General features: G+C 38.1%; 2 long non-coding RNA genes across 2 annotated transcripts; one reads left to right on the top strand and one right to left on the bottom strand.

Moving 5' to 3' along the window:
• The first annotated feature begins 40,384 nt into the window (after positions 1 to 40,384).
• Positions 40,385 to 57,342, top strand: LOC116652775. The gene is made up of 3 exons (XR_004305979.1): positions 40,385 to 40,576; positions 53,039 to 53,095; positions 54,010 to 57,342. It is a non-coding gene; the product is annotated as an uncharacterized LOC116652775 (long non-coding RNA).
• Positions 51,081 to 59,541, bottom strand: LOC107308352. Its single transcript, XR_001552763.2, has 4 exons — positions 58,955 to 59,541; positions 58,757 to 58,871; positions 51,866 to 52,044; positions 51,081 to 51,234 (listed from the first exon to the last, which is right to left on the bottom strand). It is a non-coding gene; the product is annotated as an uncharacterized LOC107308352 (long non-coding RNA).
• Positions 59,542 to 72,089: the final 12,548 nt, after the last annotated feature.

The raw sequence follows: 72,089 nt of genomic DNA, 5'->3' as shown, positions 1-72,089 counted from the left end.
CCATACAGTTTTTGAGGTTTGTATGCAAAAACCCTTGTTCATCTTTCCTACTTTTCCAGCTGTACTATCTATCTGGGTTAATAAAAAGCACTGCCATTACTTGCAGACTTTGCCATGCCTACGTTCTTAGGCGGTCATGACTACATTACTGCTGGAAGCTCTTCTCTGGCATATTGATACATCATACATAGAATGAGGTAAAACTAATGAAGCCCTGTATCTAGAAGGTGTCTTCAGCTTTATTTTAAACCCTAAAGCATTCATCTTCAAATGGAGCCCCCTTTCAAGCCTAAACTTAAGCACAAAGTTAATTATTTTGCTGAGTGGGAATGTTAATGAAACAGAGTGGCACAAGAGAGGGAAAACTTGCCAAGAGATTTTAATAGTGCTTTGCTTATGTCCACCTTCTCAATGTACTACTAGGACACCCATGGCATAAACAAACATTAATAAAAATAAGACTAAAGGAAACAATTAAGGTAGAAAAATGTTTGAATGTAAAGGTTAAACAGTGAAAAATAAATGAAAAATAAAGTTTCTTGAGCAATGTTTAGTAGTAAAAAAATGGTAAAAAAAAAAAAAAAAAAAGTATATCTAATAGTTACCTGCTCTTCTTAAGATGTATGTTACTGTTATGTGAAAATAAACTATGAATTTTACCATTCGCTGGGACAACCTCTAATGCCATCAAGCATTTTCTATGGTACTTTGCCAGCTGTTAGTATTCTGTATTACAGTAAAAATGCAAAGCCATTTACACAATAGTTAATAAAAAGCCATATTTCTGTGGACTTTCATATTATTTTTCAAACATTATCACTGTTTATTTTTACAGATTGGATCAGATGATTTGTCCTTTCCTTAGTTTATTCAGCTTCTTACCCCTTGTGTTTCAGAGGCCAAGTATTAAAAGGGAGCCATTAAAAGTCATGACTGGTGCTGGCTGAATATTTTTTACCAGTGTTGTCTGAGCATCAACGAATAGCACTAACTTGAACTGAAATGGCAAGCAATAGGTTTACTAGCGATTCACTATCTGCAACTGTTTAAGAACAGAAAACAGTAAATTTTAAAAGTAATATGGTTGTCTGATAAAATAGTAATATTTTGAAAATATAGAGTGTTATGTTAAAAATTGTTGCAGTGACTAAGACTGGATTATTTTCAGTTAAGCCAACTCCCAATTCCTCCAGTACATACCAAGATCTTTTCTAAATGTATCTTTTTTTCTTTTTCTTTTTCTTTTTCTTTTTCTTTTTCTTTTTCTTTTTCTTTTTCTTTTTCTTTTTCTTTTTCTTTTTCTTTTTCTTTTTCTTTTTCTNTTTTTCTTTTTCTTTTTCTTTTTCTTTTTCTTTTTCTTTTTCTTTTTCTTTTTCTTTTTCTTTTTCTTTTTCTTTTTCTTTTTCTTTTTTTTTTTTAATTTTTCTTTTTCTTTTTCTTTTTCATTTTCTTTTTCTTTTTTTTTTTAATTTTTTTTTATTTTTTTATTTTTTACCTTTTGCTATTTCTATAGATTTCTCATAAAATTTGTTGTATGGTAGATTGTTCCCATTTTTTTAGAGTACAGTTGATGCCACTGTAGAGATCCGAGCTTTTGTACTGCCTTGCTGCTGTCAGAAATTCATCCTCTTTGTCACTGATTACAAATCACATCAAGTCAGCATTGTATGTCCTGTACAATTTTTGGTCATTGGTTTTAAGGAATTTTTATGGATTATTGAGGTTCTGAAGGAGAAGACAACCTTGATTACTTTATTTTTCAGACCTTGATATATAGGAATATTGATGCCACAATGCATGCTATCAAGTGGCTTATAAACCCAGCTCTGTAGTGGTTTCTTGAGATCTCAAGAGCAAATCCAGATTGCATAGCATCAAACTTCTTGATCATTGTTCCCATGCAAGAAGATTTGAGAACAGGAAACTTGAAGTTTTCCTTTTATGCAACAGCATAGTGGAATAGTTTCCTTTTATGCAACAGCATAGCATTCACCAGCATCATTATGGAGACAAAGTGGGAAACATATACATGAAAACGTACCTGTGCTTTAGGGATCGTTTATGCCTGAAGCAGAAGCTCAACACTCCTCCCTGCTGTCTTTCATCTTCCTTTACAATTTGGAAACTGGGCTACACATGTCAACTTGTGAGAATGTGGGTAGTAAAGACTGCAGAAGAGCAGAAACAAGAAAGCATGTGCAGATTTTAGTACAATTGTAGCTAGTTTGCTTCTGCAACCTAAACTAGATACTGGGCATCAGTAGATCACATTGCAAATTGCAGTGTGGGTATAGTGAGTTCAGGAAGATGTTTCAGAGCATGTCTGAGTATTGGGTTTCTCACAGCTCAAGCTCACATCTCTGATCTACCAGGAGATTGTCTGATCTAGAGAAGGTATGTGCATTACTGCTTGATGGGACTCTTCTGAGGGAATAAGTAGAACCCTAATTGACTGCTGGAATTGCTGGGGCACTCAACAGGGTAGTAAAAGCCTGGATCTGGACTCTACACTGGGACTTATTTTCTCATTCTTTCCTGTGTCCATAAGATGTAGGTACAGCAGTCAAAAGAATGGGGGAGACTAGAAGTGATCTGAGGCTGTAGGGTGAGAATCTCTTTCCCATTCCCTTTACCAATACTCCATTCCATCTCTTCTGTCTCCTTAAGTTGTGCAGTCACCAGCCCTTCGTCCATCTTTCCCTCCAGGCCTCGGAGAACCTCTCCCTGAACTCGTGCTTAACTCTACACAGCCACTCACTCACTGCTATCTCTGAGGAAAGCAAGAAAGAACTGGAAAGGTAAAAGTGAGAAAGCTGGAGATAAAGTGAGTTTAATAGGTGAAGAAAAAAGCTGCACACAAGCAAATTATGATCAGGAATTCATTTTTTCCTATCAGCTGGCAGATGTTCACCCATTTCCAGGAAAGGGTTTATAATGTGTAATGCTTATCTATGAGGACAAATGCTATAACACTTAACCCTTCCTCCTTTTACTCACATTTATCACTGAGTACAACCCATTATATAGAGTAACCCTTTGAACGTGCAGATTGTGGGTCATAGTGTAGGTATAGAGAATTTTGTCTTTTTACTTATTTGTATTTCATTTGCAACTTAAGTGTACAAGAGACTCAAAATCCATCAACCCATTCCCTCAAAGATACAATATGTATACATACATACATATATATACATATAAAATAGTCATTTTTGTAATTACTTGAATCTTTTTGCATTATTGTACTTTATAAGGAAGAGAGCAAAGATTTTATGAGAAAGGAAAAGTTAGCACTTAAAGTGCAAACTGGTGGCACACAAAGGTTTTATCAATAGTGGAAAGTGTTTTATAGAACCATTTCTCCATTGTCACTTCTATAGAAAGGGAAAAAAACAAAGCATGCACTGAATACTAAGCATCAACTTGTCAAATCCCAGAGACTTTCAATCATGTGGGATTTATATTCTGTTTGTATATGCATGCTGAATTTGATGATTGTTTTTAAATATCAATATTTTTTTCTATGGACTGTCATTATTATGGATCTTATTTTCATTATTACTTTAATTAGGAGTAACTGAGATTTTAGGGAGCTTTGGGTACACAGTCTTTTAAAAGCAAGACATAAGTAGACCAGACCTTTTATATATTTATATTTTATTGAATTAACTGCCTCCTTTAGTTAGTTTGATATGTATTTCATAGAAAAACTGTTCAGATTGAGGAGAAGTAGCCACATTCAAAGAAGAAAGAAAAAAAGTTTTTGTGTGACTGTATCAACACCCATTACTGAATCATATCCTGGCTAGATTGTAATACATACTGCAGGTAGAAAAAAGAATATTTGAAATGTAAGCATTTGATCATTGCCTCCAAGAGTGGACAGCCTACACCAAGGTATAATTAACAGTGCAGTGGTCTTTTTTTCTACCTTTGGCTTTGTGAACAAAAGAAACAGAGAAAAGATATGCAGGGCAGAACCAAAGGTAAAAAGTTCACAGTATCACTTTAGAGTTAGAAAATGAAAAACTGAACACGAGAAAAATATTCTTAAACTACAAGAAATATCATGTAATGGTACAATATTCCCAGGAAAGCTGCATCATCTTCAAATGCAGTGTGGAACTGGTTGTGTGGATTTCCTTTTGGATTATTACAAACACTGAAGAAAATTCATTAAGCACATGTATGAAACTTGGAAATTACACATAGTCAAATGGTAACAAATGCTTTTTTGAACAGAAGAAGTCTAGAAGTGTTCTTGCAGTTTTGGTAACTCAGAGAATGGATTCTTGTATGGGATCTGTTTTACTATACGATCTGCTAAGCTTTAAGAATAGGAAATATTGGTTCAGGCAATAAAAATCAGCTACAGAAAAGAGTTTTGTACTGAAATAAGGGAAGCTATACTAGTTTATCTGTACTTGTGATTAAAACTAGTCAGTACATTCTCTAATTGCACTTTTTCCAGCGGCATTCTAAAGATCAAAGAAAAATGTATGCTCAAAATTATACTTCTATTAAGACAAATATTGAAAACCCTCAGGACAGAAGTTTACTCAGGTGATATGCATCATACAGTACAAGAGGTAATGGCCTAATCAACACTGTGAAATTGTACCAAAAAAAGTTAGAACTACAATGATAAAATGTCTATGTGGGTCAAGACTTTCACATCAGATTAGATGGGAAAGATATTGTGCAGTGTTAGTTCTGGGACTGCTGGATACAATCTAGACCAGCTGAAAAAATACAGAAGATAGGAGATGAATATCTCATTTGCTGTTTAGAGAAGTCATTACACTAAAGAGTAATTACAGCCTTTCAAATCCAGTACTTCAGAAATTACTTTATCTCACCATCAGATCAGAAGATGAAAATGATTGCTTCCCTGTTATGCCCAAGGCTTTTCTGAGTTGGAGTATAGCTGACAGTTAACACTGTGCAGGAAATTATTCTTAGATATTAACTTCATGGCATGAAGACCATACTAATGTGAAACCATTTCTCAAACAGGTGATTGAAATGACTAAAGATCTTTATGCTACCGTGAGAAGAAAACTTTGCAGCTGAGCACAGAGACATAGAATTAAATGACTATGAATATCTTGCCACTTCAGAGGGCCTCTAAGTACAGTATAATTAACTTTTTGCTTCTACCATTAATTTTATGCAATATATTTTCTGACCAATTGAACTGCTTCCCAAAAACATTAGTTCAGACAGAGATACTCCCCTGCCTGAAGCTGTTTTCACATTTGTATATTTTGAAGCCCTAAGCACAACAAAGGCAATGTCAGCTACATAACAATTTGCATAAAAGGGATGCAGTTATTGCTTTGTTTGATCATCCTTTTAGAAACATACCTACTCCTACCTGATGGATATGAATTTTTGATGATACTACCTCCACAAAATACTTGTCTTTAAAATAAAAATATATGGATTAGTTGATGAACCTGTCAGTGGATAAGGAATGGATGGTCACATTCAAAGAGTTGCCGTACACAGCCTGATGTCCTTCAAGAGCTGCTATTGGGACAGATATCATTTAACATCTGTATTGGTGACATGGACAGTGGGCTCAGGTTCACCCTTAGCACGTCTGCAGTTGACACTAAGCTGAGTGGTGCAGTCAGCATGCTGGAGGGAAGAGCTGCCCCTGTGAGGGACCAGAGCAGGCTGAAGAGCTGGGCCTGTGTGAACCTCATGGAGTTAACAAGGCCAACTGCAGTGTCTTGCACCAGGGCTGGGGCAATCCCAAGCATGAACATAGGCTGAGTGGAGAATAGACTGAGCTCATACATGCACTGAAGGACTTGGGTGTGTTGTTGGACAAAAACAGAACATTTTTGAATGATGAATGAATATGTTTGTCCAATAGTTAATTCCTTCAGTTCAAGCATCAGGTCTAGTTTTCATTTACTTTTGTCTTCCATGAGTTTCTAGTCTTTGGGTTTCTGTAGTAATTTTGATTTTCTTCCTCTCAGATTCTGTACACTGAAACTTTCAAATAACTTCTTGATTTTTTTCTTCTTTACATAAGATTAGATTGAAAAAGTAACACAGGTTTTCATAACCTTCTTCATCTATCTTTCAAATTTACCAGTACTGTGTCTTTAAATGAAGATATTCATGGTCTTTCACAAGTAGTCCCATCATCTCCAGACAGGAAGATTACTTTCTAATTGTTACTGCCAGAACAGTAGCAAGAACACAAATACAGTTTACATTTGCCCAGTTTGCTGCTGCAGAACTGTGTTGGTATTTTCATCACTTTAATGAAAAGGAAGATGACCTTTTAAAGTAATTACATCCAATAACAACTCCATTTTAGTGTAATAAATGCTCTTTGCTCCTTAATTTGTATTATTTGATTTGTAGCAATGCAATAGCAGGATAACTAAATCTAAGCTAATTTCCAATGAATATCATTCAAAGAGTGAAAAAATATATTTTCAAGCACCTGAAACAAGATGTCAATGCACATAACTCTGTCCTCTACAGCAGTGGCCAGATCTTCTTCCTAACCATAACTAACTATGGCCACTGAATTTAAAGAAATTTATATGCAGACATCTGTCTACAGTCCTTTCCACTTTATCTGGGAATTACTGTTTCTTTATGTTCTGGGAAGTGTCTGTGTGGAAATCCTTTCTTTTGCCAGCTCACTGCAGCCTGTTGCCGCTGTCTGCACAGCGAACACCCAAATGAAGGCTTGCAAAGTCTTCCATATACTAGCACTTAACAGGCACTTCTACCCAAAAGGCCTCAGGTGGATGTTTTTCTACTAAAGCTGAAGTGTCAGAGGGCACACAATGCCTTTCACTAAGATAGCTCTTCTCTAGACAGTGAACATCTGTTCTCTGAACAGCATGTTCATAAATGAACTGGAGTGGAGAGTGAGCTCTGGGGTGATAAAGGACTTCTGATGATACAAAGTTATTCAAAGTGAAAAAGACAGGAGCTTACCATGAAGAACTACACAGAGATCTTATGAGATTGAGTGACTGGGCAATAAAATGAAAGATAAAATTCAGTGTGGATAAATGTCAAGTGATACATTTGAGAAGAAAGACTCTCAGCATTCTGTGTAAAATGATGGGCTCTGAGGTGACCGTTAATGCTATAGGAATGAGACCTGAAGTTACAATGTACAACTTCGGACAGATCCCTGAAAGAAATAGTAGTGTATTATGCATAGCCATTGGCAAAACAAGCAAACAAGCAGACAAAAAACATCCATCAGATCAAATCATGGGGCTTATTAGGGTTGTGAGTCTGTTTGGAGGCCTGTAATTAATGGTACTCCCCAGCAGTAATTAATGGTACTCCCATTACCATAAATACAGAGATATGTGGGAATGCTCAATGTTTTTATTTGCCTAGCTTGTATACACACACGCACACACAAAAACACACGCGTGCAAGTTCAGATAACTTTTCAGAAGGACATGCCTTTCTCCAGGAGAGAAACATCAAACAGTTCACTAAACACTCACTTGTAGTCACCGATATGGATGAAATTTCTGTACTAGAGAAAGAAACAGCAAACTGTGTGAAAGAAAAGGTTGGGTGTTACCAATGGAGCAGAGAGGAACAGTGACTGAGGAGACCTGTCAATGGCTGTGAACCAGTGTCTATTCAGTCTGCAGCTCCAGTACTTATGAATATTACTTCCCAGGTTGCTATCATCTATATATTTCATAGTTCTCCATCAAAGATCAGTACATAGATATGATTACTGGAAAATAAATGGATCTTCAAAATCTATTATCAGGAAACTGACCAGAATGTGATACTCCATGAAGAGAACTTGTTCTATACTACACCATTCCCCAAGGATTTATGGAACTGTATCCATTCAGAAATGAAAAAATAAAGAGCAAGATAAAATATATATTCTCTTTGGTCATTCATGCATGCTTAGGCAATAATACAGATCAAAAGGCAAAACTATCTAATCTCCACAGTGAAATTGAACTAATTTTTTTTAAGATTTCCATCAGAAGATTTGATGGCAGAACTACTTGGTGACCTTCTCAGCCCTTCCTCCCACCTGACCTTCATCACTTACGTTCTTTACAGTACCACTAAGTAAACAGTTTGCTATGGAGAGCTAGAAATGTGCATCACAGGCAGTCTTTGTTCCTCCTTTAGCCTTTGTAAATGTTAAGGTGATTTCTACAGGACATATGAATATGGACAAACTGTTGTAATCGGTAAACATATATTAAAAAAAAAAGAGAGAGATCAGATTTATTTCAGCAAAGAAAGGTTGATTGCAGAATTCGGATTGTCAGAACACTACAGTCAGTTCACAGAAGCATAGTTATCCTCTGTGTCAGGGAACACAGAACTAACGACAATGTAAGGATTTGTTCCTTGCTGGAAACTTGAAACTGGAATACACCATTTGATGTAAGTTCGATATTTCTTTTGGTATGTGGAAGATTCCCGAAAGGACATTAGATTAAAACCAGAAGAAGAATTTGCAGGATGAGGACTTCAGTGGAACAGATTAATTGCTAGAAGAAATTAAATGATATTTGGATGACACTTATTAATCCAATGAATTAACATTGTGCTCACTTGTGTTTATTTTTTCCCTTAAAAATCAGAATTTGTCAGGAATGAATAGGAATCTAAATGAAACAGAATTTAAGTATCCCAAAAGAGTTTAATGAATAGAGGGAGAATGAAGTCTTTTTGATTGCCTATGTAATTCTGGCCTGCAGTGATGTGCCAGCACACTAGGGAACAGTGTGGAACAGTGAATAATGGAGAGCTAGATAATAGGGAAATAGAAATTATTAATTACATCTACTGCTAGAAGCATGGAATGTCTTATATTATCCTACAAAGAAGGAAATGCATCTTGAGGGGGCAAGGGTAAGAAAAATTTCCTTTGGTTTACGTATTACTATCTTCATCACTTTATTTCTTGATACTTCTCTATTTCCTTTTCCTCTGTTTCTCTCTGTCATTTCTTGTGTCATCAGCATCTATTTCAAGGTCCTCTAGCAAATGTATCTGCCAGCATCCTCTCATAAGGCTGAATGAGATGAGTTGCATGTAACTGTTCACAAGGTGAAGAGCTATTTTGTGCTAGCAATGTTGTATTGTATTGTAATTAAATGATAAGATCTTAATTGAGAATGTTAGTAAATGGCTTAACCCGGAAGGGAATCATAGAATCATAGAAAAGCTGGAAGGGACCTTTAAAGGTCATGTGGTACAACTCCTCTGCAATGAACAGAGATATCTGCAGATAGATGTAGTGCTCAGAGTCCCTTCCAGCCTGGCCTTGAGTGTCTCCAAGGATGCAACATCCTCCACCTCTCTGGGCAACCTGTGCCAGTGCCTCACCACCCTTATTTTAAAAAAACCTTTTCCTTCTATCCAATCCAAGTCCCTCTTATTTTAGTTTGAGACCATTTCTCCTTATCCTATTAGAACAGACATTCCTAAAGAATCTGTCCCTTTCCTTCTTATACCTCCTGTCATGGTCTTCTGGTTTTTTGTTGGTATTCAACACCGCAATGTAATGTAGTGCACTGGTAGTTAAGGAGCTAATGCAGTGCTTTTGTGGATTGCTGATGTTTCTGGCCTCTTGGTCTCAAAAGAAAAGAATGAACTACAGCTCCGAGAAGAATTCACTTTTCCATTTCCATTTTCTGTTTGAAGGGAAAGGCAAAACTGACTGGGAATCACAAGACTTCCATCTTTTGGCTTTCTGGCAGCTTTTCCTATAGCACTAGAGAGAGGCTGAAGTAAGATGTGGACTTCTGTAAAATGGGAGTGATATTATTTCCCATACATTATCCTTAATGTCTTTTCAATTTAGTTTAAAATCTGTTTGGGGTAAGACTACATTTTTCTAGAGGCTACACACCATATCTACAATCCTGATGTTCGTGTGCAAGGGAACAGATGCCACACAGCAGGGAAGTAGTCTCTGCAGTGACCACTTTGCCAGCGTGAGTGGGAAAGGTCACAACGTGTAAGATCTGTACCATGTACAATGACATGCTTTGTGTATCTAAATTGAAGAGAGAGTCTTGAATTTACTTGGTGCCTGGTGAGTAACATAATGTAAATTCCAGGGGGGAAATAATCTTTACTAATAAACTCGGATTTGGATAATGATGTCTGAAAAATGATCACACAAAAAAATGTCTGAAATTGTATGCAGTCAAAGATTCTAGATAGCTAGCACTGACACACATCTCACATTTGCTGTTAAATCTGTGTGTGTGGAATCTGGCATCAAAAACCTGGAACAGGTTCTTGGAAAGTTACAGCAAGGGCTTGATAAAGGAAGAACAGTAGATTTGGCAAGCCTGAGAAGCAGTCCATTGCTTATTTTTCATGACCTTTGTATTCACCTTGCTGCTGTGTAAAGGCACAGAAAGCAAAGAATTTCAGAATGAAGCAAAGAGGAAATCTGTTCATATTAAAGTCCTGACATGTTCCCTTTCTGCTCTGATTTTGTCTTGAAAAATAGTGTTGCATCATGATACAAGAACTCGGGGGGAGCTATAAAGATTATAATGATGTCTTTTTGCTGTTACAGAGTGGGGTAGAATAGAAAATGTTGAACTAACTAAAACCAGAACAACAGAAATAGAATGTTGAGACTACTATTTGCATTCAGTGAAATAACAAACTTTCTGAGAAGCTGCTCCAACTTCTGGCCTGTGAGGCTAAAGAGGCATCCCTTCTCTTTTGGAGCAGATTACATTAAAACTCTGTTACAGTCAGTGGAGAGAAACAGGAACATTTAATGGTGCTATACATCCTTATGGAAGGGGAAGGGATCTTCCACTGCAGAACTACTGATCAGTCTCCACTCACTCAATTTCCTACAAACAACTTTATAGATGTATCAGGAATGGTGAAAGGAGACAATTAACATACTTAAGGACTTTGTTGATTCTTGGTGCTAAGAAGTCAGAATCAGATGAATGATAAATACTGTATAATAACAATCATCATAGAAATACCAGAGAAGAAAATCTGTATACTACGTTGGGATCAAGAAGGTAGCACTGTCCAAAAAACATCTGGTAGGGCTGCATACTGATGTCAACAAAACTGACCTTGTTTGTTGACCGAATGGCATTTCACCCGAGCAATAACTACCTATATAGAAGCCAGTATGTTTGGCAGGCCGGATACCTCAGCATACCTGAAGTGCACCAGACACTCAAACTTAAGCAAGTGAACTATTCTGTTATTAACAGATAAATGCCCACTGTCATGCATAGTCATCAGAGATGAGACCAATCTCTTCTCATTTGGAAATGCATTGTGCAAATTCCACAGCTTCTGAAGTTGGCTTCCTTTTAAGTCAGTGGAGAGTTACAGGTGCTTTTAGGGATCATTCATTTAACCTGCTTCAGACATTGATTCAGGATGGAATAAATCATAACTTAGAATACAGCACTTTTTTTGACAGCAATGACAGGGGGACTCTTGGGTGTAATTTGGATATAATTGTGGAATGATGTAGTTCAGTGAAACAAATCCCATGCTAGATTATGAGCAATAAACAGGAAGTTCTGTCTCACACATTTTAGCCATTTTTATTTCATCCATGTTTCTGTTATTATTCAGATTAACACTTTGATTGTTTTGTGTTGAGCTAGAGCTGGTCTCAATTAATGCCATAAACTAATGCAAAACACTGAACTCCATTAAAAGAGGTGGCAGCTTAGATTTTGCTATGATCTCCCTACACAGGCAGTTCTCAAGAGTTGATGCAGAGTACTTGCTCCAACATGAGCTCTCCACAGGCTTATGGAAAATACCTGTTGTAGCAGCTGGATCACCTGCTTCTGTCCTCATCCTCTTTTCCTTCTCTATTGTCTGAGGGTTGCAATATTCAATGGCTGAAAGCTTGAAGTGGGGCCAGACCTCAGAAGAGGCAGGAGGGTGATATCCTCTCTGTGGGTCTGGAAGATGCCCAAATTTGTTGGTTCTCACAAATCTGGAAGCTGCTGAGCTAGGAAAAGCCCAGATGGTAATTAGGGAGCTCTTTGGTATGTTTAAAGCATCTCTCCTAAACTAATTTAACTTTTCAAGAGAAAGCAAAGAGTCGGTGTCTCAATGGTAATTAGGTACCAGTCACACCACGTGCCTGGAAGTGTATGACTGATTTTACCATTTGTTGTCCTAGACAAGTACTGCTGTTGGCAAATATCCCTTCCTTTAATGTGACACAGCTGAAGGTCTTGAGCTGAGGAGGATGTATTACTCTGTGTGGTGCTGGGTACTCAGTAATTGTCTGCAACCAGGAGAAGGTAGGTGCAATGGTTGGTTTTGTCCCAGGCTGAGATAGCAGGATGGCTTCAGCTAAGCATGAGTCTGTGCTTTCCTTTCTCTCTTCATTTGCAGCACGGAGGTGTTAGCTTACCTTGAGCTGGCTCCAGCTGAAGAAATAAAGGAGGTTTAATCAGTTGCAGCAGGCATCTATTTCTCAAAAGCATGATCTAGTCTCAAATGATCTTGCCTCTCCAGCCAAAGAGTTTAAAATAACTTATTCTCAGGATTTGATCAATTTTAATGAAGGAGTTGTTCTGAAACTCAGTTATTCCTACCAAAATGTTCAAATCTAGGCACAGTCATTGTTTTGGTCCAGAGGACAGCACAAATGAGAGCGCTTGGTGTCCACCCCAGGAAATCATTTCTTCCATTTGAAGCAAACAAATTTTCCTTAGTCACAGTATGCTACAGCTCTGCTGGGAGCTTCTTTGTTTATTTCTAGTTACAAAAATGGAGTTTGAGCAGTGTTGAGTGTGTGTTGTTTCCAGGTAGCCCTGTCCTGTGTCTTCAACTTTGAAGGGTATCCAGGGCATGTTTTCAGTCTGTAGTTGATGTAGACTGGCAGCAGCTTGTAAGAAATCCCTTGGGCTTTCTTAGCCTAAGGACTAAAGTCTTTTAGTGGGGAGACAAAGACACAAATCATAAAAGCAGAGAAGGAGTGTTTTTGTTGGTGCATCATGTACTTGTCTTGCGAACCTACACAAACAGGTTCCTGAGGCAGTGGGTAGTGACACAACCAGCACGTATAAACTGATCACAACAGAGGGTATGAATATGAGTAAAATGGCAGTAAGAGTCACTGGGAGAACTATGTTGGCAGAGAAAGAAAAATACTCAAATGACTACACCAGTATGTATTTTAACCCAGTAAAAAAAAAAGGTAAGATGGCTGAGAAGCAATGTACATAGTGACATAGATATAGGCGTGTTGCATTCTTACACATTCAACCAAGATTTACAGAGGCTGCTCCAAAAACGATGCCTCCTATTTCATGAAGTTGGCCCATGACATCAGAGGTAGAACTTGGTGGTATGACAATAGAGATGGAACTTTCCTACCAAAATTTCATCACATTTCATTCCAGTTGGACAGATGGCAGCAGATTTGCTCAATCAAATGGTGTTATTGTGTTCTTTGTATCTGTTGTAGTTTCCAGTAATATTAGTAGGAGGCATTACTTTCAGAGTGACCTATGCAGTTACCATTTTCTTCTTTCAAGTGAAACAGGGCATTTGCTTAATAGATATGCAAAAATGCAAGGTGACAAGAAGGCACGTTTTAAACAGAGAAGCTACAGCATTATCATCCTGGGGATTTTTGATAATGAAACTGAAAACCATCTGGCGTAGGAATCTGACAGTTTTCACTAAGAGAATACAAACTTCCCAAAATAACAGAGAATCTCTGATCCAACCCTTTGTACTCAGATATGTCTAAACATGGTGCTCTTATTTTTTAAAGGCTGTGTGGAAAGTTAAGTTTCAGCCGTCTAACAACCATTTAAGGTGTTTTTAGTTAGATCTCATTGATGGAGTTTTATGCTATAATTACATTGAATAATAGGCTCAGATTTTTCTGCCACCTATTTCATGAGTTAACATACCAATGTGTATGTTTTCTATTTTTCTACACACTCATTTAATACAGTTTCATTTATTGCTGAAATGATTTAGAGAAAGATTGATAATGTGTCTTTGTTGATACTGCACCCTTGTTTCCCTCCTGCTGTGAAACAAAGACTCGTAATTCATCAGAAAAGAAAATAAATGAATTCATGACAGAGCGTTTGATGCCATTAGCACCAATAAACCATGTTTTCATTTCTTTGTTGCTGGCAGATTTTTTTAGACAACTCATAGGGACTATTTTATGTTACCATTAGAAGATCAAATATATCTTTAAATATTTCACTTCTCTTTGCATCCATTCAGATTTACAGATTAATGTCTTCAAGTATTTTTGGATGATAGATGTCTCTAATTAGGCACACATTAGTGTGTAATATTACCCAGTGGATAAAATTAGTATATGATCTAGATATGGACATTGAAAAGAAACAAAATCAAACACTGGGAAACAGCCTTGTATCATTTTGGACTAGAGAACTGAGTATAGAGGGACATGTGATACTTTTAAACATGGAAAATATTACAGCAAAGAGATTAAAGGTTCGCAGTGGCCTTGGAAGGAAGAAAATGAATGGACAGAAACAACAGTGCGAGATTCACTTCAGAAAACACAATACGTTTTTAATGGTAAGAGAAGCTGAGCCCTGAGAACAGATTGCTTGAGGAAGCTGTGAAATCTCCATCACTGGAGTTTTTAAAAACAAGATAGATAAATATTGGTCAGGAATGATTTAGGCAGAAGGGGTTGTAATGAAGGACTGGAAGATGGACACCTCCCTCTACACCAGGTTGCTCAAAGTCCCATCCAGACAGGCTCCTCCTTAATATTTTCATAAATGACCTGGATGCAGGACTTAAAAATATGCTAAGTAAACTTGCAGACAACACTCCACTGGGAGTAGCTCCTGACTTCCTTAAGGGTAGTGAACCCTTGCTACCCTTGCAGAAGAATTTTGACAATTTAGAGGGCTTTGTGATCACAAAGAGGATGGAATTTAACAAGAACAAATGCTAGATCATGCATCTGGGGTGGGGTAACTTATTAATGTTATATATACATACAGGCTGGGGCAAAGAGGCTGTAGAATAGAAGCTCAAACAATTTCTTATATTTCATAAACACTTCAGAGATGAAACACAACATACACAAGAGACTAAATGGAATGTTTTCACTGAAAAGAAACATTATAAAGCTTTACTCATTCTATCTTTGCTTTAAAATTTCAATGATGAGGCTCATGAGGCACCTCAGAAGCACTTTAGGTGTAATCTGAAGACTTCTGATGACATTCAAAATCTTTCTACTACTTTCTGATAGGGTTCACCTCAAGTTTTTTTATGAGGTCTCATAGAGTAATTCCTGTTACAAGGAATTAATATCTGGTATGACAAATCTAGCTTTTATTCTGGTCAAAGTTTTTTCCTATTCTACACTTCACTGTGTGTGGCCAACCCTTCTATGATGGAATATAAAATGGAATATAAAACACAAGTGTAACCCTATGATGATTCTATGTTTTGACAGGGGATTGCAAAACTATTAGAAAGAGTATCAGTTAAGAATTTATAAACAGAATGAATCTGAAGACAGATTGTTTCAGACTCCCTTTTAGTTGTTGTTTCTTCTGTAGTTCAGCACAGTTCCATGTAAGTTTTCCACAAGAAGCAGGAAAATTTGACAAAATGAGAAACTTTCAATTAGCAGTCGTGCCTAAAGCCACATTTGTCTCATACATCCTGACTCTAATAACAAGCAGCTGAGAGTGATATCTCTTTGAAACTTGTGTGCCTGTACAGCAACAAAATCCAGAGGTGCCTGCAGGAGGGAAAATCCAGGATGAAAAGCACTTTTTTTTTTTTTTTTTTGGTTGCTGGTATTGATAGTGATTGCAGTGTGAGGGGATTTTTGCTCCTTCCCTCAGGGAGCCCTGTCAGCCCACATGGCCATAGCTCTGGAAATCTGTCTCTGTGTTTTGCTTCATCTGCTTGTAAAACTGAACATTTGTGCTCACTGCTAAATTCCAATTTCAAACATATTGCAGTAGTTACGCAGGTAATTCAAGATGTTATTTACAGTTTAAGAACAAACAATGAGAAGGAAACACTTACAGAGGAGGATCAGTATCAGTAGTGCAAGGAAGGGCAACAATCAGTCAAAAAAAGTGAAAGCCAGATTCATTTTAAGTTCTTTGTTTCTGACCAGGAAGGTGATGAGCAGCTGGGATAATCTGTTGTGGTGGCAAGATCTTCATATTTTCAAATAATGAGGCACAATCTGGATCATTTCTGCTTCATGCATGACTTTCAAGTAAAGGACTGGGAGAAATAATGCAGGAAGTGTTATAGAAAAGGCTGGGTTATGTGGTCAATGTAGTTTGTTCTGGCTTTAACTTGTGTAATAGCTCTTTGTCTAGTTTGCTTGTCACTCTGAATGTAAAGTCTTCCTACAGCAATTCCTACTGGAGTGAAATACACTTAACAATTCTTTGTTACTTATCAGAATTATATTCAACTTCTAAATACTGGTAAGGCCGTGCATCAGTATGTTACAGACAGTGCATCAAATTGTGTCCAGCTGGTTTGATTAAACTAGCCACGGTGTTAGGCAGCAGTTGTTTCCACTTCTGCTTAGCTGTGTAATGTTTTAGACATCCTTCTGTAACTGATTTTTAATACTTCTTTTACTGAAATCTACAGTATGATATAGGATACCTTTAAAACAGATGTTATTCCAGTGATTCAGCCAGCTCCAGTTACTGATAAGAAATGGCTGAAATTCCTGCTTGCTCTGTGGAAAATTTCAGCACAATCCGAGAAGCAGAAGGTGGTTCTGCTTGCAAAATAGCCTTGTTTGTCTCTTTTAAAAGAGAAAAAAATGCTTTGGCACCTGTTATGTGTTGAGGATTTATTTTATTTTGTTGGTGGTTCTCTTTTTCTGAATTCTTTTCATTGTTTCAAGCACTTGGCAAAGATTCACTTGAGCTGTTAAGAGCAATAGAATGTTGCCAAAGCGACTGGGCAGATACTGGAGAGGACTTGTTCCCAATATTAAAGTGTATTCATTCACTGTCTCTTTGCTGGGACATCTGAAGAGCATTGACTTGTGGTTTGACTTGGAGGTGGAAGCGAAGAGCAGTGTGCTGTTGTCATGCCCTGGACATGCACTGAAAGGAGCCTCTGCATCTGCAGTCTTCTCTTGGAGATATCTTGGTTCTATGATAAGAAATATGTGCTCTCCATAGATTTGATGACACTTTTCTCCTGACCAGAAGGCACAATACACTCTCCTTTACTCAGCTTTTAATAGATGTTATTGTAAACCCAGCTTGTTTCTCTCTTTCTAAGAGAAGCTTTTTAATCCTTTCTTCTTTATGAGTTTCTGAGGCTTTGGAATCATTTTCTGTTGCTTTCCCTAATTCACAGAGCTAGTTACAAACTTATAGAGATTTATCAGCATTTGTGCCCTTAAATATGACTAATTTTGGTGAATGTAATTGTTTAAGTACATTTTATAATATTGTAAAATTAAAAAAAAAAAAAAAAAAAAAAGATCAGAAAAACATCACAAATTCAAACCAGAACTAATATGTTTTTGTCAGAATCTGTTCATTTTTGCAGATGAATTAGAGATTCATTTCTTTTTCTGACATCTGAAAATATGCTTGATAGAATTTTTGTCTTCAAAGAGAGCAAGGATAGTTTTTCTGCCTTCATTCTCATTCACAAAGCGAAATGTTTTGCAGAAAGCTAGCATGAAATCTAACAAAACACCAAGTTCTCCAAAGTGCAGACTTAAAGTGTCTGCGTTCAAAAGAGCCTGACAACTTTTCCCATGTCTCCTACATACACCACTTACTTTGTATTTGGCTTATCAGGAAACTGAGCTTTGTGAAGATGCTCTAACTACCGAAGACAGTCAAGAGCTGACAGTAACCATGCTGACAGATTGCTCAGAGAGCAAAAGGCAGCTTCTCAGCTGAATTGTGATTTCTTTCATCTTTTCTTGGAAAGGCACATATTTCCAAATAAGATGGCTGCACACAGTTGTGGAGGGGAGACCCAGCTGAGTTCAGCTGAACTCACAGAGGAATAATCTCCTTGTGAATGTCACAGTGTGACTGGAAAATACCACTGGCCCTTTGGCTCAACTGTAGTTGCTAGTTTGTTACTTACATACCAGACCTGAATTTTTAATGTCAGAAGTCCATAGCTCACCCAACATCTATTTTCAGATTCTCTTCATGGAGTAGTGTGCGGATGTTGAAGCTTTGAGTTAGACACCAGAGAGAGGAGGTGGTGAAAATAAGAGATTTTATTCAGAGAGTTCTAGGCTGAAGAGTAAATGACAGGAGGATATATTTCTTAATACAGTGACGATCTAACACTTTATTTAGTATGCAGTGCAACACTGAATTCAGAGAAAACCAAACAAGAATTGTAATATATTGTAACAAATCTTGTGATTCTCACCTTGAATTATCTGTTGTTTTCAGTGGTTTGTCACTCAGCACAGGCTGACCTTGGTTACAGGGTAACAGGGGACCTTGTCTACTTAACAGAGCTAACAAAAGACACTGTGGTGTATACAATAAACATTAACAATGACTAAACCACACACAGCGCAACTTTAAGAATGAATACTTGTGGACTCTAATCTTTCATTATGACTAATGGTGTATATTTCTTCTTTGGGGTCAGGAAAACCAGGATACAAAAGTTCTGTCTCTTTTAAGTGCATAAAACTAAATGAAGTTTCCCTAAAGCACTGATGTTAGAAGGCAGAAGAAAAGGAGAAAACAGACAACCAACATAATGGAAAACGAAAATATAGGCCTACAAGGAAAATGAAGAGTGTTACTTGGAAATATATGAGAGAAATCATCTACAAAGGTACAGAACTTGGGCTAGCAGAAGGCAGTTTGCTTCACTGCCACAACTGGCACTGCTGACACATTTCACTTCTTACTTCCACCCTAATAAGCACAAGAGAACATGTATGTATAAGAAAATTATACAACAAGGAGGGAAATACTGTACTTTGTAAAAGAAAAGGTTAAAGCATTTATCTTCCCATTACTCCTTGCCAGATAATTTGTTCTGTAAAACAATTATCTGAAAAACTTGAAAAACTTTAATATCCCACAGACTACATTTGTGAAGGGAAAAACAGACTTTCAGATATAGTGATCCCAGATAAACAGGGAGAAAAGTTATGACATTTTGTGACCCATTTTCTGAGCGTAGAGTATGGGATTATAGCCCAGAAACACCACATTCTTACAGCTCAACTCATATTGCTACAGCTGAAGAAATTAGTTCTAATCATTCAACTTTTGGTACGGCTTTCCTCAGCCATGGGAGGTGCAATGCAGTCCCAGTAGGGTTTCTTATAGTATGAAAGCCTAAATTCACGCTCCAGAACTGCCAATGGTATTATTTGGCAGAGCTGCAGCAGTTTCATTTCAGAGAAAACTGTGTGTTGTAACCACCTGTTTTCATGAGAGTTTAAGGCTGGTGTGTAAGGGATGCAGCTCCACTGATTTCTGAGCACACTGGTACAGGCCTAAACACTCATCTTTGTACAAAGAGTATGTTAGAAATTCTAGCTCCAATTCCATAAAGGCTGGTTCCTCATTAAAAACAAATAGTCAAACCAGTGATCAATTTATTTTGCAGGAATAATGTCTAAGAATATAGCCTAGAATAAGTTTAACATAATATTGGTATGTGTGCTCTAATTTGCACCCAAAAATGACGCTGCAGATCAACACTTGTAAAATGTCTGTTTCTAACAGCATAGTCTTGGATAGGCCCTTTTCAGGAGAGGGAATGATTTCCACAGAGAGCAGCTGTTTTACAATACATTCTTAAAATTCCATTCCTACAGAAACCTCACCTCACAGCATGCTTTGCTATGCTCATGCAAACATGTAGGTGTTTCTTTTCCCTGCTCTTGCTGTTCAATGGTGTCATAGATACAGGCTAAACTTCCACTCTCAGGCTGACACAAATTGCTTTATCATTATTGTTTTATTTTTACAGTCATTCCAAGCCTAAATTTCCTCTCAGCAGTGTGGCTTTTTATTAGCCCTTTGAAAACATCGGGTCAGAAAATTCAAACCATAAAGTAGACATTACTTGGTTATTGATGCTAACCCTCTTGATAGGTCTGGGGAACTCAGGTACGTTATGTCTGGGACTTAAAACATTTTTTCCTTTTCATTTCAGCATGCAATAACATCAGAGACATCAAGCTAATCTTTTTGGTTTCTAATCAGTATTGTGGATACATTTATCTCAGAGACTGAACCTCTCTGCAGCTATTGAGAATTTCAAGTTGAAACGTTAATGATTATAAAAATGTCACTGAGATGACATAGTGCCCCTTTCTTCTTCCTACAGATTTGCACAAAAACAAAGTAACTACAAGTAGCACTTGTTCATCCAGGTGAAGTACTGTATTTCTGAAACAGTTTTGCATCCATAAATTGACTTAGTAAAGAAGCTATTCTAAATGCTACTAGCCATTGTCTGCATAGATTGACCTGTTCTGGTCAATGCCCTCTTTCCTCATCCTCCAGAAAGTGGGATGTCCTGTCTGGTGTTGGAGGATCTCATTACCAGTTTACTTCCAGGGTGTGCTTCTCTTATATGCGTGAAACTCTCAGACCTCAAGACTAAACTTTTCTTGTGGGGTTATTTTCCCTTCCTTTGTGAAGACATCTTTGTTGTCCACCAGTCAGTTCCAACAGAGAAAGCTGAGAGAGTGGAAAGAAATTAATTGTTTTCTAAATGAGCATATTGCAAGTCAGAAATTATTCTTAAATGATCGACTTTGGTTTTGTTCTTCATTCCTCCTTTCTCATGATAGAATATCATGGAGATTTCATGGCCAGCAAGCTGAGGAATGTAATCCTTCCCCTTTACTCTGTGATCGTGAGACCTCACCTGGACTACTGCATCCAGATGAGAGACATGGAACTGTTGGAGCACACCCTGTAAGGACAGACTGAGAGAGCTGGGGCTGATCAGCCTGAAGAAATGAAGGCCCTGGGGAGACCTGAGAGTGGCCTTTTGGTATCTAACGGGGCTATAAGAAAAAAAGGGGACAGACACTTCAGCAGGATGTGTTATGACAGGACAAGGGGAAGTAGTTTCAAACTAAAAGTGAGGGACTGTATATAATGAAGTTTTTTACAGTAACAGTGATGAGGCACTGGAACAGGTTGCCCAGAGATGTGATGGACAGGTTGCCCTGTCCTTAGAGGCATTTACATCCAGTCTGGACCTGCTTCACCGCAGGAGATTTGGACTAGATGACCTTTAAAAGTTCCTTCCAACTCTAACAGTTCTATAGTTCAATGAAACAACACTTACTAGAAATTACTTCAGTTTGCTTTCAGAGCTCCTTGGAGCTGTTAAAGATCATATTGAGAGAAACTATCCCCCAAACCTCCCTTCATACAAGCTAGGATTTTCACACAAATCTCTAACTCCTAGAACTCAGGCTCCAAAGAGAATATTAAATCATGTGATGCAATAAATCAATGCTGCTTTTATTTATTTACTTATTTATTTTTCCCAGTAGAGGTGTGCACTAAAAAATGTAAAAGATTTTCTTTTCTTGATAAAGAAGAAAGCCTCTCTCATCCACTCACAAAACAACCTTAGTGCAGGGTGTGGGGAAAGACTGCTACTGATGCTTGAGAAATTTAAAAGAGGCAGAACAATTTTTCCATTCCCTTCTCTTGAAGGAGCAGTCTCTGCTAAAAAGGAAATAAAATAATCACGGGTCAAGATTCAGAAACCTTTAATCAACATTGGTCAAGTCTTTTTTCCCTATTTTCCTCTCTATTAATTCTGGAATACATCTGCACCAATGGAATTTTTGAGCGTTTTGGCCAATTTGTCTGAAATCATATAAATAAAATCACTTTTCAAAGTTAATGCAGGATCGCAGCATCATTGATCGCCCAAGAAATTACAGAATCCAGCACTTTCACCTACAATCTGTACTTCTAAAACCATTTAAAATTTAATAATCAACCCTGCAGCCAAATGCATATGTAAAATTACTGTGTACCATTGTAGTGCATATTCATTAAGGTATCATACACAAAGACTTGGGGTGATTTATACCCATCCTGAGCATTCATAAGCAAAACAGAAAAAGCAATAACAGAAATGTCTCTCCACAAAACTTCTGTATAAAAATTGCTGTGTACCAGTTTATTGCCTAAGATAATGTCCATCAAAAAGCAGAAATAATAGTGTGGGATATCCACCATATCATAGCTCAACTTGATTGTTTTAAACTCTGAAGCATAAACTTTTAAACTATTGTTTAATTTCCAACCGCATTAACTGATATAATACCCCTGAATTGGCAAGTTCTCTTTGTACCAGTTATTTTACATTTTATGAACAAGTGGAGGCTGAAAATCCTTATTTATGGAAGTGCCAGTCAGATTAAAAACAATGAATACTAGTGTTTAATTCCCCAGTATATTTGCTGTGCAGCAGAAACTGTTTTCACTTCGCTTCCTCTTCTCTTTCTATATGAAAAGTGTGTTCATTTAGTCACCAAACCTTGACTTCCCTCTCGTTTGAATTGAAAGACTTAAATATCATATCAGCACACTCCCTTTTATTTCCCAGTTCTTGCAGTAATTGCAAAGGAAGATGATTGCACAGATCTGAAAGTCATATTGATTAGACCTGATGTTGTTAGTTATTAGCAAAAGCCTGCAATGGAGATAATCACGAATTGTCTTGCAAGAAGAGGCAGGGCCACTTTCCCAAGCTTCCATGGCAAAGAACAAGCCACACAAGCTGAATCTGTCTGGATTCATACTTGAGTCTTTTATTTCTCTGTCTTACAGATAGATCTTGTATTTTTCCAGAGATGTTTACTGTTGGAGTGCATGAATTGTATGCCATCACCTTTTTCCTGATCTAGAGAAACAATCTGTTTCAAGTGCTTTAATTATGTAAATACTTGAAGACAGTTTTAAACCTTTTCTCCCAAGCATTTTTGGAGACACTTAGCCTTCCATTGTTTGAACTTTTCTATTCCACTCTTTTAAAGTAAAGTATTAGCTGTTTCTGCATGAGTTTTTTTGTTTGTTTGTTTTATGTATGTGTGCATATGGATTTTACTTTTAATATTTGATTTCTTTTAAATAAGGAAAAACTTTTATGGACAACAACTATTGATTAAACTTTCCGAAATAATGTTTTCCTCCTCATATTTGCAGTGAAATTAAAAGTCAGTACTAGCACAAATGATAGTTTGCCAATAAATTCAAACTACTTTGGCCTTTCCTGGCCCTTCTAAGACAGCTGACTCCTAAAATAAATGACAGAAGCATTTTCAAAGCTGCTAAATAATTCTGATCCTGCTGAAGCAGATACTGTCTGGCATGAGAAATCTTAGAATTGGTGAATCTGAATAGAATGAAGTAGCTGTTTGAGCAGAATTTGTTGAAAAAAACACAGATAAAGAGTTTAAAATAAAAAGGGAAATTTATACTGAAACAGAAGCATACAGTAGCAGAAAGATTTAATTTACTCTGCTGTGTAGTAAGCAAAAAGGCATGTAAAAGTTGGGTAGACAGATTTGACTTGTAGATCAATATTCTGTTGATCTCTGTCCAAAGAACAATTAATCTCTGCAGTACAGAGCAAAAGTAAAGGGGAATTTAATGTCAGATCAGTTAACCACATTCTAAAATTGAAAACAACTTGTAGTATTTTTAATGATGGTTAACACAAGAACCTCCTAGCAAGTGACAACAACTGGTGCATTCACTGCAATGTATTAATTACTTATGTCAGTCAGCATCTCCCATGCTAACTGCACAACATTGGTGTCTCCAGCATTCTACTTAGAACTATGTTTTCCTATCTGAACTTCTTGGAGAAAAAATTAATTTTATTTATGTTCTATAAGCTCTGTTTATCTACATAATTTGCCTTCTGGAGGGAACAAAACTGTTAGGGAAATAAATGTAGGCACAATACTGTTGTTATGTTAATGCCCATGAAAATTCCATCAGCATCATCTTGTCATTGGACACCAATCTGTAGACTTCAAAACAAATGCATTTGGAGTTAAAGAAAGAAAAAACATGTAGGGAATAGCAAAGGGGAGAATAGCAAAAAGGAGAGAGAAAAAGTAGTTAGGTAAATTTAAATCTTTCAAGGAAAGATTTCTTAACAGGTATGGAACAAAACATGTATTCAATGGCTAGTGGAATTGCCTATGACTAGTGTCATTGCCTGTGGAGCTAGTTCTCCCCACATGTTGCTCACAGGACTCGCTCAAATACTCTTTTGCTCATATCAGACCACAAGAGCAAGTCTTATCAGTATTGCTTGTGAAATCTGAGGAGGGAAACAGACATGCATACCACCATGCACTTGGGCTTACTCCAGTCAGTTTCAGGCAGCTACCTGAGATGTGACTGAGGAGTACCACCATGGTCCCAGTACCACTGTGGGTCATATGATTGCCTCCTCATACAGCACTGGGTCAGATCTCATGTCCTACAAACAAGTATGCCATATTTTAAGGACCACTGATGTCCATTTCTTTGTATTAAAGGGGAAGTTAAATAACTGTCACTTTTGCCAGAACTTCTCATTAACACCTCTTGAAACAAACAGGACATAAAAATGTTATTTCAGGCTGGCTGGGATTTCAGGAAGAATCAGCTAAACAAATTTTGTTTTTCAAAACTGCTTCCAACGAATTGACTAGATTAGTCTCTAAAGATCAATGAAAATTCTTTACCCATCACCAACTGATTGTTTATATCTATATGTTTATAACTAAACATAAAACAAAACTACAGAGAGGATACTTTAAGTTTGCAGTGAGATAATAGTGGAAAGGATAGAGAAACAGACAACCAAAGTACCTAGTAGGGCAGTATGTTCAATTAGAAATCACCTTTTAAAGAATGTTCTTTTTAACATGGAATAGGTGCAAGACAAAGAAGTATTCCCTTAGCTGCCAAAAGTACAGATATAGCTTCACTGGGTAAAGAATAGAAAGAGAATCTCTTGCCTTTAACTGAGACAACTGGTGCAAATGCAGGTAAAAACCTAAATCAGCCATTTCTATCCCTTAGCCAAAAATGAAATGAATTGCTCCTCCTAAGGATCCTACTGAATACCTACAAGACAGGAATATTCTCAAGTGCCTCTTGATGCCACAGTGATAACGAGTCTATTTCCATGACAGAGGCACTTAGAGCTTAGCCTACTTCCCCATCTGCTTCAAAACAGCAAGGGTGGTGCCATGTGTATGAACACCTCCTCCAAAGTGCCAGAACAAATGTTACTAGGCATGTTCTAGAGTGAGCAATGGAGTACATCAGGACAGAATGCAAGACAAGTTCGCTTACTCAGGCAAAGAGCAATACCAAACCAACCATCTCTTGCTGGATGGTGAGTGTTGGCTTGCCAGTGGTTATTTGTGGCATTGTGTTCAAAGCAGCTATGTCTGTAAGGCTGCCAGAGGCAGTTTTGAGTCATATGTACTCAGGGAATGATCTGGTCACAGTAGAAACAGCCAGAGCAAGCAGCTCAATTTAAAACATACTGCCAACATTTCATTTTTAGACTAGATCTGATTGTTTTGATTACTTGCAAGTTTTCTTCTTTGGGGTCACAATGTGAGCTAGAGATAACAAAAAACATGGATTTATCAAAAGCTCAGTGCAAGGAAATGATGGACAGCCAGTGTTTATTCTCACAACTCTGCAACAAACTCTTCAAACTGAATAGCTGTAGCAAAGACCATGGAAGTGTACCCATTTACACCTGTAAAGCAATCTGACCTCTTTTGGTGATGTGTGTTTTCCTGCACATAACTCAGGTCAGACTCACTTGTCTCTATTTTCCTGGTTTCCTCTTTTTAATGGCTGCACTTTGCCCTTTTAGCCAGAGGGATTTAGTAAGAGAATGCAAAGCGTTATATTATTTTTGAAAATGAATCACGTTTATGTCCCATCAGTGCAGCAATCCTTCCTTTTACACTAACGAGCTATTAAAACCTGTGTTAGAGGATCACTAATCTTTCAAGAGGTTAATATGTATCTCATCCAATTCTAACACTTCCATGACAGAAAGGGGAATTTGGGAACAGAGCACGGTTTATTAAAATGGAAAGGAAACATGTATGCAAAGAGAAGTGCTTTGTCAAGTCTTGGGAGAGCCTGCTGTTATTTCAGATATTTATACTGGAATAAAAGCTTTCTCTCTGACCCCATTTTTTCCAGTGTCTTGCCCTGAAATGACACCAGGCTTTTGGCATGATTACAGGTTAAAAAATGCACAGCATCACAAGGCCAAAGATGGGTCAGGGAAGCAAATGTTAATAGCTGTGACCCATCACAGCAGCACCTTGTAAGAGGCATCTGCTGTGTGTCAGCAGGTGATGGGCCTGCATGGAGGATGACCCACACTGGAAGAATCAGGAAAGACAGAGTCATATGTGATGCCCGGGACTCTTATGTGGTAAGGCTTATGCTCAGGTTCTGTAACCTCAATATGAGCTACCAGGAAATCTTGCTACTCGGAGAGGCTGTGTGGTACCGTGAGGGGAATGCATGTACACTCAGCAATTACACTTGAAGGGTGCAGAGAGAAAATTGAATCCTCTCCAGAGATAAAGATGGAATGTGCCCTTACTTTCAGCAGAGGAAAGGAGTTTTGGTTTCCTGCCTTCTCTTTGTTTGTGCCCTTGGTGACTTCTGCAGGTGTATTTTTTCAACAGCCAGTGACAAATCAACCTCCAGGCCACAGTATCCCACGTCAAGTCATACACACTGCACCTTTCTCAGTCACAGTCATTGCTGCTTTGGCTACATTTTGGCCTCAGAGATGGACCTTTACATTTTGATCCATTTGTGATAGACACTTGAATTATATACAGTTTGGAAAAGGATTCAGGATACCCAGCCATGGAACACCCTGTATAAGAAAAGTGAATGTCATATGGGTTTTCTAGCCACTCTTCTCTCCTGTCAGCACTGCTTCTCTGCAGCAAACAACAGCAGCAGGAGATAACACAATGCTGTCTGCTCCGTGCAATGCTGCGACCCAACAGAACAGCATTCCCATTGAGGTACCAGGGAAGCTACCTGAACCACAGAGATGGATCCTCTAACGGGCCCGGAAAGCATTAGCAACCTTTTTCTGAAACATTTGGAGAAACACTGAAAATGAATGGGTGATCTCCCACTGCCTGTAGGTAACATAAAACTCCGTGCTTTATGCAGACCCACACAGAACAGAGCTGCCTTGTTTGTTTTCTGCTCTCGCTGTCCTAGCCTGGCTGAATTACTGTGGCAAAGTAAAAAAAACCACACATCATTAGCAAAATGGACTCGGGCAGTTATGGAGATTGCTTCAATATGTTCTATATAGCAATCCCTGATAAACTTTCCGGTAAATCATTATCCTTAAGCAGATTGTGGTTTTTGCAGTGGCACAGTAATTATTTCATGTTTAGTGTTGAATCACACCTAGTAATTTACTCTGATCAGCAAAGAGTGTTCCAATGGAACAGTTTGAGTGGATGGTGAGCAAACCTGCTGCATCAGTCCCCCAGCTACAGGAGCGCAAGTCATTGCAAGCACTCATTAGAAGTAATTGGATGTTTCCAATTTCTCAAAATCATCCAGAATTTTATATCTTGGTCTGATTTATGCAGAGACAAAATAAACTTCCTTGTGTTATTAGGTATGGGCAAGCATCACTTCTAAAACCCCTGGACTGGAATGGGCTTGGCAGTAAACAGTAAGGTCCTGTGTGTTTCTCATTCCCCTTTGCCCATTTCATTTTTCCTACTATTTTACTTCTAATGGGATACAGTGAGAGTTTCTGTGGCAATCGTGTTCCGTTTATAAAGGGGCAGTGACATAATATTTGTGTCTCTGTTTTGGTGCATGAAGATGTGTCAAACTCCAGATCAGTACTGAAGTTTGCTGTTCTAAACCTTCTGTTGCTGTTTCTGAACATACATTGCATAGACAGCATAGTCTGTGTAGATGGAAATTCAGAATACTACAGCACTAATAAAAGACTACATAAAGATACCTTTACAAGATACTCCATGTGAAAATAAGAGCAATCTTCTCTGCTGATGAATAGAACAATTCACAAGCAAGATCCTAATGGAACTTGCACCCCCTGGATATAGTGACCAAACCTGTCTTGACTCAAGATGCCTGAAAATAATTTCCTGCAGTTTGCTATGTGATAATTTAGGTTTCTTATTTCTAACTCATGCTATTTTATTAATCAACAGCCTTATCTTTGTCGATTAAGCAGGTTACCTTGTCGTAGAATGATATTAAGTTTGTCAAACAGGATCTGCCATTTGTAAACCCATGCTGAGTGGGCTTGGTCATATGGTGTTTATAAGATGAACAAAGACCACATCTTCAGAGGACTACTATGAAACCTGAGTCATTTATTCTGTCAAATTGTTAGAACTAGCGTTCTGTTCACTTTATGCATGAAATTGTGTTTCGAGTCCAGTCTAATCTTTGAGTTATTAGTGCCTATTTTGGTGGAGTTTGCTGAGAACAACAGTCTACAAAGAATTGAGCTGAAACCATCAACTCATTTTTGAAGCGTCGTGTCCATCTTTCAAGTCATAGCTTACTGATGATGTTCCTATACTGCCTGAGTTAAAGCTGATCATTGAAAAGCAAAAATCTGTTTGTCACTAAGTTGTAAATTTGTAGAATAGATCTGATTTCTGACACTCTACTGCATGATAAATTGAGCCTGAAAAATCCTTACCTTCAACTTCACAAGAAGTAGTCCAGGCATTCAGAAAGACAGATGAAGGGTTGAAAGACTTGACACTGGGAACTGGGATGGATCTGCCAGGCAACAATTGTCTGTCATGTAGTCTTCTCACTCTGAGCAGTATTTCAAAAATTTCAAAAAAAATAGTTTCAGACCTCCTAAAAATATTGCATGTACAATTTAGATTGCTTCCACATAACTGTTCATCTTCTGAATTTCAGAGTTATTGCTGTCATCTTTAAACATCATTAAGTAAGGAATGACAATGAAAAGCTTCTGGCACTTTGTCAAGTGTATTGGTACTCTACCCAGGCCTACTTGCAAACCTGGTGGTAAAAAGGCATTTAAAGTCTCTCAGCAGTGAATCTTCTTTACAAGGTTGTTTTGTGCCATAGCAAATTGACATCATGAGTAAAATTTTTGCCAGTGTTATTTGTTGTATTTTTAGAGCCTTATGCATTTTTAATAAGGGGTTCACTCCTTGAATAAATCTACACCTAAGTAATTGTGTGATTTCTGCAAATGTGATTGTGAGTCACCCTGATTAACAGTCTGTCTGAGGTGGGAACTGAGATTATAGCAGTGTCAGGGATGGAGAGAATGCAAATAGATATATTCAGTTTTTCAGTGCTGTATTTTTTTCTCTTGACTGGGATATCAGACCACAAAGAAGACTAACAGATAGATTTACCCTTGTGACTATGTTGTTTGCAAAAAAATTCTGCCTTTAAGTGTGCACTTTTGCCTATGTAAGCCCTGTGGACACACAAATAGATTTTTCATTTCTTATTGACAGCAGTTCCAGGCATCTTGGAATAGCACCTGCTAACCTAAGGCAATAAATAGGAAATAAAATTCAATTTTTGCTATGTAGTCCTTGAGAAGATGAATTAATTGAGATTCTGAGATCATTCTTACTGTGTATTACATTCATTTTTTCACATTGAAGTACTTTTCCTTTGTAAATACAGGTAGTGCAATCTGGAAAGATAGCATAGTAAGCTTTAATACTATTTGTGTATGAGCTTTGACTAAAATGGAAGCGTACAAATAAAGGACAATTTAAAACTCATTTATTTCCATTTTTGAAAACAAATTAATAGTAGGAGACTCTGTGCACCATTAGTAGTTGAGTGATGAAAAGTGATGTTCAACAGTATGAGATACAAGACTAGATTGCAAAATATGTGGGCTGTAGTACTGAACATGTATTAGGATGTGCTCAGAAATGGGACTTCATCTCTTAAGCATTGAATAAATCAGGTATAACTCTGCTGAAAGCAACTGAGCAAAATCGGAGCTTTTCCAGAGGAAAATTGGAACCATGGCATTAATGTTTCACAGTGATTGAGAAGAGCAGATTCACTCTCTGTTTCTTATATTCCTTTGAGTCCGTAGCATATTTGCCAAGAATGTCAGACAGGGTTTGTACAGTGATAATAGGGGGAACATGATCTTAGGGTGGTGATATCTTTCTTTCTTTGCTTAAATTTTGATAAATTTAATATGACGTGGTCATTTAAAACCTAGAATTTTCTAATTTTCAGTAGTTACTGTAGCCAGAGGACATACAGGAGACAGTTGTTTCAGCATCTCAGGTTTCTGTTCATCCAAATGGGTGAGTTCCTGGGGCTGTGGTTGCACACTGGAAGTCTTCCCACTTTCTCTGGCCATATGATGTGAGAATCATGCTCAGGCTGTAAGCTACTGGACCACTCAGCAGTTCAGTCTGGGTGCAGCCTATATCCCTGACACTGATCAACAGTATCATCTTGATGAGTGCCTTTGTTGAGCTACCCAGTTTTTATAGAGATTGGTTGCATCAACAGGCTACATTAATCCCCATTACCTATACCCATCTAAAAGTTAAAAGCTTTTTTGTTGGCACACATATGTGTCATGAATTTTTGTGTAATATCAGGGCTATGAAGTGTGATGAGTTTAATAACTTATCCCTCCTTAGGTATTATTCAGGCACCTTTTTAAATTTAACTTTATCTGCCAAACAACTAAGCATGATCATTTCACTCTTAGAGAGCCTTCAGAAGGGAATTTATTGTATGTGATAAGTAATGCCACCGCTAACATGTAGGCTTTGGGGTTTCGTTTTTCTTGAAAGAAGATATCTAAATGCTACTCATGCCTACATTCCACATGCTGAACTATATGCTCTGCTGTTTGCCTTGGAGACCAATATTCAGCCCTTTATAAAGCCACTGCAGCCATGTGTTTATGGGCGCAATTAACTGATGGCATTGTCATTCTGCCTCAACTGTATCAATTGAATAGAAAACTGATATTGAAAGCAGTGATATGCACTACGAGCAAAACCTCATCTGCAATTATTCCAGGTCACAAACTCATGCATAAATGGGAGAAGTCCTTTTAAAAGTCTTGGTTAATGTGGTTTTTTTTTTCCATCTCAGTATTTCTAGCAAAGTCAAATACATTTAGTAGTTTTCTTTTTGTTTTTTTTTTTTTTTTACTTATAACGGCTATAGGATATTGAAAACTTCCAGGAGTTGCACCCCATAAACCACAAAACAAAATATATATTTAAATGATTAGGAAACCTGGAACTGACATTATTAATTTATTCTATTTACATCTAGAATTTGTTTCACTAAAAAATATTAGTTCATCCATGAAGCTGTGTAAGGCATTGATATTTTAATTCACATCTGTAGTATTACTAGGGCTGAGTGAATACCAGTGACACTGAAAGAATAAATCAGCATCTGTCTGATAAAAAACTATCAAATCCTGAAAGCTTAATGTTAAATATCTTACCACGGCTCAGAATGACAGTTAAGTGCAAAGTTGGTGTGCAGGAAAATGGACATTTTATTAACTTTACAGAATTTGATGCTATTATTAATAACCCATCCTAAGGTATGATTTAATGGAATTAAGCTAATATCATCAAACTTTTCTGCAGGACCTGAAAAAAAGTAGTCTAATAAATATCTAGGAAAAAAAGAAAAGAAAAAAAAGAAAAAAAAAAGACAGAAAGGTTGGGGAGAAGGAAAACACTAAAAATCAGAAGCATTTTGAGTTTTTTATATCAGCTTTCTTCTTTTATGGTTTCCTCCTCTGTAATATTCACATGCAGCGGTGTTGGTCTTCCTTTTATTTTGTAGTCATTTTACACTGACTTAGGATGAATTTCAGTGGTACAGATTCAGAGGTAGTAAAACTTGTTCAGTTCAGTGGTGCAGGTCTCCTCTTGCTTTGGTGGCTTATCTGCAACCCCCACGCAAATGGCTGTGTTTCCTTATGGTGCCTTGAAGGACTCTACCTGCATTCCTGTAGCAGTTCATATGGCATCAGAGTTTTATTCTTTCAGTTCTACTTCAGTTCTGTTGTACTCATTGGCTCTGGATGATAGAGAGTTCTTGGTCTTACAACTTGATCCTATAAAACCTTGATTGTGCTGTACACAGCCTTGGTACCAATAAATTGAGATAATTTCTACTCATCACATAATTGGAATCATGGTCACTTCAAAATAGAGCAGTAATAACATAATGGAAAAGAATGTGTCAGTTTGTATGTGTGTGTGTAAGATTTGACTAATGGAAAGAAATATAACAATGCAATAAGATTGTGAGGCTTATAGAATAATAGAAATATAGGAAAATAGGACTAAAAAATATTTTTGGGTGTTATGGAGAAGATGTATTCCACTATCTCCTCTAAGAAAGATGGATCTTGACATAGGCTTATTCAGTTCATTATTAAACAACATCTTCTCTTCCTTCTTGCAGACTATTTCAGTGCTTCACTGCCTTTACCGAGGAAAAAAATATCTTCTAAATCCTCTTTAAATTTTCCTTGATACAATTTCAACCCATATCTTTTGTACTGGCTGTCATTATCATGAAAGACAGGCTATTTGCTTCTCTGTTTTGTAGCAGTCCTTTGCTATCAGATACCTCCTGTCTTCTCTTTAGACCAAACAATTTAATTTTTTCAGTCTTTCTGACTTAGTAGAGTTTCATAGTCCTCTCATCATTCCTGACATCCTCCTCTGGATTTTCTTCAGTTGAAATGTTTTTCTCAAAACCATGTTCAGTTTTACAGCTGCCACAGTTTGAAAGGAATTTTTCCACTTTTTGTAGACTGTTGTCTTCTCTGTATGACCCAGGGGTATGCTGCTTTTTTTCACAAGAGTGGCACTGTTGACTCATGTCCAGCTGCCATCTGCTATAAACTCAGACCCTTCTCTGAAGATGTTTTTCCTAACCAGTTGTTCTCTATCCTGTATTTAAGTGGATTATTCCTGTGCAAGTGTAATACTTGGCTCTTGCCCAACTTTGAATTTCATCTGTTATTTCCACATTGTCTGTCCAGTTTGTCAAAACCACTTTCAGTCCTTATCCTGTCCTCCAGCGTGCTTGCAGTAACTCCGCTTTCACATTTATTGCAAATTTAATAAGCATAGGCTCTATTCCATAATGTAAGTCACTAGGAAAAATACAAAACAAACCCAGAAACAGGTGAAATTTCATTCTAGACAACCTTACATTTGATTACTGGCAACTATTTTCAAGACATGGTTCATATATGTATATATATATATACATATATAACTTGAATATGAAAATATCATTTGAGCTACTTTGAGTAAAATTCATAAACAACAGGCAGCGCATGTCCAGAGATGTCTTGAATATCTGAAAATTGTGTATTTTTGCTTGTAGAAGTAAATTAGATTGATTCAGCACAAACTGGTCTTGACAAATAGAGAATAGCACATTTTTGTCTTATTTTCTAGGTGTTTGCAGGTATCTGGATTAATGACTTGTTACATAATTTCCAGGGAATTTAAGATAAAGTGAACTTAGAATAATTCCTTGTCTCTTACTATTTCCTTATTTCAATCAGCACCATTTTCAATCTTTCTTACAATCTTCACTTCAGCGCATTTCACTTTGCCCCTTTTCCCCTCCACAGGTGCTCAGAGATATAGTCAACAACAGCTTTGATTCAGCTGTTTATTTATCTGTACTGTAACTATTTTATCACATCCAATGAATCTGGGTTTAAAACATAATTTTAGAGAAGCTGAGTGATGTTAGGTGCACTGAATCTTTGAGGATAAGTGTGTGTCCCTAAGCATTATGCTACAAAAATACAGATGTGTATCTAGAATTAAGCGGAAGAGGCTTGGTTCTATTGCTTATTGAAGAGACAGGAAGGTGTTTAAACCACGATCCCAGTGAGGGTGCTCTCAAAGCTACCTATGTATTTCCCTTCATTTATAATCAGCAAGTGAACAGAAGTGATACCGGTGTAATCAGAGGAATGGGGGACCTAACTTAATAGAGGCAGAAAGAGGACAAGGTTACTGCTGACACTGTAGATAACTGTTATAATTAAGACAGTTATAAGACAGTGCATAGGTTTGCCTGCTTGGGTTACTAAAGCTGTAGTTAATAATGTTGTTAGTTGCTTTGAATAAATCAAAGGTGAAAATTAATGGATTTTGCCAACATGACTGTTTGAGTTGGAGTTTGGAAGAACCTTGTTTGAGAACCCAGGCTGACACAACAAGTTGTAGAAAGCCCAACCCCACCCCACAAAATATATGTAAAAATAAAAGAGAAAACTGGGGAGAGTGAAGTCTGTTCTCCTTACTAGAAGCAAGGGTAATTAAGATAAGTGATGTGCTACACATTTAACTGCATTATAAGACATGGGTGGCCAGGGAGAAGAGATCACATATTGATCTATATTACATAAACTGCCAAGCAGATTAATGATTCTTGGAAAAATAATGATCAGAAAAAAGATGAAGATTTTTCTTTCCTATACAGACAGATACAGACAGTTTAACCTGCTATAACAGCACTGCCAAACAGACAGGAACATCTGTTTGTGTTGGTGTGACAGGCAATGGTTTTAAAGGTACCAGGTGCCAGCATTATGTACCACTAAAAGATTCACTTTTTAAGCCCTCAAGTTCTGTGCTGGCAAACATCCAGAGGGATCATACTGAAAGATAAATTCCCTATGACACAAATGGCATGTATTCATTTAAACTGAATTGTGAAACATTCTGGAACTGCTATGACAGTGAAGAATTCTATTTCGCCTAATTATGAACCAAAGTTTTCTCTGCTGAGAAGCTCAGCACTGCTGTTAAAAGAAAGCTGCCCTCACCATGATGAGAGATGTCATGTTGCATTAAAGAGATCTCTGAATAAAGAACAGCCCGTCAAAAACTAGAAGAGATGAGTGAATAAAGTCATTTAATTTTCTTCAGTATATCTTGAGAAAATATTTTCCAAAAGTAAGATTACATTCTTGCTAATCAGCAGAAGGAAATGTAAGCACAGTCTTGTTCATTTAACTCAACTGAGATCAAGAATTGAAATTCACAGTGCTTACCTCTAGTGAGCTACTGTTGGGATACAATGTCTGTGTTAATGGCTGATGTTGGAAGATGGCAATCCCCAGTTTGTCAGTGTTTCTATCGTTCCTCCTCAGTTGTTTTTTTTGTTTGTTTGTTTGTTTTGTTTGTTTGTTTGTTTTTCTGTAATGTAGCTGTGAGATTTTCAACCATTTTTTTCTTAAAAGTAGTTGGGAGAAGCATACTTCCTTTGGGGAAGTGCTCTTATTTCCAATCTGCTGCTGCTCAGAAGGCATCTGGAGGTCACTTTGAAACACAGTGTCCCTTTACCAGCAAGTTTTTCTTAAATTAACAGGTCTTCAGTGAGCTGCTATCTAACTGATCAAATGGTGAAAATAAATGATTTATGAGAAAAGACTAAAATAACTCTATATGTATCGCTTGGTTAAATTACAATTACTCTGCCTTTAATAACAATCTACGAGTATTATTTGAGGAACATATGTTCCAGGGATGGAGATGAATTGTTTGCTGTTATCCGGAGACCTATAACTAGAAATAAAGCTGCAAGAGTGATACAAAACCAATCAGTGAGATGATATTTGATATCCCTTTAAGTCACTTAAAATTAAGATTCATGCAAAACCAATTTCCTTGACAAGCAAGTTCATCAAATATTCACATCAAATTTTCCTATAAACAGAAAGTACATTTGCATGCCTAGATACTCTCTATACATTTGCAGCAGATAAAAATCTGCTTAAAATGCCTTTGGTTTCAAAACCATCCACTGCAGAGACAGAGGTAACAGCAAGTGTCTAGACAAACGCTCCTTGCCTGCTATGAGTAGGTCACTCTCAAAGTAGTAATCAATGAACACTTGAAGAAGGGTCATCAGCAAGTGATGATATAATCCTAAGGAAGCCCAATTTCTAGCCAAAGAGAGGAGGAAGACAGATAAGTGAGGAGGCAGAAATTCTGAATTGCTCTCTCTGGATTCTGTTGGCCCGTGATATTGCCCCAACACTATTCCACTGTTTGAAACAGGATTGTTTCAAACCATTCATCATGCAGTTGTACAAAGACTGAGCTCTCTTTCAAGCACAGCAGTCACGAACTGAGTTATCCACCAGAACTATCCATCAGCATTCACTGAAATATGACAACTGCTCAAATTCCTTTCCTTTCCATTTTCCTTTCCTTTCTTTCCTTCCTTTTCCCCTTCCTTTTTCCTTCTCTTGCCTTCCCCTTTCCCTTTTCCTTCCCCTTCCCTTTTCCCTTCCCCTTCCCCTCCCCCTCCCTTTTTATTTTGTCCCCCCCCACCTACTTATTCTTCTGCCCTTACCCGACTCCCCCTTTACTGCCCGCCCTCTCCTCCCCCTCCCTCTTTCCCTTCCCCTTCCTCTTCCTCCCCTCCCCTTACCCCACTTCCCCTCCCTATCCCCTCCCTTCCCCTTTCCGTCTCTTCCTTTCCTTCCTTCTCCAATTCCTCCCTTCCTTCCTCCCAACCTCTCTCCTTCCTTTCCTTCCTTCCTTCCTTCCTTCCTTCCTTGCTCCACATGGTATAGAACAAGATACCCTTCACTCAAGTTTCTGAGCCAGGACTGCTTCAGGAAGATTTAGTCACATTTCTCTTTAAGAAACGTAATTTTTTTTGTGAAGGGGGACTGCAGAATTAAAATGAGAATGAGTTCCAAGAGTTCTTTACTGTTAAAAAGCCTGCCATTGTGTAGTAAAGCAATCATTAACAACTTGGAACTCTACTGAAATTCAATAAAATTAATATGATTCAGATTTTGTGTCCATACATGAAAACAAGATTTTCACTGTTAATAGATTTTCAGTTTTTTATAAACAGCTACTTTAGTGTAAAATCTTGAATATGACAAGACACAGTTACTTTGGTGCAGTTTCTTGAGTTGTAAGTAGTCTGAATTGCTCTGTAATATGAGTTTGAGTGTGCTTTACAGAGACACAGGAAGTTTGTAAGGCACTGTCATTGTCTTTTTTAGGACTTTCTGATGAAAGGGCCTTCATAAGAATGCAGAATAAGAACTTATACCCACTTCAAAGCTCCTTTATACTGCCAAAGTGGCGATTAGTGATGTTTGTGCAAATGGCAATCAGACCCATGTGGTTTCAAACTGGTTTTTGATGTGTGGAGAGCATCTTAGTCGAATTATGCTGTGTGGAATTACTTCTCATAGCTACAGCAGCATTAATTTTTGCATGGCTAAATATGGAAAAAAAATTGCATCCATTGGCTGTCAAGTGAGAGACATTTTAAAGAATAAGGGAAATTATTTACCTTAATGTAAAAAAAAAATTAAAAAAAAATTGTTGTTTTGGTGGGGTTTTTTGTTTGTTTTTTTCCCCATTCTGATCACTTTCTATGCACCTTTGTCAACTTCACAAAATACATTGTTTTTAAGGGAGCTGCTCTTCACTTTTGTTTGTTTCCTCTGTCCTGCTGCAGTTAGTGATTGCTTTCTGACACTTGCCTTGAATGTCTCTTGGTGGAATCAGGAAAACCAAGGCACAGACGGAACTGAACTTGGCAAGGGATGTGAAAAATAACAAGGAGGGATTCTATAGGTACAGTGGATTGTGTCACTGCTAAAAGGGAGAACTGGTTTCAACAGACATGGAGGTGGCTGAGGTACACAAAAAGATCTTTGACTCAGTCTTCACTGGCAGTCAGGGTTTCCACACCTTTCACATCTCTGAACTTCTAGGTATGGGTCAGGGTAGCACTGTTTCCACAGTCAAGTGGAAATTCATTACTCGGAGGGCAGTGTGGCACTGGAACAGGCTGCCCAGAGAAGTTGTGAGTGCCCTGTCACTGAATAAATTCAAGCCTTTGGATGGGTCCCTAGGCAGCCTGATCCAGTGGGTGGTAATCCTGCCTGTTGTGAGGGGGTTGGAACTAGGTGATCTTTAAGGTCCCTTCCAATCTAAGCCGTTCTATGATTCCACAGTTCTAGTCTAGGACAGGAGGTGATCTCGCATTATTCTTTGAATGCAGTCAGAATGAAGAACTTCAAAGAAATTTTGATGTGACACAATATGTAAATACTGATGTCTACAGTATTATGATTACTGAAATAATCATTTCTGATGGTGTTCCAGGTGCAACAAATACAATGTGAAGTATCAAGTTAATAACTGAAGTAGAAAAAAAGACATGGCTTTGCTCATAAAGAGTCAACATGAGACTAAGGAGTCATCAGCTATTCTAGGATAAAAGAAATTTAGATGTAATTAGTGATGATTTCTCTGTTGCATTTCAGCCTCTATAGATTCTAGAGCATACTTCTTTTCCTAGTGCGCATTCAGTCCAAGCTGTAGACTTTAACAAATAAGGAAATGACATTAATAATAAGGAAGCATCTTAAAGATTCTATGAAAGTTTTTCCTAAAATAGTTGGCAGTAGGCACGAAAATACTTATGCAAAAAAGAAGTGAAAAAAACCAACTTTTGGTGTGTCTGGAAAATGAATACAGGTTTTTTGTTTTTTTTAATGCAGTAGATAGAGGACCTGTCAGCCTCACCTCAGTACTGGGAAAGGTCATGGATCCAGCTATCTAGACTGTGATCACATGGTGTGAGCAGGACAGCCAATGGACCAGGCCTAGCCAGCATGAGTTCATGAAAGGCAGCTTACACTTGATCAATCTGATCACCTTCTAGGACCAAGTGACCAGCCTGGTGGATGAAGGAAAGGCTGTAGACGTAGTCTAGCTAGATTTTAGTAAAGACTTTGACTGTCTTTCATAGCATACTCCTGAAGAAGCTGGCAGCCAGTGGCCTGGACACTCATAGTCTTTGCTGGACAAAGAAATATCTGGAGAGCTGAGCCCAGAGTGTGGTGGTAAATGGAATAAAATTCAGCTGGTGACCAGTCATGAGTGGTGTTCCCAGGAGTAGATATTGGAGCCTGTCCTGTTCAGTGTCTTTATTAATGATCTGGATGAAGGCATTGAGTGCACTTTCAGTAAGTTTGCAGATGACACCAAGTTGGGAGGAAGTGTTGATCTGCCTGGGGTTAGGAAGGCCCTTCAGAGAGATCTGGACAGGCTAGATTGCTGCGCTGATGCCAATTGGATGAGCTTCAAGAAGACCTCAAGCTGGGTTCTCTACTTTGGCCACAACAATCTGATGCATAAGTACAAGCTTGGGGCAGAGTGGGTGGAAAACTGTGTGGAAGAAAAGGATCTGAGGGGTATTAGTCACTAACTGGCTGAACATGAGCCAGCAGTGTACCCTTCTGACCACAAAAGCCAAGGGCATCCTGGTTTACATCAGAAATAGTTTGCCAGAAGTAGCAGGGAGGTGACAGTCCCTCTGTACTCAGCACTGATGAGGCCATACCTTGAGTACTGTGTGCAGTTTTGGGTCCTTCACTACAACAAGCACATTGAGACCCTGGAACATGTCCAGAGAAGGGCACCAAAGCTGATGATGGGTCTGGAGCACGTCTTATGGTGAGGAAACTGGGACTGTTCAGTCTGGAGAGGGGAGACGTTATTGCACTCTACAACTGCTGGAAGGAAGGTATGGTGAGATGAATGTTGACGTCTTTTCCCAGGTAACAGCAATTGGCTGAGAAAGAATGGCCTTAAGTTGTTCCAGGGGAGGTTCAGGTTGAATATGAGGAAAAATGTAGTCCCTGAAATAGTGATCTGGCATTGGAGTGGGCTTCCCAGGGGAGTGGTGGATTCACTGTCCCTGGAGGTCGTCAGAAATGTGGAGATGTGGGTAGTGAGGGACATGCTTTAGTGGGCATGTTCGTGATGGGTTGATGTTTGGACTAGATGGTATTAGGGGTCTTTTCCAACCTTAATTATTCTATGATTCTATGGTCCTACGATTCTGCAAAATGCTACCCATATGCAGAAGTTACACAAAAGAAGGTATATTGCTATCTTGGAAAACTGTCAGTTTATGGGTTTGGGCAAAGAATGCTATGGGTCGGAAGGAATGGGATATCCCTGCAATGATACTGGATTCATAGCTAGCTATACCTATTTCCCAAATCAGAGCAAACAGGGAAGTGCCCTGTGCTCAGCTCTGTGCTTTCTGGTGGTAAGGACATGCTGAGGGTGCTGCACAGCCGTGAGCTCTGAGCATTTCCCCTGAAGTTCATATCTGTCTTCTTTCCCTCCTGCTCCAACCCTCTCAAATGGGATTTGGAAGTATTTATGATGTCACCAGTTCTTTATGGTGAAAATTCCAAGGGACTGAGCTGAAAAGCCCTGTGGGCTGGAGGTCTTCTCCTTCTTCCCACGTTGGCACCATTTTTCTATTTTCCCACTGTGAAATTGTGGCCTAGGTCTGAGAGTCCTGCAGGAACATCCGCTGCAAAGAAAACAGTACTTAAACAAGACTAATTACTTTAGTCATTACCAACAGGGATTTGGATTTCTAGGTGGGATTAGGTGTGTACAAGATTCAGCCTGAAAGTTATTTTAACTGTTCTTTCTTCCACCATGCTGCACTTGCAATATTGTCAGAAACCATATGTCAGACCAGTCTGGAGGGAATTTTTGAATCTAAGATTTCATCTCATTAAGATTGGAATTTAAAAAAGGAAGCTATGATGCACACTTAACTATTGCAATCCTACTGAGTACTGCTGTAACTGGAAATTAATTAGGAAAGATATGTAGTTACGTAGGTAGGTAGATAGATAGATAGATAGATAGATAGATAGATAGATAGATAGATAGATAGATAGATAGATAGAAAAAAAGGACAGATTGCTGAATAGATTTTCCTGGGGTGAATTTTGCAAGTTATTATATGGGCTGACATTGTGGACAAACTGGCTGGGACTTTGGGAGTATATGTGTGATTGATATTCTATCACTTGCAGAGTGATGACTTCAAATAACAGATGTAGAAGCCTGCAAAAAGAACAGTATTTTAAACCAGTTAGTATAAAGGACTAAATTATATTAATAAACAATATAGAAAAAAAGAAATAACAATTAACATAAAAAACACTTTTAAATAGGGACTTTTATTAGCTGAGAATCTATGTTATGAAGGCAATTTTCCTGAGTGGAAATTAATTTGCTTCACTCTTCCAAACAAAAAATGAGGTTGGATTCCAGACATTAAGGGAAATTGTCTTGACAGAACAATTATATAAAAATGAGGGCAGGGAGGGAAAACATTTAGATATGAACTTAGAGTTATCTAAATGACAAAATGATCATTAAAAGGCATAGTCTGTTTACTAATGATTTTTTTTTTCTTTTTCTTTTCTTTTTTCTTTTTCTTTTCTTTTTTCTTTTTCTTTTTCTTTTTTTTTTTTTTTTTTTTCCTAGCAATAGGCTCATAATTTCAACACAGAAGCAATTTCAGATTTTTCCAAGTGTAACTTTTCCCTTGAAAAGTTAGAAAATAAGACCACAGTTGTAGTCTGTATGTATGATACCTGGTCTGGCTAGTTGAAATCAATAAAGCCATGGCCCAAGGTTATATCCAGATGGACTAATGCAAGTGAAAAGCATTATGTAGAGAACAGCGATGCTGGAACTTGTTTGATTACTGACCTTTCTTCATGTTTGGTATTGGCATCTGTGCAGCCTCTCTGTCCTAAAAGACAATGACTTGGCATCACTTCTCATACTCTCCCTGTTCCTTTGAAAGCCTTTAGCAGTAGGTTTGGAAAAACAGTCTCTGCTGCTTCCTCATCTAAAGAAACAAATTGATTCTTCAAAAAGTTCATCTAATTCAAATGTAGCAGATTTATGAAAAGGAAAGAGAACTGCAAAAAGAAGATGTGTATTGACATGTTAATAATGTCAACTAAGTACTGGGACCACAATTTTAGACTCAAAGTTGGAACTAGATATATGATTCACATGTGAATAATTTCATAGGTATATCATATCTTTTGGTCTTAAACATATAGCTGCATATGCATATATGTCTACACTCAAAAAATACCAATTAGAGTGCATATTATGCACATATTTTAAAACACCGGAGAATATTCACAGCATTCTTTGAGAAAGTGGGAGAATGGGAGCAAGAAAATGTCAAAGTCAATTTTCCTCTTTACTGAGATCCTTGGAAATATAATGGAAATTGTCTTTCGACAGTAGTTTACTATTACTGAGCAACCTTGGGAGTTCAAGTAGAAAATCAGTTTCCAACTTCTATGGATGGATGCATAAAATTTCTGCTGGACCCACCGAATAGGTCTACATACTAAAATACATCTTATCTTTAAACTCTTCAACTTACTTCTTTAAAAATGTATATATATTAATACAGTTCGCCCAAGATTTAAGCATTAACATTCTACATTTTGGAAATAGTCCATAGAGTGAGAAGCTGTGAGAGAACAATATAAAAGATAAATGCAGTATAACATGTTACTGGATTGCATATGTATATATATCTGTACAGTCTTGCATTCACAAAATCAAGCAGACAGAAAATGGCCAAGGTTTTTAAGAAATGAATTGAAGCCCCAAGTTGTTTAAAATCTCAGCTTAAGTGCTAGATTCAGTAGGGGCCTTGATTCAAAGGGAGGAGATGTGTTCTGGGGATCAGTCTGACCTTCTGAGGCTTTATCTTCCAGCGCAGCAGTTCTTGAGAGAATATGAAGGCAGAAGCTGTAATTCCCTTTTCAAATGGCATGTGGAAAACAATCCTTTTTATGTGACTGTGCTGACAGAACTGAGCTACCATCCACTCATGCTCTGCTTGTGTCACTTTGTCTTTAATAAGGGAAATTCCTACAGTACTTTTAAAAGAGATTTCTCTTTATTTGTTCAGGGTTTAATGTTCATTTCTATACATTACATATTTTTATATTTTTAAATATATATATAATTTATATAATTATATATATACACAATCTATAATACATAAATATAGCTTATATAATTCATATATACATGACTTACATATTTATTTTTACTTCTGTGCTTGTTTTTGCTTAAATTATAGCTGCCAATTTACATTTTTTTCTTGAATTATTAAGATGTATACACCAAGCATGCCCATGGACTGTGGTATTAATAATTTTCAGGCAATTATGGCACAACAAAAAACTGTACAGATAGTAATGTTGTATGAACGCAACCCTGTACTAACCCATTACTTTAGCAGAGCATCGGAGATGTGTCCTGACTTAACTCATGCACCATTTCACACTGTTAAAGCAGCCAACTCTCACATTCTGTATGTGTTAGTGGTGTTTTATCACCTCCTTTGTTCCAGAAATTAGGAAAATAGAAATGAAAACCAAGTACTTGTTGGAGGGACTCTATCTTCCAAAAATGCACTGATCATTTTATGTGATAAATATTCTGGACAGGACATAATCTCACAAGCTGCTGCTTTTTGCTAACCCATTTTCAGAAATAATCACTTGAGAAATGGAAGTATCAGACAATATAAAGTCAAAGTCAGTTGAAAATGTTACCAAACATCCATGGTATGATGCTATTTAGGCTTTGGAGAGCTCAATTGCAGTGTGTTAATGGAAACACCAAATGCCAATGCAATTTTTCTGTTCATTCAGTTCCATGTCAGTTCACTGTGTTGGTCTGACAACCACTTTGGGTGTTTCCTCCATTGGCTTTTCATATCATGTGTGATTTTTTTCCTGTTCAGTTCCTGATGAGGTCCCTTCCAACCCGGGTCATTCTGTGATTCTGTGATATGTGAAGGAATCCTAAGTAAACTAGTGATCATCTACATCTTCCTTTTCACATGTTCATGGTTACTTTCATTACCAGAAAATATAGTATTACTTTGTTAATGTTTTGCTTTAACTTATAGTCCAATTTTCAGGGCTTTCCTATGGATCAGTGGCTTATTGTTCTGTAGGATATGTTTAAATAGATTGTAATTGTATGGATACCAGCAGCCATCATTGAGCCAACAGGTGTGTGACATACATATGTCTATGCTGCATACTGCAGAGTTGCAATTACTGCCCATATAAAAGCCCAGTATGTTGTCATCAATGCAAATATTTATGCTAATTTCATGGGGAACACAGTGAAATTGGGTATGAAATCTTAGATATTTGGAAATGTGCATTTTTTTCTCAGTGGGCAGTTGTTCAAGATACGACTAGATGATGTGGTGAATCCTCTAATTTACATCCCTGTGCTGGTGCTGCTACATTCAGTTACTGCTCATACTGAAATAAGCACATTGTAAGAGTTAAGGAGGATTTACTTCTTGTCTGGATAGTTTAAAGGTTAAGAATTCCACCTGTTTTTGCAAGAAATCTGCTCTTACATGTCATGTCCCGTTTCTTAGCTCTGTAAAAGGAAAAAGACAAGGCCAAGTGTTCAGCTGATTTGAATTTAAGGCAGCTACTTTGAACTGTATGGACTTAGCAGGAGCTGGGAACCCCTCTTAATTAACATGTAATTTTACTCACTCTTCAGGAATTGTGATTCAAATTAAGTTGAAATCATTAAGCTTCTTGGAGACCTGAGTGATGTGAATTGAAAATGTTCTGAGACTATGGTTTTCTTAGGTTACACGAATGACAGTTGAGGTGATCTCCATGACAAAATGTAGTGGCACTGAAAAATGGGAATGAGCAATAGGCACATGGCAAAAATCAAAGCAAAACAGTGCAGGGAAAAAGAAGTATCAAGACTGACAAAGAGTTCACTCATTTTCACATGGCAAATAAATAGAAAGTTATACTGATATTGCACACATGCCTGAAAGCTCTCCGTCTCATGCAGCAGAATTAGACACACATGAATACTTAAATCAACAGAATTTTAATGCATGGCCAAAACAAACTCATAATGACTGTAGTATATCAGCTATGTTGCAGCTGTCTCTGCTACCAAAGCTTCCTTCTTCTGTCCTTAGGGAATGATAGCTCACTTTTGAAATGTAGAATTCCCAAGAAAAGGAAAACTATTTAAGATAGTAAATTAAAAAATAATAATAATAATGAAAATAAAAATAGTGGTTTGGTGGTTTGTTCACAAAGTAGAACGTATTGTCAGATAATGGACAGATGATCTGCTCATAGAAGGCCATGTGTTTCCTTCTGCTTACACTGTGTCAAAGTGAACAGAAGAACCTAAATCTTGTAAAGTACCTTATGCCTTGCTGCTTCTTCTTAAGAGCAGTTCTGATTTAAGAAGTTAAGGAAGACATAAAATAGAGTGGTGATGGGGGGATGATGAACAGCATAACAATTTCAGAGTAAAGCAATCTGTGAAGTCAGAACTTGGGGACGGGGTTGGGTATACCAAGAACTGTGACTTTGCATGGGCAAGTGACACTTCCATATCTAAGAACGGAAGAAAGCAGGATGGAGATGAGTGGTGTCTTCCTTCTCTTATAATATAGACTTACTTCCTCCCATTCTTCACAGACATTAGACTAGGCATGGGTGAAGCTTAGGGCACTTCTGTTTTCTTCTCTTCTAGTTTTCACCCTGCCATAGTAGCTGCCAGACCTGTTGGCAGTTCAACCTCAATTCTTCCCATCCAGGTTGCTCTGCATTGTGATCTGTAATCTGCTGACTTCAGAGAGGTGATGACTTAGGTATGTAAGGCTTACAGTAAAACTGTGTGTTGTCTTTTATCTTCCAATGATTTCTGCATGAAAAACAGTGTTGTGTTGCAGTACTTTAATGGGTCTTTCTTTCACCGTACAACATTTCCTTCTACTTAGAGAATAGGCAAATAAAATGGTAACTAAAATCTGCTAGGCTTAAACATCATTGAAGTTTTTGCAAAACAGTTGTCTGGTTCATGAACAGTCCTATTTAGTCTGTTTGACTTGACAGCACCATTTAGTTACATCTCACCAAGCCCATGGAGACATGAAGGAAAATGGAGACAAGATGACTCTAAATAATCTTTTCTCTGAGGATGAATAGTTCTCATTTTCCTTGTCTTAGACTAGCATAGAGCATACAGAACACTAGCAGGTATTGGGGAGTATCAACATCCAGTGTTTATAACCCAAATTCTGATTCTTTTGGTACAGTCAGATACGAGCCAGGAACAAAGTTAGGTGTATTAAGAAAACTCATGGAAAAATACTTAAAAGATAATTGAATTTCCTTTCTTCATTTAAGTTGCTTTTGAATGTAGAAGTGTATAATCTTGTAAATTTATAGAATTCTCTATGCTTGGTAATGCTTTTCCACTATAGGCATTGCCTCATAACATTTTCTTTATAGTTCTGAGACATATAAAGCTATTCACATACAATATTGCTCTGTCTTCTTCAGGTCTTATTCCTTGATATATAAATGTACTCATACTTTGTACTCATATTTTATTATAGCATTTAGAATTGGTTACCTGACTCATAACATTACAGCCATATACTTGGGTGATTTTCTCATACTTAGTAACTTTTATTGTTGAATTGTACTAGTGGGGAAAAACTCTGTAGGTACATTTGAAGGTACTATGTGCTATGTGCTAAGAGATGGTGACAATAGTGATGGTGATAGTTATAATAGTTTATGGAGACTGATGTTTACGAAATTGTTGATTTCCAACAGTGAGTAAGCCAGAAAGAAGATAAAATATACCCCTTTCTCACGCAAGTTAAAACAAAATATTTTGTACAACATTTTAAAAAGTATTTTAAGTTTGCATGCTTTTTCCAGGAGGAATTTGCCTACTGTTGTAATGCAGATTCTTGAGTTAACTGTTCTCATAATTAATATAAATGCAATTGGACATCTAAAAGAAGATGCATTTTTCTCATTTCCAGTATGATTACACTTAGCAAATGACAGAGAAAGGCATGTTTGACATGCAATCCCAGTCTCTTCAATAGCTGCTTGGCTTCCAGATGATGCCCTATACCTAGTGCTTTTGTGCAAAAATTTATGAGTAGTGTTCTCAGCTACACTGTTGCTTTGATGTTTCATGTTGTTTTTTTCAGTTTGAAGAACAACTTAGGTGCCCCAAATGAAATATTTTCACTTTTTCATGAGTGTATTTGTACTTTAGTAATTAAAGATATTACCTTTCTAGTCCTTACCTGGCTTCAGAGAACAAGAAACATTCTAGGTTCTTTCTCTGACACCTTTGTTGGAAGTTTCCAGTCTTTTTATTGAACTGTTTTTTACTTTATGCTCATGTAGAACCAAGTTGCCTCTGAAATTAGAAAAGAACTAACGACAACTATGTTCTCCTTATAGAAAGTTTTCTTAGCAGTATACAGTAAGTGTTTATGTGGACCTCAGGTAGTGGCTTAAATATTTCATACACTACAATGTTTTGTTTGTTTGTTTTCCCCTGAATCAATGATTACAATGCCTTCTAGTGAAAGAAGACCACAAGAAAAAATGTTTGTGTATCAAAACCAATCAAAGCATAATGCACTGCAGGGATCATGATGCCCGGTTCATAGAATCATAGATTCATATAATGGTTTAGGCTGGAAGAAACCTTTATCATCTAGTTCTAACTCCCTTGCTATAGGCAGACATTTCCTTGTAGACCAGGTTGCTCGCAGCCCCATCCAGACAGGCCTTGAATGCTTCCATGGAGGGGGCATCCACTACCTCTTTAGGCAACCTGTTCCAGTGTTTCACCACCTTCACAGTAAAGAATTTCTTCCTAATATCTAGTCTAAACCTAACCTCTTCCAGTTTAAAATAATTTCCCCAAATCCTCTTGATACATGGCCTTATTTATTGGCCCCCCAGCACAATAATGATGCAGAGCTCTTAGAGAGGGTCCAGAGGAAGGCCACTAAGATGGTCAGAGGGCTGGAGAATCCCACCTATGACAAAAGGTTGAGGAAACTGAGCTTATTCAGGTTGGAGAAGACAAGGTTCCAGGGAGACCTCATTGTGGTCTTCCAATACTTGAAGGGAGCATATTAATAGGAGGGGGAACAACTGTTTACATGTGTTGATAGTTATATGACATGGGGGAATGGTTTTAAACTAAGATGGGACATTTAGGTTAGATATTAGGAGAAAGTTTTTCACACAGAGGGTGGTGACACACTGGAACATGTTGCCCAAGGAGGCTGTGGATTCCCCATCCCTGGAGGCATTCAAGGCCAGGATAACGTGGCTCTGGCAGCCTGCTCTGGTGATTGGCGCATCTGCCCATGGCAGGCTGGTTGAAACTAGGTGATCTTTGAGGTCCTTTTCAACCCAGGCGATTTATGATTCTGTGATTTATAAGTCCCTCCCCAGCTTTCCTGTAAGCCCCCTTCAGGTATTTGAAGGCTGCTATAAGGTCTCCACAGAGCCTTCTCTCCTCCCAGCTGAAGAACCCCAGGTCTCTCAGCTTGTCCTCATAGGGGAGGTGCTCCAGCCCTCTGAGCACCTTCGTGGCCCTCATCTGGACCTGCTCCAACAACTCCATGTCCTTCTTGTGTTGGGGGCCCACAGAACTAGATTCTGTACTCCAGGTGGGAGTCTCATGAGAGCAAAGTAGAGGGGCTGAATCATCTCCCTCACCCTTCTGGTCACGCCTCTCTTGATGCAACCCAGGATACAGTTGGTCTTCTGAGCTGTAAGTGCATTTCTTGCTCATGTTGTGTCTTCCATCAACTGACACCATCAATGCTTCTCCTCATGTCTCCTCTCAAGCCTTTCTCCATCCAGTCTGTGTGTGTGCTTGAGGTTCATTGATCATGACAACAGCTCTTGAGACTGACATGACATTGTCCATCCTTGCTAACATAACAAGGTCGAGGTTGATTCCAGCTGAAAAGTCTCATTCCAGGAGTTGTAACCATTTTAGATTGGTCATTCATCATAACACTAAACTAGAATGCTTGAATTGAGATGAGGTACTACTACTGAGAAAAATCTTATATTTGAAGTACTATATTGAGTGAAATAGCAAACAATGACCAAAATACTGATAAAGCTGAAAACAGCCTTTGCTCATCTTTGACATCCATTATGGAAGGGATAAGTTCAAGGCCACTGGGAACCACAGTGACTATCCAGCTTTAACCACCATAAAAGAACAGTGAAGAATCTGGACATCTAAGGAAAATTAATTTATAAAAAGACAGTGGTCCAAACTTCAATAATCCAAATTTAACTCTCTTTGAGAAGATCTGTTGAGCTCTTTCCTGAGTACACCTGGAATAGGGGTCAGACTTGGCCATATTTAGAAATTATTGCTTCTTTTATTGAGTAAATTAACTTATAGCCCAGAAAATGTGTAAAACATTCCCCAACTTTAATTTCTCTCTTCCATCTTTATATGTTTATTTTCTGCAAGCGTGGTAGGTATCATTGCATCCCACATGGAAAAATCTTGCTTTATAGACAAGGTCTCTTGGTGCACTTTCTTTCCGGTCACCTTGTGTCTGGTTTTCCCCTTTTCTATGAAGTTTCAGTGTCTTTTGCATTTTGGTCTCCTGTATGTTGAAGTGTTCAGTGTACCTTGTACACTTGGATCCACAGATACTCATGAAATCTGTAACAGCACAGGAGACTGTACACAGGCTTTAATAAAATCCAAAGCATTGGATAAACCTTCTTCTAAGAATAAAGCAGTCAGAAGAATGCTTGGTCTTTCAAAGCGTAGGTACATCTTGAAAAAATCTAATCAATTCCCCTGAAAATCCTTAGTCGTTAGTAGTACCTCTACTACTCTCAAAATCAATAGTTTTAATTGTGACCAGCTAATATCCCTTGTTTGTTGTCTAAGAAAATGACAATATTTTAGGGGAGCCTTTCTTTATCTCTTTCCAGTCTTTGTGTGTGCAACGCGTATTCAGTCTTTTCAGAAAAGGTTTGACTTCATTTGTAGAATTAAAAACTTCATTTTTTTATCTCTAGTTAGCTACATTTTTCATATAGTTAAATCAATATGATATGAAAGTATGACATTATTCCAGTTCTTTAACTTATTTTTCTCATGTTGGTATGAGCCTCTTATATGCTCTTTATTCATAAATGAGCTGATATAAAGAAGACAATATTTCAGGATATCTGTACTATCATCTATAGTTGCTGGAACATCCTGAATTGATTGTTGGATAGTTCAGCCTTGACTGCATGGTATCACAGTGCTTGTGTGGTGACTGAAAATAGCTGAGCTGTAGATTTTATGGAAAAAGAACAAGTAATTTGCTCTCAATTTATATCATATTAACCAACTTCTTCTTCTTCTTTTTTTTTTTTTTTTCCTTACAACTTCTCTGGACATCTTATTTCACTGTGTTCATTTGTCACTTTAATGTACCTAACTCAAAATATATCAAGACTAGGGATCTGAAATGCATTCATCTTGATTATTTAGGCTGTGCCTTCAATTTTATAGACAAAAAGGAAATAATAAAAGGCTTTATTTGTTCTCTGATTGGATAAGTATGTAAGCACTTATCAAATAAATAGTTACAGAAGCAATTTCAGATGCATGAAATTGAAATTTGTTTTGCCATGAACATAAACTGTGAGTAGAAATTAAGTCCAGGTGAATGAAAAAAAAACATAGCTGGGGGAGATGCAGCTACAGACATAAATAAGACTGCATCCTACTGGCATTTTGTACTGTTTCCCTTAGCTTTACTGTCTATACTTTTGGGTTCATTTCCACCCACATTTGAAGTCTCCCCGCTGCATCTTAAGCTCATTAATTCATATGCTTAATTCACTAACTAAGGACAGGAATTGTGCAAAAAAGCCCACTTTAATGTTTTTCTGGATTTCTGGCTTTGTGCAGCAAATTAGAAACAAATGGGAGGAGGGCGGGAATCAGTATGGGCTGAACCAAATACTGCCAACTTCCCTAGGAACAAAGAGGAAAAAGTGGATTTTTTTCATAAAATTGTTCAAATTGAAATAAAACAACTTAGCTTAATCAATACAGCTCACTTGAGACACCACTAAAAAACAAACAAATGAACAAACAAACACACAGACAGACACTAAATCTAAAAAAGTGAGAATGCAGCTGTCATAGGACTGTCATGGTCTTTTTTTTCTTTTGTGTGTGTGTGTGTGTATATGTGTTATGCTTACATAATGTGTACAATAAGAAATGCTGACATACTGGAGCTCCAGCTTTTGATGACTTCAGTCATGGCCACAGCACTCACACCCCTCACTGATATGATGATGGGCAGGACAAGCTCACTGCTGAAAACAGAAGGGGAGAAGAATGTAAGAAAACCACAGGATGCTTGGATAATAAGCCCAGGCCATACATATTGCTTTAAGCAGTTGACACCTTGAAGGTAGATATCTGAGATATCTCAGGATGAGAGCAAGAAATGCTTTTTCAGTTTTACAAAATATTACAGTATTCCTCATACATTCCTGTCTTTTCATTATCGTTTTTGTATCTTACATTTGAAATGTCAATCTACGCTCTTAATTAAAACATCAGAGAGGGTTATTTAACAATTTTTTTTAAACTTATCAGTCAAGTGACCTACTGACTTTACTTACACAACACTGACCACAGTCTATGTTGTGTGTTTGTGTATTCTGTTGTGCTAGACAAGACTCTCTTTATTGGAAATCTACTAAAATGCCTGAAAATATCAAAACTGAGAAGACTTTAAAAATGGCAATAAAGATTAGGAAATACTGCACTGGGGTAATGGGGAGCATTTAAGAATGGAGCGCACCATACTTTGGAGGAGAACAGACCGTGCCTTTAAAATTCTGGGTTCAAATGAAAGGTGTTAGTGTCCCTGTGACCGGGTAGTTAGTTTTCTGGCTCTGGGACTGAATGTTTCTGGCTCAGATCCACTTAGTGCATTACCGTGGAAGCTGTGTACATCCAGAGGTCACGTTGTGGGTGAGATGCAAAGCGGAGGTGGCCACAAAATATTTCAACATCTTTCAAGCTTTTATTCCCCTTCTGCTTTCAGATAGAGCTCTCTGTACCGTCCTCTGTTGTGCCTTGCGCTTCCAAAGTGCACGTGGCAGCTGAGGTTAATTCTGAAAATAAAAAAGATAGTCCATCTTTCCTTTGGATGCTCTGTGCCTTTGCAAAGCCACAGTTCATACAAAGCTCTCTATCCTAGTCATTTTTATTCTTCATACTGTGGTCATTAGTATCTCAGTTCTCCAGAATAGCCTTACCTTAACATTTTGATTTTTTTTTTTTTTTTCCATGATCATTTCTACAAAAGTGTCTGTGTAGATTAGATTTGGTAAATCTAGGAGTAGAACCCTGTTTTTTATATTGCTTTTATATCAAACATCCTTTTTTGTTTTGTTTTGTTTTGTTTTGTTTTGTTTTGTTTTGAAATCACATTCTATCACCATAATTCTGAGGAAATTCATATCCGCGTGCATTGCTATGGTAATGATATCCATTGTGACAGTGAGAGACATCTACATTAGGAGAAGGGAGATGATGATCTCATTTTTAGGTGCTGCCAGGGACTCCCAGTGGATGTTTTTCCAGTGCTCAGGTGAATTTCTCAGTTTGACTCAAGTAATCAGGTTTCTCTTCATGGAGGGAGGTAGCAGGCTGTGTCCGAGGGTACCATATCAAAGTGCTGGGTGATGAGATTCAGCACCTCTTAAAAAACACCAGCTTCACAGAAAGGCAATCTTGGTTGTGTAGAACCCTTCCATGTAATTATCTATTATAGGATATGTGAAAATCTGTGCCAGCAGTGATCCTGCTGGGACTCTCAGTGGGAAAGAGTGTGATTAACAGACAACACAGCAGCAGGCAGCCAGGATGGGCTCAGTCCTGAGGGAGAGCTGGATGGCTTCATAAGAAATGTGTCCCAGTTAGGAAACAAGAAGTGGGTGCACGTGCTTAGTTAGTATCTGGAGAAAAAGTTAGGAAAATGGAAAAAAGGGGCTTAAGTTTTTGTTGCTTTTTCACTGGGGGAGGGGGGGCGGACAAGAAATTGGTGGAAAAGAGGTAGGAACAGACTTGTGTGGCCCAAAAGCCTGGTCTTCTGCTTAATTTCAGGGAAACCAAATTCTGACTTCATGTTGACTGCTTGACTTCTGGATCTATCTGGTCTGGGTGAGTCTTGTTTCTCTTTTTCTCTTGCCTACCCCATGGTTGTCCATAGCTCCCTCGTGGAAGCTGCAGCTCCTCACAGGGACAGCAACAGGGCCCAAGGGAACGCATTGAGCTGTGTCAGAGAAGGGGCAGGTGGGTGTAAGGGAAAGGGTCTGCACCAGAGGGTGGTGGGCATGGAACAGTCTGCCCAGGGCTATGGGCATGGCTTGAGTGCCGGAGTTAAGGAGACAGTGCACTCAGTCATCAGGTTGGATTTTTTGGTTGTCCTGTGTGGTTTCAGCAATTGGACTTGATGATCTTTATGGGACCCTCACAGATTGGGTTATTCTAAGATTCTGTGATTCTACCCTGCCTGATTAGACAGCACTGAAGTCAGGGTCAGTCCCTGCATACTGTCCCTGTTTGCAGACCACCAAAGGTAAAAACATCCTGTCACAACAGTGTCTTTCAGGCAGTCCAGCAGTATGTATTTTGCTAATAAAACTCACTTAAAAATGTTTTCCCTTTGTTTTTATGGATATTCCCAGAAATAGGCAGCATGATATCGGCCCAGATCTGATCACCATTGTGTGAGACATGAGTACTCATGTGTGGCTGATAAGCTGAATAAGCTGAAATGTGGTGTTTCCTCACTCTCTCTCTTGTCCCCACAGGGGGGACTCATCTCACCTGATTTTAGGGTCTAGATGCAGTTACATGGCCAGATGCATCTGTGATTGTTTGGAGGTGTTGTGTACAGTCATGACCATTTCCATAATGTTGGTAATATAGGACTTATCAGAGTTCTGCACCTCTAGAAACTGTCTGTAGGAGGCTCCAAGGGATATATAAAAGCAACTAAAATGGCATCAGACACCTAAACTTAGCCCACTGTGTTTGTGCACAGTGATAACCATCCTGCTTTCCCTTAACAGCAAAGTTCTACTCAAGGAAACTTTACTGCCTGCCTCAGCAGATGTGAATCTCATTGACACTCCACTGGCAGCATTAACCAGATGTTTGTTGACAATAAAAGATCTGTGATGACTAGTTCAGATGTGCATACCTGCACTGCAGACATCCAGAGTGAGGCAGGTAACTACAGCTGGTGACAGGGCACTGCTGCAGGATGGTAAGCATCTGCACAACCATTGCTCAAGTGAGAATAAAGATGTGCAGCACCAACAAAATCGTGTAAAAGCAACAGAAAGCAGTGGGGGTTTACAAGAAAAAAATAAAATGATTATATTAGAGAACAGTAGGGATTCATGCTATTTTTCTCTTCTCATCTAATTTGATTATTTGCTCTAACATTCTATACTGTAATATCAGAGTACTCAACGGCTGGCTCTTAAGGATTTTAGCTGAAAGAATGTCTAGGATAAAGTGGAAAAAAAAGGCAGAAGATAAATATTTTTTATGAAATCATGTTTAACTTTCATGTAAATTACAAAGTACAGAGAATTAGTCTATAATTCTTGTATCACAGTTTGCTGGAACTTACCAGAAACAAATAAAAGACCTAATCTTACCACGTGGGAGGAGGCAAGGCAAACTTCTAATTTTCAAAGATACCTTCAAACTTTTCCCTCCCTTTGAAATATGCATGTAATTATGCTTCTCACCTCTGAAACTTTCTGAGTGAGAAAGTTCCCTTGAAAGTCCAGAGCCTTGATCTTTAATGTGGAGTTTTTTGAGCTGTTTGATCAGTGTCTATGGATTAAAGCATTAGCATTTTAAAGGATATAATGCTGAAAATGGTTTGGGCCTGATTTTGTAATCACCCCGCTTGGCTTTCACAGGATGCTGAGCTTTGATTTTGTGGTCATCAAAGTGAAAGATAGTAGTCATCTGTGATGTGCTATTAGTACAAGTTCATGATTGTTGATCTGAATCTCCCGTATAGTTTGACAGAGTTCGAAAGAAAAGCAAGAATAAAGAAAGGAACATTCACCTTTCTTAGTAGACTGAAAGCTAATCATCACTTCTGCTTCTTGGTATCTTATTTGCCAAATAATACTCTACAGGTCATTTGCATTTCTCTTTCACAATCAAGTCTGTTAAAAAGCATGAGTTATGCATGCAAGAGCTTTCCGCTACAATTTTGCTCTCCTTTCACATTCATGTATACCTTGAGTGATAAATTAAGTCTGAAGATACAACAGGCAAAGCTGTGAAATGCATCTCATCCTATGGGGTCCTTTTCTCAGCAATACAGAAATGGAAGATGTCTTCCCAGGTATTCAGGAACATTGTGTTACCATTCCCAGATTTTACAACAGAAGCTCACCACATTCAGAGTTAATATATGTAATTTAGGATAGAATGAAGGATGTTTGTGCTTGTGGCATGAGGGAAAATGCCCACTGGTATTTAATTTCTATACCTTTTGTCTGGTTAAGAAAGCATATGGCTTGTACTAGAGTTCTCATACCTCATTAAGCATAGAGAACTTCCATCAATAAGGGATGGCGTCACAGTTAGGTTGAAATGAGTTTAATGTGTGTATTCACACATACTGCTGGTCCCAGCAGAGTTGGGCCAAGTTTATGCTGACGACGCTTCCTTTTACCTACCCATCAGAGCAACATGGGGCCCTTCCACCTAGCAGGGTGCAAGGCAAAGTGAGCCAAGGTCATATGGCCAAATAAATGCTTGGGATCAGCCTTTCAGTTGAGATTTTCTTCAACAGAAAAGCTTCTAGTGAGGGATTTTGAGAAGGGGGAATTGTTACTGTTGTTTTTTAAAACAAAAGCCTTTTGTGCATCTTGGCGCTCTCTTCTTAAGCTAGGCTGACAGGATTGCTCCATTCATCCTTTCTGAGCCATGCAGGATTTTTCATTTTCATCCTTTCTGAGCCACAGAGAGCCTTCCCTCTGGACTGTGTGTCTGCAGGAGGCTGGTGCTTGGTGGACACTCTGAAGCTTTGGCCTTGCCAGTCCTCTCAGCCACCTGCCTCCCTGGTTGGTAGGAAGGGCAGGGGCTCTGGTCCCTTCATAAGGGGTTTGGTGGGAGGAGAGCAAGACTTCTTTTTTTTTCTTTTTTTCTGAAAATGAGACCTTGCTATATCTGTATAGAGATATTAAAAATGCTTCAGCAGGGGCAATTCTGGCTTACACAGCTGCGATGGAAAGCAAAGACCAGCAAATCCCATCTGGAGACTGGTTTGTTGATGGGTGAGAATGGTTGATGTAGCAAATTCCTTTTTTAAAACATTTTTCAACCTGTGACTGTTTGCAGTAAGTTTCAAACCAGACTGTATCAGCCAAGCAGAATACGTGTTCAAACTCTGCTGAAAGCCTGCAGCCAACAAGAAAGATAAAGGCATTCTGTTCCTCACACTCTGCAATAATAGGGAAGGCATTAATAATGCTGAGTTGAGAAACAAGCCCTCTGCTGAGATAGCTTTGTGCAATAATAGCAAGAGCCTGTTCATGGTCTCAGTGTACTCTTCATTTACTAGGTACACTCTGTACAAATTATGCAAACTTGCTCAAGCCCCTGGAAATACAAAATTCACCAGCTAATTAAACAGAGCTTGACAGCACAGTAGTGACCACTTCACCTCACATCCAGTGTCAGAGAGGGAAGATAATATTGTGATGTAGGCATAAGCATGTGCTAGAGGACAGATGGTATTCAGTCTGAGCTCTGTGCTCGATTCTGCTCGAGTTCTCATGGGAATCATATTTCTGATTGAACAACTTGTCTCCATTAATAATATAAATCTAAAATTTGGTGGGGATAGGCAGGACTGTCTCTTGATATAGATGAATATTTAGCCCAATCTGTGTTAAATTTTGAAAGTACCAGTATGTTTCTGTAACATAAATAATTCTGAGTCATATAAAATACAAGGAAATGGATGACAGCTAGTGCAGAGGCAGCAGCATCTGTAAAATAAAGTGAGCCCCAGGATGCCTTCGATGTTTCTTCTAGGAAGTTTAGATTTCTATTTATTTATTTACATTCAAATAGTTCATAAGATCTGGAAGATATATTTCCAGTATATGATATTACAAACATTTCAGTTGTCCATGGAATAGGGCAACTTGCTTTCTGAATGTCAAATGGGACAGCAAATGTGCAAATATTTGCAGTAAAAGGTCCTTAGCGAGGAACTATGCTGAAAACCAAGTCATTGGTTAAGATTTCATATGGTGGTCATAATCTCCAAATAAAACTAAAAGAAAGCAATCAATCAAACAAGCTCCATGAAGCATATTTATGAAGTTGTGGAAACTCTGGAAGGAACTGAAATTCTTTTGGTGAGCAGCAGTCTGGGGCATCCTGTCTTCCAGAAAACTTTGCCATGTTGGCCTCCCCAGAGATTTCAGGCTCACATGAAAAAGATTGTGTCATTGTGCTTAGCATTAGTTTTGGTCTGTTTTGTTCAGTCACTGTGCTCCAACACTAACCACAGCAATGTGAAGTATGAGCTAGTCCAGCACTGCAGCATATCGTGTGCGTTCTAACAACACTAGTCCGTATTTGTATCTATCAGAGTTTTTAAAATTGTGTTCTGTATCTGAAAAACTTACCAATGTTGTAACTGTAATAAAATTATAAATACGTGTGTTATCTGCAAATCCAAGCTTTTGATAGATGTTTGCAATTTTTTTTAGTGCTGTATTGGTTATATATATATATATTTTATTTTGGTTGTATTTTTATTTTCTCTTCCTCATTCAGAGATGTACATAGGTACCAAGTATGTCTGTCTGGATATGAAAAAGGATATGAAAAGCCTTTATAAATGTTTTAAGAACTGACATATTTCCAAAATTGTTTTCTGTACAATATATAGCCTATATAGAAAAATGACTGGGGGGGGGGAGGGGGGAGGTAGAAAAAAGGAAAGCTTTACCAGCAGAACCTTTACATGCCTCTCTAGTGTCATTTGTTTCTATATATTTTTAATGAAAAGCAGGGAATATGAACTGGATTTTATTGCCTTTTTGAAAGAGCGACATATGGAATTTTGTTCAGATTCATGCAGCCTGAAATGTATGATCTAACTCTCTCCTAGGATTCCTTTCTAAAGGTTCTTCCAAAAAGGATCAGTGATGAAAAGCATCATTCAGAAGTGTTTTTGTAAAAGGAAGATTATAAAGAGGTTGGAGTCTTTGTGCATGTTGAGATATCCTGTTGTTAATATCATAGCATTTTCATGTAAAATAATGGTAAGAAAAATGCTCTTTCTCTGTCAGCATTTTTTGCTTTTTACTGTAAGAACAGATTGCTCTTCTCCTATCTGCACTGAACTTGCACCAGCTGCATCAGAAATTCAGCACAGGAAGGGAAAAAGTCGTTCACCTTGTGGATTCAACTGCAGAAAGTACTCCTCATGCCTTTGACTAGAGACGATCAATATAATGAAGGGCTACTTTCAGGTTACGTAACGTTGGATGATGGGGTCACACATTAGGAGCTATTCCAAAAGTAAAAAGGTTTAGCAAGGAAGAAAAGAATGAAATGTACTTTCTTAGTCTTAAGTTTGGCAGACAAAAAGTACTTGTTCTTGACTTCTATGTTCAGTTTGCTGCAATTTTCTAAAACATCTTGGTTTGATGGTTTAGCTTAAAGCTCAGTGTCTCATAAAAACTAGTTTTCTAGTGGAGTCCTTTTTGACAACTAATGTTTTGTGAATTCCTCTAGAGGAGTGTAAAGTACTGAGTTTACCTTATAGAGATACCTGTATAGACTCACAGCTTCTTTGATGGTTGAAGTATATCCAAAATTAATTTCTCTCATCTGGAAGTAGTAACAGCTGCTGAAGAAAATGGAAAATAGTAGCCTAAAAAAAAGTAAAAATATGCATGTGACCTTCAAGATATACTGTACAAAATAAGAGAGCATGTGCAGGGTACTACAAATGACCTAGAGATCTTAGGAGTCTTGCTAATATCCCCACTTCTGAAAGTCCTCTCTTCTTTAGGAATTTGAGAAGGGAAAGATGGAGAAGGAGAAAGATGAAAAAAATAAATAAATAAATTATATTGTGTAATAGACTTTGTCTTGGAGAATATCACTGTTTTGTAATGAAAAAGAAAAAGGAATTTCCTGGGTAAAGGATAGGTCAGTTGAAATAGATTGTGGCCACAGGACTTCAGGCTGGAAATTTTTAACCCTGTCTGCATTTCCCAACATCCTTGCCAGCTCAATGACCAAAGCACAATATGACATCTGAAAGGGACCGTCTTCCCTCATAATACTTCATGGAATGTGTGGGACAATCTAGAAGTCCAGACTGTGGAACAAAATGGATCTGTGGACCATTTTCCTGCAGTGGCCTTGAGAAGGGGTAGGAACCATCACAAAATAGGATGTATTGTTCAGGATTGAGCCAACATAACCCACTTCATGGGAAAAGTTGTGTTTTTGTCATTCACAGTCACACCTCAGGTTCTCGTTTTGTCTACACGGATGTGTCTATGCTTTTACTGGGGTTCAGATGTCCTGGTCCTTTATTCCTTTCAGTTTCCTGGAAGCCATTCACGTGAATCCTCATTCAGCAGCTCTCATCTGCACTGGTTATTTGTCCTTAGACCAGTACTCAGGAAGAAAAGAAAAAAGCACAGCATGGGAATGATTTACAAAGTCTGACAAAACACTAAAGCAATATTTCACACATCACTCTGATCATGAAAGAGAGCTTAATTTCTGGAGGGAACAGTAGTCATCTAACTAATTGATTTAAGCAGAATATTCACTGTCAAGGTCAGTCTAAAAACACAGTGATGCAAGATATATTTTATTACTTGAAACCTCAGTGTTTTAATTTGATTATATTACTAGTTCCATGTAAATGTATTAACTAAGAAGGCATGATTAACTGAATAAATTTTAGAAGTGATGAAGATGCTGGTATCGGCAGTAGCAATTCAACTGTTAGAATCCAGACACTGTGTTTTTACCTATGAAGGCAAAAAAAATAAAATCAAATTCTAAGGTGGAACTTCTCAGAAAAGGTATCTGAAAAATATATCATGGCAAAGGAATACTTCTGCTTTGTCTCGACAGGGAGCAGCCTCTGAACAAACAACAGGGGACCAAAAAAAAAAAAAAGGACAGCTAGCAGTTTTTTGAAGGTCAAATTAACCTTGGAAAGTAAATCTGGGGAAGGTAGCTCTAAAACAAATTCCAACAGCAGAGAGCAGCACTGCCATGAGGTCCTATCTGAAAAATCTTTGGACACTGACAACTTGCATTCCCATTAAAAAACAAACAAGCAAAAAATCATTATTTGTATTTTGATAGTTTAAATATAATCAAAATTGTCTCTGCTTCAAGGACTTGAAGGGTGAGACTGAATTCCATTATGTCACCATGATCACTTAATGCCAATCACTTTAAAGGCAAATGCTTATTCAACAAATAAAGAATGCCGCTACAAAATTCAGTATTTTTTTTTCTTTTCTTTCCTCCCCCCCCCCCCAACCCCCCCCCCCCACTGTTTTTCTACTTTGGGGCATTCAGCTGCTCCTTGTGAATCTCTTAAAATTTCAGCCAAGCTTCTGATTTTAAATGTCCTCTTTGAGGAAGGAAAAAGCTGAAAATGTTAAGAATTAGATTATATCAGTCTGGACAATAAAATCCAAGCATGCTATTTTGGAGAATGTAAAAAAATAATCCAGTGATTTAGAAAGACAAAATCAATGTACCTATGAAGGATCTGCGTGCATATATATAATTTGATCTATATTTGTGATGCTTTAAAATAAAATCACAAGTCCCTTAAAGTTAACAGCAAAGGTCACCTGTTTGTAAGGAGGCCTTAATGTTGCCTTTGATGATATTCTATCGTCTGCAAGGGATCAGGGCTGCTAAGCCTTGGCACTGGTGGAAGAGGCCATGTTAACCCCTAAGCCAGTCCTGAGATTGAAGAAGGGAAAGCAAAGCAGACTGAAGTGACATGGCAAGAAAATACTCTGAGTACAGAGCACAGAACTGTAGGAGTTGGAAGGGACTTCTAGAGATCAACAATGCCAACCCCCTGCTAAAGCTGTTCCCTACAGTAGATTACCCAGGAAAGCATCCAGGCACATCTGGAATATCTCCAGAGCAGGAGACTCCACAGATTCTCTGGGCTGCCTGCTCCAGTTCTCCATCACTCTCAGAGGAAGTTCTTCTTCGTGTTCTTTTCAAACTACCTTGTTCCAGTTTGTGCCCATTGTCTCCTGTCCTGCCATTAGGCACCACCAAAACAAACCAACACCTCAGTCTTCTCCTTTCTGAACAATCCCTGGACTCTCAGCCTTTCCTCTTAAGAGAGATGCTCCAGGCCTCTAAACATCTTTGTGGCCCTCTGCTAAACTCTTTCTGATAGTTCCCTATCCATCTTGAACTGAGAAGCCCAGAAATGGACACAGTACTTCAGATGTCATCTCACCTGGGTGAAGTAGTTGGGGAAGGATCATATACCTTGACCTGCTGGTTATGTTCTTTATCATACACCACAGGACATCACTGGTCTTCTTGGACACAAGGGCACACTGCTGGCTCATGGCCAACCTGCTGACCACCAGGACCCCCAGGACCTTCTCTGCAAAGCTCCTCTCCAGCAGTAATGATGCATGCAGTTATTCTTGCCCAGTTGCAGAACTTTACACTTGCTCTTGTTGAACCTCATCAGGTTCCTCTCTGCCTGACTCAGCAGTCTATCCAGGTCTTGCTGTATGGGTGGCACAGCCTTCTGATGTGTCAGCCACTCCTCACAGCTTCGTATTATCAGCAAATACCTCCATGAAGGGGTGGTAAGTGACAGAATGAGAAGCCTGGATGTGAAACGAGTGTCATTGGGCTAGCACAGGTAGTGACAAACTGTCCCTCCAGCCCAGCAGGCTGTTTCTACCTCAGGCATGGACAAATCTAGTCCTGAACACTTCGTATTGAACAGGATCCAGTTAAAGATTTTGCTGCAAAAGGCTCTGTTCCCACTTCCCTGATAGGTGAGAGTAGATATCAAGAGCATTTTTTTGCATCTTTGAGTTTAATGCAAGGTGCTGTGAATAAATCAGACACTTCAGAATTGCTTTGTAACTACATAAATCATAAATGCCTTTTCCTCAGTTATTCTGCTCCTATATGTTCTGAATGAATCTAATCGCTCATCTTATTGCAGAAAGGATGAAATCTGTGCTACTTGATTTTGATAACCTCACTTTTTACTACCTGAACTTTTCATTCCAGTTTTTCTGTTGACAGGAAAAACATCCAAATGATACAGTCCTTAAGACAACTCACTTCTCTGAGTTATATTTTTTTAAGAAAACATGAATAGGACCTCTGCTATATAGTGTGAGGGACAAACACCATTGAAGAATGCATAACTGTATGAAAAGCAAAGCTGTAGAAGCAGAACAATATCCACTAATCATAGTGCTGTGTTGTTAGCCAAAGGAAGAGTACATTTTTGTATTGAACTACATATTTAGAAAAGGTCATAAAAATAGCTTACATCATTATGCTTTTGCCCCAGAGAAAAGAAGAAAAAGTTTTAGATCTCTGTGAGACAGGCTATAAAATATTGATCAGGAAGGCAGCAGTGGCGGCCTAAATTAAGTCATAAGTTTACCCTTAAAACCTAGTTCTGCAAGCCATCACAGTTTCAGGAAAGCCCATTGAAATCACTGTGATCGCTACCATGAGTCCTTATTTTACAGAATTAGACATTTTGCTACAGTACAAGAAATTCCTTATGGTTTGCATGCTTATTGAAACTATTATGTTGTATATACACTGAAATAAACTCACATCAGTCATTGATATGAATAGAACAGATCAAACTATTCACTACAAATCATATTTAGTACAAACTTTGTTTTTGTACTGAGCAGGAAGTTGTCAAAATCTCAAAAATGAAACAATTCAATGTGCTCTTCTCACCCAGTGACCCTTCTGTAGTTTATGCTAAGGTTAGTTATCAAAATCTAAACTATTTTTGGAATATCAGAAAGCAGGATTTAAGGTGTTGTAGCTGCAAGCTCTTTGAAATGGCCTCCAACAGTTTTTCTAGCTTACCAAGGCATACACCAGCCTTCTCATTGTCAAATGTCTTCTTCTAACTCAGCTGGATGTAGGAATGAGGCTTTGACAGTTTCAAAACAGCCTGTGGTTGCCAACGGGGAGGAAGGTAATGTGCTGCTCCAGGGCACCATTCCAGGTCGAGTCCTCCACTTGTGCCATTTTACACAAGATTTTTTCTAACAGAGATACCAGCCAACAATGGAGGGAACAAAAAGATTTTGGTCAAATATTTCCCATTGAATTGTATAAAAGTAATAGGATAAAACTATTTCTAGGGAATAAGCTCCCCAGGAGTTGAAATCTTTGGAGAGCTTTATTTCCTCAGAGTTATGTGAAAACTGATGCACCAGCTGTAACATAACTTTCTCCCCACTGGATTAATTTCTAAAGCTAAGGGCTGAAATGCAACTGTGAAGTTTATTATGTGATAGAAAATTAGTACTAATATTTGAAGAATTGATAAAGTGTATACAAATTAAGCTACTGGAGACCAATAAATACACGAATTACTAAAGCTGCAAAACTCACAAATATTGTAGGACAGTGTAGCCTTGTACAATATGTTCAGATGTGATATTGTTTACAACTGGTTAGCTAATTAAATCCAAACCTTTGTAAAACTGTATTATATGAAGATTTACTTCAAGAACTGGCACAGTTAAATTTTATGACTGGCAGCTTTCTGTTACAAGAATATCTCTTTTTCCACCTCAGGACTGTAGTAGATATACTACACTATTTTCTAGCATACTTCTTTGGTCATTAACACTATAATGCTCTGGTACATTCTTGTAAAGATTGAAGAACTGATCATAATATTTAAGAGAAATAGTTTTCCTTTGTAAAGGCAAGTTTATCCAAAAGAGAAACAGAAAATCCAATTGACTGGCCTCAGAAAATAAAAATGTTAATGATTATGATATGATTTTTTCTCCCCAGTTTACAACAGAGACCAATATAAGAAGTAAATAACAGAGTATTAATAATGCATATCCTCCTTTGAGTAGGAAAACGTTGCAGGAAGGTGCTGAAATTGCCTGTCAGGGTAGGTCCAGACAAGCTATGCCACTAAGCAGAATCATTAGAATATATACCAAGGTTACAGTCTTTGTCTGTACACTCCTCTCACCACTGACCCAGAAAAAAGCAAAGGAGTTTCCTATAGGACTGCCCAATCAGAGGAGGAAAAGTGGTCTTCCTATTGGATGATGCTGAAGATCCTACAGTCTTCCACATGAAGTTATGAAGGTCTTCAGGATGAAGTTACGAAGGTCTTCAGAATGAAGTTATGCAAGGTTTCTTGAACAGAATAATTTAAACCCTTGTCAAAATTAGCAGCACTCTGTGCTAATGATACAAAGAAAATGATGAACAGACTCTCATTTTGACTAACTCTTCTGCATCTGCTTGTTCAGATCACCTTGACACTGATGGTCATTGGTACAACACAGATAGACATGGCCATAGTAATACACTGTCTCTTGATGATATGATAATGAAGTTCCTGTACTTATCTAGGCCATACTCAGAAATATGACTGTTACACATGATTTCTATGAGATGCAAATGCCATGTATTCATCCCCAGCTGAAGAGAATTACTTCCAGCTTGTTAATTTTTTTCGTGTCTGGAGCACAAAAAAAGGAAACTGTTTTTCTGCAATAGTGTTATTTGTGTTTTGATGCAATGAGAATTACATTAGGAGGCAGCTTTCATCTTAAGTTGGAGTCAAATAAAGTTTTATTACATTTCCATTGGTGTCTTTAGGAAGAGGTTTGCCAAGAGTTAACCTCGGTTAATTCTCATACTTTGGGTTCAGCTGGAAAAAAAATGAAATCCTTACTTCTTCCAAGGCTATTCAAAATTGACCAATCTATTAAGACTTTGGGACTTCTGCCTTTACTTGTGTGGAATAACACTTCAGGGGCAGCTTGTAATGCTGAAACCCATGACCCAGATGTTTAGGCATTTGCTTCCTGTTGCCACAGGGCTGTAAGGCAGCTACGAACCTTCTATCCATCTGGGCTAAGTGAAGGAACATTCCATAGTGCTTCTGTGGGATGTAGGACCAAAGCCAAATTAAAAAAAAAAAAAAAAAAAAAAAAGAATTAGCGTTAATAATAAAGTGTTGATTAACATCTTTTATATATTAGAAATTGTGAAATATAGATAGATAAGAGGGGAAAACACTTGGAAAACATTACCAACTATTTAGAAGAAATGTAGTAGTTGCTTACGTTAGAGACCACACTTTGTCTTGTTGCCTTTGACATGATGGGAATGTGGTAATTGTGATGGGACTGCAATAACTCCTAGAGGTCCCATTTGTCTACCTTGTGTGTATGTTCTTGAAAAGAGAGGTCCTTGAGTAATAATCTTGTTAATGAAACACTCTGAAGGGGATCAGCTGCCAAGAACCATGTTTGTATTGCTACTATTATAGAGCAGAGAAAGAAGCTTACTTTTTGGCAGGGATTGACTGGAGAAGCAGTGTTACATATCTTGATATTGTAAATATTACTGCAAATTGTAAGGAATCATCACTGAGTGGCAATGTTTCCAGTACTGTTCTGCGTGGATCTACATAACCAACATACACAGTGACCCAGAAACTAGTGAAAAAAAATAGGCTATAATTGCCGATTGATCAGACTACTGCTGAATTTCACACTAGTTGGGCCTGAACAGTGTGTTCTAACAAAGCCTAATGCCAGATCATGCATTCAGGAAAAGCTGAAGCAGACAAGAAGCTGGATTCCTAGGAGAGGTTCATCACATCTAAGATGTGATGCCTCAAATGTTGCTCTTAACATCTCAGCTCATCATGCTACACCCACTTATAGTCAGTAGATAGAAACAAGCATCTCTGGAGTTCAACTGATCTAAGCTCCGTATAGATGTCTAAATCCTATGAATTACTCCTAAAAGTATTTATTGCCTTTCATGGATTATACTTAGTGAGACTTAGTGCCTAGAATTAGCCTGCCATGGGTAAATTCTCCCTACACATGCTTCAGGAAACCAATTTTCTCTTTGCTATTGATCACAGTGATCCTGTATGCAAGAGCACAGGCAAGAGTTGGTTCACTGCAGCTTGACCAATTGTCAGCCATGAGTTCTTACACTACTTTGGCAATTATTTAATATTAACAGGAATATTAATATTGGTATTGTTTTAAGCTTATCAGGGAGTCTCCTGGTTTGTCTGCCTCTTTGTATGTTCATGCAATTAGGCTTTTGTGTGCAACTGAGAAGGAAGCTAAGGCTGTCTGAGCACAGTAGTAAGAATGAATCTTGAGCCATGGGAAGCAGCAGGCCCAAAGATGTGACAAAGTTCCTATGGGGATCTCAGCTGCATCTTCAACTTGTTCTTATTCTGTAGCAGACAGTCAGCAGTTTGGGAAGCACCTGTGGTCATTCACTTGTCACTTTCTGCTAGTACACATCTCTTTCTTTCAGGTCTTTGAGAATGAAGCTCTCAGACACCTAAGGTTTTGAAATGAGGTTCATGAGTCAGCAGTGGTAGTCACAATTGCACTCCAGAGCATGCTAATGAATTCAGAAGTGCCATACTGTTTTGTATAATCTCAACCATAGAAAGGATAAAAATCATTGCCAATAAACCATGTAAGAACAACCAATCTGACTGCTCAATCAAAGCCTGACAATTTCACTAGCGTTTCTTTCCTGATACTGTGCCCTTTTAGCAAGCAACCCAGCAAGAGAATCTCAGACAATGGCCCAAGCAGCAATGAGAGTATTATAAGAATAAAACTGTACAATCAGAAGGCTTCTCAGTTGTTTTCTTGCTCCCAGCCTTTCTGGCTCAACAATAATGCAAATGTTATCAATACTGTTCGTACACTAGTATACCTGCACAGACCATTTGATCAAATTTTGCAGGATTTCATAGGAGCTAAGCTAACTTTGGAAGAATTTTGATCAAGATATTTTAATGTGTTATTGGATAATGATGAAAGGACTGAGAATGTACATGAGAAAGCTGATGCAGAGCTACCTGCAGCAATGGCACTCACAGTTATTTTATCCACATTCACACAGCACTGGATGCTGTCTCTATGAGAAACTTGTCCATAGTAAGCAGGAGATAATCTGGAACCTTTTTTCACCATCTCTTCTTTGCTGAAGCTTTATGAAGTGTCTTGCTGTCCTTACTCTGGCTCACCTCAGTGCTGTGAATTCCATTGGCATCTTTTGGCTTCGAGGAGAAGCATGTGGAGCTACATGGTGTCCATCTGCCTGACAGGCAGAGCTCTATCTTCTATGTATTCTTTCTGCTCATGACTGATGTTTCTGTTTCATTTTCCTTTTTTGTTTGGTTTGGTTTGATGTTTCGTTGTTTTTTACTTGTCTGCAATATAAGAAAAGAGAGAAGTAGAGGCTAAAGAACGGCAGGGATATTTAGTCCATAAGCACATCTACTACACTTCAGAGTTACATAACTCTTTCTTCTGGGAATAGTTAAATCCTCCTCACTCTGGAGAAGCTGTTTACAGGTTCTGGTAATCAGAATTAGATCAATTCAATCAATACCCAAAGAAAAGTCCTGTTACTTCTGTTATTGTCATTGGGAAGGCTAAGATGAAGTTGCCAGTGCTGTAATACCTTGCTGCACTAGTGAGGGTGATGGGAAATGTTTCTTCCCCACTGCCTAATTGAATACCAGTACTGTTAAGAACTGATAGGAGCTGCTGCCAGAAGCAGCCATTTGTAGAACATAATAGCAAGTTTTATCAAGCCTACAAAACCAGAAGCTGTGTGACATAATGAGATCGTTACATAAAGCTTACCAACAAATGACAGAAAAAATACCTCACAGCACTGAGGTAGTGCTGATGAAGCCTGTCTGACGGGCAGTGGTTGTAGGAAATGGTGCAACGCTGGTCCAACTGAAAACTGCAGAGTTTATGACAGACCTTGTTTACAGCATCCAAGCTGTGATGGCAGGCCCTGATCATCAGCTGTTGCTTCTTTAGATTTTGTTTGTTCATATTACCCCTGGAAAAGCCTGAGTGTTGGTAATATGGAAAATCTGACTTGTGGCTGCCTGAGGTCCCAAAGCAAGGTCTGGAATGAAACTTGTGCTTATTTAAGGATATATTTCTTGGCAGAATTGGAGAGATGTTACCACAAGTTCTTTGCTTTCAACTTAATTTATATGGTTACAATAGCCTGGAAAAGCTAATAACATGTGCAGTCAGTATGTTGGTATGTCTGAGAAGGTTTACATGCATGGGGAAATCATTACCAAAGAGAAGAATGACACCATAGAGTAGCAGTGAAACAAGGAGTACCTGCAGCCTGTTTGGTGGCTGCAAACCCAAAGAGAAGGTCAAAGGCTCCACAGATGTCAAGTGTGAATTCAGTGCAGTATTTTTTCAGTGAGTATCATAGCAAACTCACCCTGTTTTTCCTGCCCAAAAGAAATTTTTAGGATAACTTGATAACAGGCTGCTATCAAGTAAATTTGGATCAGTTCAGATTGAGTTTGGATCAGTTCAGATTCTTTTTTTTTTTTTTTGCAATGAGGATAACAGATGAGGAGTAGGAGCGGAAATACAGGAAGATATCTGTCAAATAATGAGATCAGCATTATCACAGAACTGTGTAAAAATTTCTCACATTATGTGAAAACATAACTCACCTCCCCCTCCCCCCCCAACATTTTCAGTGAATAGGTCTGCTGTCTCTTCTTTCTAAAGGAAACAATTTTGGATACTGTTTTTCATATCAATTAGTACTGAGTTAAAATTGACTCACCACCAAGTTTAGATGCTGGTATTTTCTATCTTTTAGATACTGTGACTTTTGTCTTGGTCTCATGAGTGACTTACCTATGCAAATCCCAGTATTCCATGTTGAATGAGCATGTTTGCACATTAAGATAACCTGTGAATAAATGGCCTCCATAGGCAGGCACATCTGGAGAATTATTTGTTTTATTTTAACACTGAGACCCTGTCAATTTATAGTTGTATTTTGGTTTATACTCATATCCTGTAAGTTGTCCTCCTGTCTATGTAGAATTACCTTAATTTAGCATTGTAGTCCAGTCCTAATTTCCTCCATCCTCCTGACATTACCAGTCTATGCTAGAGGCAATTCTCAGCACCAGTGAAAATGTTATGGTCAAACTGGAAAGTGGTGAGGACCAATCCCATAAATCTTGTTCTGACTTCAACACACCAAGACAGTGCCCAGCTGTACACTTGTAAAACTGGTGAGGAGTGGTCTGAGCAGTGAGCTACAGCAGGACTTTCCTTTCTAGCAATCATAAAAGATAGAAAGTGAGGACATAATTCATATGATTTCTTTATAGCCAGCTGATGATATTTTTTCCCAAAACTTGTTGGGATTGCTATAGAAGTCACAATTTATTTTTTTAAAGAAGTATGGTGTTTTGTGTTGTTTAAATTATAATTTTAACTTTTTGAACTGGTTGTATTTAAAATGACAAAGGTTAGAAATTGTTTTTTATAAAGCAGAGCATAAAGGAATGCGGAATTTTAGAAAAACTTCAAACACAAATAATGTTACAATAAAAATTCCAACTTCTGTCAATATTGAAATAAGGATGAGTCAAGGCTTTCCTGCCTGTTCTCCAGAGAACCAGTATTTCTCTTTACATTATGAAGTACTATGCCAACTGTCTAACTCAGAACTTTATTGCCCACGAAATCACTTAAAGATGGAAAGTATTTTGGTTCCCATGACACTATAGAGAGAAATCGGCTGAAGACTGTGATTTTGCAAAAAAGATTTCACCACAAGGTTCCTATATAAAAAAATATTATAGCACCTTCCATTCCAGAACTAAAAGGCAGAAAGCCTTCCTCATTAAACAGCTTTCTCTGCTGAGATTAATAATACTTAACAGTCGCATAATATTTTGCATCCCCCAAACACCGTGCCAAAATTAGGGATCCTATTTAGTAGCTCGGCATGTAACTTCTTGCTAAGGGAATGCTGATAGCAATCATAAGTGCAAGTATCTTTGAGTTAAAAAAAAAGAGAGAATAGAAGAACCCGGCAATTTGTTACCTAAAATAATGCCCATGATTTTAAAGGACTCTTATTCTTCCTCTTACAATGATTAGATACCATCCTGATAAATGCCTTTGTACTTCTGAAGAAAAATAGACCATCAGTGTGTTGTCATTTTGGCTGAGCTCCTAGGAATCCTGGAGCATCTGAAAAAGCAGCTGAACAGGAGTTTCTACATAATCATTTCTCTTATGCCTGTCTGAATAGACTGGTAACTTCTGCTGTGTCTCCTTAATGAGTGATGTGAACAAATAAGATGTCCAGTAGTAAGTGTTAATGATTAGGGTCTGACATCCAGAATATGTACATTTATAGAATCATAGAACCATAGAATCATTGGATGACTTGGGAATTTCTTCATTATATCCAATCTCAAACCACCCTCTTTTAGTTTAAAAGAGCCCCTTGTCCTATCACTACATATCCTTGTAAAAATGTCTCTCCTCAACTTGTTTCAGGGTCCCTTTAGGTACTGGGAGGCCATAATGAGGTCTTCCTGGAACCTTCAATTCTTCAGGCTGAACAACCTCAACTTTCTCAGCCTGTCTTCATAGGAGAGATGCTGCAGCCATCTTTGTGGCCTTCCTATGGACCTGCTCGGCAAATAGAGATAATAGAAAATTTGTTTCAAGATCATGGTCTTCCTTGAAATGTAAACACTAAAATAGGCATCCTTGAGGAACTTGGGTGGAATGTGCTGATCTTGTACTGGTACACACTAAGGAGCACATGTATCATTTTAAAACACTGAGTGGCCCACTTTCTGGGAATGGGAACATTTGTCTTTGCTATAGTTTGTAAGTGGCAGACAGAAGTGGGACAGCTGGAATGAAAGACATGGATGTAATGGCCTGTTTAAGTATGCACAATTCATGGAACTCACATTCTTTGGCTATTTTTGGATTTGAAACGCTGAAATTTCATGCTTGGGAAGACTTGGGTATCTACAATAATGTTCTCCTATGGTGGTCCTCAAGTGTAAATTCCTACTGTGAATATGGCCATGTGCAATATGAGCACCTGTGTTGTATGCTGTCCAAAGCAGTGTTAATTTTTCCCCAGAGTAGGGCAGAAGAACTCACAGCAGTAGAATCTGTGTAACAGTCTGTACACAGCATGAGATCTCCAGTCCTATGTGAGGGAGATGAGATTTTGAACTAAAGCACAGTTAGCACCTATTCCAGAGTGCTAACAGCAGCAGTTCTAGCTGGGTAAAGGCCAGATTTCTGTCATGTGTTTAATGCCCATGTCCATGTCAGAAGTCACCAGGGGTTCACAGACTCTTCAGATACACAGCAAATATAAGAGTTGCCTGTTAGTGACCAGCATATCACTGGAACTGTTCAAACAGAGCCAGAAATGTTCATTTGAGGGGACAGCCTGCAGAAAAACTGCTTATTGACAACAAGTACAGGAAACCAACAAAAAGAGGACTCATTTAATGGAATTATAAAGTTGCTGTGAATAATAGGAGTCTGGAATTCTCACAAACTACTCCTAAGGAAGAAGCTTTTTCTTGCTTCATTTAAAATCTAGTAAAAATCCTGAGATGGAAAACTTCCATGCTCTCCAAACTTTTAGATTTGTTCACAGTTTATAAGACTGCAACTTTGCATGGTCTCAAGCATGCAAATATTTGTTTCATTTTTGAGTCATGCTGAGATCCTGGCTGTGTTGTCTCATGTGAAGATGTTCTACAGGCCAAGCAGGAAAAACATATTTCCTTTTACTGCCTTTCAGTTTCCCCAGATGTCAGCTATTAAAACAAATTAATGGAAAAAGCATACAAGAGTGCTACATTCCAGTGTCCTTTATGGTAAGGGTGATGAAGCACTGGAACGGGCTGCCCAGAGAAGTTATGGAGTCTCCTTCCATGCAGATATTTAATACCAATCTGGACACATATCTGTGATCTGTGAGG

Source organism: Coturnix japonica, chromosome 1, assembly GCF_001577835.2.
Source record: "Coturnix japonica isolate 7356 chromosome 1, Coturnix japonica 2.1, whole genome shotgun sequence".
NCBI lineage: Eukaryota > Metazoa > Chordata > Aves > Galliformes > Phasianidae > Coturnix > Coturnix japonica.
Note: the sequence above shows the minus strand (reverse complement) of the source record. Positions and strands in the feature narration are given on the sequence as shown.